The sequence below is a fragment of the Hibiscus syriacus genome, unplaced genomic scaffold (genome assembly GCF_006381635.1).
Source record: "Hibiscus syriacus cultivar Baekdansim isolate YM2019G1 unplaced genomic scaffold, ASM638163v2 tig00116984_pilon, whole genome shotgun sequence".
In the NCBI taxonomy this organism is placed as follows: domain Eukaryota; kingdom Viridiplantae; phylum Streptophyta; class Magnoliopsida; order Malvales; family Malvaceae; genus Hibiscus; species Hibiscus syriacus.
In genome coordinates this window covers 1,494,414-1,559,610 of record NW_024063507.1, presented here as the reverse complement: position 1 = coordinate 1,559,610, position 65,197 = coordinate 1,494,414, and the positions used below count along the sequence as shown (strand labels likewise).

Here is a 65,197-nt window from a genome sequence, read left to right as displayed (position 1 = left end):
ATTGCATGGTCAATCCTCTTCTTAGTATGTTCTCCATCTTCTTTATTATTTCTTTCTTAATTGTCTCTAATTTTTCTCTCTTAGGTCGGTCACCAAATGCGATGAAAATGATGATATTATTTCATCCTTAATGGAGGGGGAAATTCCCAATTTAGCCTCTCTTAATGCTTAAGTAATTGACTATTCAAGGGTAAATTTAGGAATTCATATATTTGACATGCAATCTTATTATTTGTTACTTATATCAATTGGATCACTCTAATTTGGTTTGCACTTCATCAATCATTTCGTTTAGGCCCTTGTTTAATTCAACTAATTTAAATTTTCAATTCAATTATATCTTTATTTAATTATATTAATTTAAATCTATATTCAGTTTGGTATTTATCCTAGGAAATGTAACTTAATTCTCCTAAGCTAGGATTTTGAGGTGTTACAATTCTCCCCTTAAAAGAGAATTCATCCTCAAATTCTTACCTGGATTAAACAGATGAAGATATTGCTTTCTCATTGTATCCTCGCTTCTTGCATTTTATGATATCTCCACAAGACTTATACCAAAGGAATGTTCTTGTCTTGAAGTCGTTTGACTTCTCTTTCAAGGATTTGAATCAGTTCATCTTCATAGGATAAGTCTGGGTTTAATTCAACTTTTTCATGGTCAAGAATGAGAGTTGAATTTGATTGGAACTTTTGGAGCATCGAGACATGGAAAACATTATGAATATTCTCAAATTATTTTGGGGGTGATAGTCGGTAAGCCACTGGACCAATTCGTTTAGCAACATCAAATGGTATGATAAATTGAGGGCTAACCTTTCCTTTTTTTTCCAAATCTGAAAACTTTCTTCCAATAGATACTTTAAGAAATACCTTATCTCATACGTTATATTGGATGCATCTTCGTTCCAAATCTACATAGAACTTATGCCTATAAAAAACTTGCTTCAATCGATCATGGATATTTTAAACTTGTTATTCGATTTCTGTGAGCAATTGAGGCCCAAGGACTTTGTTTTCACCCAGTGCAGACCAAGGTAGAAGTGTTCTGTATTTTCTTCCCTACAAAGCCTCAAAAGGTTCCATTTGAATCAAATCTTGATAATTATTGTTATAGGTGAATTCTACAAGAGTTATGGATTTCTCCCAGTTCTTTCCGAAATCAATAACACAAGCTCTAAGCATGTCTTCGAGAACTTATATTACTCTCTCGGATTGTCCATCACTTTGAGGATGAAAGGTCATACTCAGTTTCACTTTAGTTCCAAGGGCTCACGTAAAGATTTCCAAAATTGAGCTGGGAATCAAGGATCTCGATCGAAAATGACTGAAGTAGGGACCCAGAGTAATCAAATTACTTAACGAATGTACAATTCAGCTAGATTATCCAAACTATAGCTAATTCAAATAGCGATGAACTAAGATGATTTAGTGAAGCGATCTATAATTACCCATACATAATTACACTTTCTTGGTGAACTAGGTAGGCCACTTACAAAGTTCATAGTTGTTTGATCCCATTTCCACTGAGGAAATGCAATAGACTGGAGGAGTCTTATAGGAGCTCGATGTGTGGCTTTGATTCTTTGACAATTCTGACATATAGACACAAAATTTGTAATGACATACTTCATGTGAGGCCACCAAGACAAGGATTTAAGGTCTTTATACATTTTGACAGATCCAGGATGAATCGAGAATGGAATTTGATGAGCTTCCAATAAAATTTTCTTATTCAAGTCATTGTTGTTTGGAATACACATCATATTCGTAAAATAGAGCAGGTCATTCGAATGAATGGAGAAATCTTGATTGGCTTTCAAGTTTATCTCTAAAATGACAACTTGAAGTTTAAGATCAGTGTATTGTAAGTCTTTGATCCTCACGATTAACCTAGATTGAACTTGTAATTCACATATGAATCCATATTTTTTATATATTCAAAGATGATCATTAATAGCATTTGAGGTCAAAGTTGGATTACGACTGAGAGTATCTGTAACCACATTGGTTTTTTTGAGATGATAGACGATGACTAAACCATAGTCTTTGAGTAGTTCAAGCCATCTTCTTTGCCTCAAATTGAGATACTTTTGAGTCAATAAATATTTGAAACTCTTATAATTAGTAAATAGATAGCACTTTTCACCGTACAAGTAATGCCTCTAAATTTTGAGGGCGAATACAATATCAGCAAGTTCTAAGTCAGACGTTGGGTAATTGAGATCATGAGGCTTTACTTGGAGAGATGCATAAGAAATTACACTATTTCCTTGCATTAAGACACATCCAAGTCCCAAATGAGAAGCGTCTCTAAAAACAGTGATTTTTTGTCCAATTATGGTTTGATGAGAACTAGGGCAAGAGTAAGAGTTTGTTTGAGCTGATCAAAGCTTCATTGCTGCTTTTCTGTCCATTGAAAGGATACATCCTTTTGAACAAGTTTAGTTAGGGGTAAGGCAATAGTAGAAAATCCCTTAGCAAATCTTCTATAATATCCGACTAAACCAAGAAAGCTTCGAACTTCACTTACATTCCTTGGAGGTCTCCAATCCATAATATCTTGTATCTTTTTTGGATCTACTTTGATTCCCTGTATCGAGATAACATGACCAAGGAACGAGACTTCTGATAGCCAAAACTCGCACTTGGCAAATTTTTCAAATAACTGGAGTTCTTGAATTATTTTTAAAAAAATCAGAAGATGTTCGACATGTTCCTCCTTGTTATGGGAATAGATAAGAATGTCATCGATAAATACAACCATGAACTTGTCAATATAGGGCTTAAATACTCAAATCATGAGATCCATGAATGCGATCGGGCCATTAGTTAATCTAAATGGCATAACAAGAAATTCATAGTGGTCGTAATGAGCTCGGAAAGCTATTTTTGGCATGTTTTCCTCTTTAACCCTTACTTGGTAATAACTCGATCAAAGATCGATCTTTGAAAATATTAACGCATCCCTAAGCTGATCAAAGAGGTCCTATATTCGTGGAAGTGGATATTAGTTGTTGATAATGATCTTCTTCAGCTGGTGATAGTCAATACAAAGATGCATCATATTATCCTTTTTGTTTAAAAACAAGACAGGTGCACCACAAGGAGAAAAACTTGGCCGAATAAAACCTTTGTCTTGAAGCTCTTGCAGTTGCTTCTGTAGCTCTTTCAATTTAAGTGGCGACATTCGGTATGGTGTAATGGACATCAAATTCGTTCCAGGTTGGACTTCAGCCTCAAACTCTACTTCTCAAGATGGAGGTAGTCCATGAAGTTCCTCAAGAAAAACATAAGCAAATTCAGAAATTATAGGTGTATCAATTAAGCCAAATTAAATTTCATATTTTAAGATCATAAAAGCAAAACGAGAGGTAGGCTTTTTATCAATTAGGAGTACAATCTTTTATTTTGAAAATCTACCCAAGCTCGTGTTTGATGGACCAATCTAAGGCTAGTTTTAAATCAAACTCACAAGATGGAAGAACATATAGATCGATGAAGAAAGGCACATTTTGAATATTCAAGAGGTAATTTATGCATATCGAAATCCCCCCTAACGGGTTATAAACTACAAAACCGGTTTTAACAAGGCTTTAATTTCAATTTTCTACCAAATTTGAGAATAAACAGTTATTGAGTTTAACTTGACATGGCTTTAATTTAAATATTCAAGTTGTGTTTGGACTTCTTGGAATGCCAATGAGGCTTGTCGTCATTCCTAGATCATTTATCTTTCCAGGAACTGCAACTCTTGTGTTTCTCATAAGCTTTCATCTTTGCCTCCTTAGCGATAGCTCGATTCACCAAGCTTTAAAAGTAAGTAATATACAAGGTAGTGAATATAGGATTTAACTTGTCATTCTGTCCGTTGATAAACTTTCGACATTTGTCGCTATCCTTCTTGATGTATTCTGACTCGTACTTGTAATATTTACAGAAGTTGCTCATATAATACTCGATGGGTCGACTAAATTATTTAAGGTACAAGAAACGCTTCCTACGTTCATCTATATATTGGTTATTAATATACTTCTTGTTGAACTCTTCTACAAAGAACTTCCAAGTAATGAATTCAGCAGGAGAAGTCAGGGTAGTGGTTTCCCACCAACTCAGTGCCTCATATGCCAATAGGGCCACAACACACACTAGTTTATGCTCGCATGAGCATTGTAATTGCTTAATCAAAATTCAGGAGATATTCTCAAGCCAATATTCAATATTTTCGGGTTTATCTTCATTGGCACTAGTGAAAATATATGCCTGGTGTTGGGCTCGGTTGTCGATAATAGCCTTGTTAGGTAAAACATGGGAAGTAACAGGCTAAACATGTCTCTGGTTGACTATAAGTTGATCGAACATCTCCTTCATGTTAAGGAGACATTCTTGTTGGATTAAATTTACTACAGGATTTCCCTGTTGATCATGAACTTGGGCTCGTTATTGAGCTTGTGGTGTAAGATTTTGATCCATCCCTATACTGTCTCATTCATTTGAGGTCCCTTCGGGACTTTCCCTATCCCGAGCCATTCTTGTTTCCGACATTCTATGATAGAACAATAAGAGAAATTTTATTTTAGTCAATAATACAAGTATGCTTGAATACAACTCCTAGGTAGCTCAATGTAATCCTATATAATGCATGATACTCAATTTAGTCTTGACTTGCCCAAAACCTCTGATATCATTTAACTTGTAACACCCCAAACCCAAATCCAGGATTGGGAGCATTAGCGACGATAAGTACGAACAAGATCATTGAACGATGAGTCAGACATAAGCAATGGACAATACAATTGAATAACAATTTTTTATTCGAATACAAGATTAACAAATCTTAATCAATTTACTTATCAATTAATTCAATTAAGACATGAATCCCAATTTAGCTAAGGTAGTTTCATTTAATTCCAATATGTAATTAATTAGGCCGATTATTAATATAAAACTACATATATATCCATGAATTAATGAACTTAACATACTACATCATCATTTCATAATCAACATATAAATTTACATTACAAAAGAGACCATTAATGGATTATACCAAATGACATATTAGTAAGCTATATACATTCCAAAAGAGCCATTAATGATATATACATTAGGGTCCATTAACTCCATATACTATACTATTTCATTAGGTTATTAGGTACATTTTTATATACAACTTAATTACCCACCCTATGCACGAAATTTGAATCATTATACTCAAAACTAAGCCACCAACTATGAGCATAAGGACAAAGAAGAAAGCCATGCTTGAATTCTTTTTTTGGGTTGATTAGCTATGGAGGTGGAACTTCGAATACTCTAGAACCTGTGGTTTGGGAAAGAAATGAACAAGAGTGATAAGTACTTAAAGCACTTAGTGAGCTAACACTTAATCCTATTAGTCATTTCCCATTTAATTTATCTTTAACATTCAATTAACATTTTGGTTTCATGAGTTACTATATAACCTACTCGATTCACATTCAATTTAAAACATTCCAAATTAATCTTGTATCAATTTCGAACAATACGAAAAAATAATAATCATATACATGTAATTTAGCAATCAATCTAACAACCCAATCATACAGTTAAATCTATACTCCATTCAAACTAGAAAAAATTGACCACATATGTATTCATACAATCTATATGGAAATCGGATTAAACAATTCAATATGTATAATATTCTTCCCTATTTTCGAACAAGAACATTTCACCACATGCGTACATATATATGTATAATCGAACTATGCAATTCATGTAATTATTATAATTCTTCCGATTTAATCTTATCATTCAATTTAGGCCATGGTTTCTAGTTCAGTCTAGATAATCAAGTCTCCAAACACTATCACCGTACACTTTAATTACACCGTAGTGCTGGTCAAACCTCCTACTGTCGCCAAAGACCACATAATGTACCCTCTGTATTTCGCCAATAAGCACCGTAGTGTTGGAATGTAGTCCCCCATACACAATCGAGCTCTAGACTCTAAGGCATGACCTCATATCTTAGACTAACTATTAACCAAGGACATTGAGTCTTATTTTCCAATAAATCATTCAATGTTTCAATTCAATGAAGTTTGATCTTGGCAGCATGCAATAGTTTATCATTCAACTCGATTCGATCATGGTAGCATGAAATAATTCACTATTCGATTCAATTCAATCATGGCAGCATACAATAGTTCATCATTCAACTTGATTCGATCATGGTAGCATGCAATAATTCACCATTAAATTCAATTCGATCACGACTGGATACAATAGATTATCATTCAACTTGATTCAACCATGGTAGCATGCAATAATTCACCATTCAATTCAATTCAATGATGGCAACACACAATACTTCACCATTCAACTTGATTCGACCATGGTAACATACCATAATTCACCATTCAAAATGGTTTGATCATGTTACATACATTTATTCACGTACCAATTCATTTAGATCATGATAACATGTATTTATTCACAAACTAATTCAATTTAAATCAAGACAACAAGCAATAAACAATTTACCAATTAACTTCAAATGGCACTCAATAACTTATAGCCTTTAATTAATCTTTATTTCCCTTAATTTTAAGTTCTAATATAACTAAATTTCATTATTAGCATATTGATTTCATACGCAATTAAAGATAGAAACAAATAAAGGATGGTTGGGACCTAATTCCCAACCCTAGTATAGTTACACTCACAATACTCCAAGTTAGCCTTGAATTACTATTCCTTTTAGCTTATCTTTGGTGGATCCTCCCTTAGTTCCTTCAGCCACTTCCACAATTATTTATTCTATATATTTATACATAACATAGGGAGGTTATTAGAATCAATACAATATAAATTCTAGTTCAATTAGCTATTTGACACTAAACATATTCTATTTTGGCATATTATAGACCTTGTAAAAATCTGATCATAATTTTAATTTACTCACCATATTTTCAATTTCTCTATAAAATTCGAAAGATAATTCAATTATTTTTCCAAACATGTATGGTTTGTATTTTAATTTCTTATATACAATTACAATTTTGTATTTGAAGTTTGATAATTTTACAGTGACCAATCTGTCACTCTTGCAATTCGATGCACTCTAGTGAACTAATTCACCTAGAATTCTTATCAATTTGTTTTAGCTCTTCTTAAAATTGCTTATTTTTATCCTTTCCTTGTATTTTCATATCAATCTTAGCCTTTAATATTCCAATTAAGTTCCCCAATTAAAAGATTTTCCAGAACAATCCAGTTTTACCTAATTTTGCTAATGTACCAATTCCTTTATAATTTAAGCCTTACAATTTTTTTACATTATTTTCAGTCTCTAACCTATTTTATCTAGCATTACAAATCTTTAATTATGTCCAATTGGATCTCAAAATTTCTTAACTTGTTCAAAAACAATCATTAAGTGATCTATAGCAACAATTGTGACTAGTTTCACTCTAAGGCCAAATTCTTAAAATTTTATTGCATTTGATCTTGTTTAAAGCTTAAATATTTAATAAATTTAAATTTCCAGAAACTTTATCCAACATATATTGTTCCAATTTAGTGCACAACCTTTCGAATTTCTTAATTTGGTCACATGCATGCACAATTATTTCGGTTATCACCCTTAAGGTGATAAACCATACTTTACCCAACTTAACAAGGTTCTTGGTCACTTAAATCTGACTCAGCATGACCACCATAATCTCTAGTATCATAAAAGCCAATAATTTAAATTTATTTAACAATCAAGCTTAGAATTTTTTTCAAGAATTAACTCAATTAAATCCTTAAAGTTTTAAATAGAATGAGAAGGAAAGACTTACTTGTTAGGCTATGTAATTTCCCTTAATTAATTCAATCTTGAACTAAACTTGCATGGTCGATCCTCTTTTTTTTTCTCCATCTTTTTATTTTTTCTTTCTTAATTTTCTCTAATTTTCTCTTTAAGGGCGGTCACCAAATGAGATGAAAAGAATGATATTATTCCATCTTTAATGGAGGTAGAAATGCCCAATTTAGACTCTCTCAATGCTGAAGTAATAAACTATTCAAGGGTAAATTTAGGAATCCATGTATTTGGCTAGCAATCTTATTATTTGTTACTTATTTAATTTCACTCTAATTTGGTTAGACTTCATAAATCATTTCAATTAGGTCATTGTTTAATTGTACTAATTTAAAATTTCAATTTATTAGATCTTTAATTAATTCAATTAATTTAAATCTCTATTCAATTTGGCTTTTATCTTAGGCAATGTAACTTAATTCTCCTAAGCTAGTATTTCAGGGTGTTACAATTCTCCCCTTAAAAGAGAATTCATCCTCAAATTCTTACCTGGATTAAATAGATGAGGATATTGATTTCTCATTGTATCCTCGTTTCTTACATTTTATGATTTCTCCACAAGACTTTTACCAAATGAACGTTCTTGTTTCAAAGTAGTTTGACTTCTCTTTCAAGGATTTGAATTGGTTTCTCTTCATAGGATAAGTCTGGGTTTAGTTCAACTTCTTCAGGTTCAAGAATTTAAGTTGGATCTGATCGTCACTTCCGGGGCATCGAGACATGTATAACATTATGAATCTTGTCGAATTCTTTAGGGAGTGATAGTCGATAAGTTACTGGACCAATTCTTATAGCAACATCGAATGATCTAATAATCAAGGGCTAAGTTTTCCCTTTTTTCCAAACCTAAAAACTTTCTTCCAGGGAGATACTTTAAAAAATACCTTATCTCCTACATTATATTGGTTGTCGCTTCATTTCAAATCTGCATAGGACTTTTGCCTATCAAAAGCTTACTTCAATAGATCATGGATAATTCAAACTTGTTCTTTGGTTTCCATGAGCAACTGAGGCCCAAGGAATTTGTTGTCACCCAGTTTAGCCAACATAGAGGTGTTCTTCCTTTTCTTCCATACAAAGCCTCGAAATAAGCCATTTGAATCGAAGCTTGATAACTATTGTCATAAGTGAATTCTGCAAGAGTTATAGATTTCTCCCAGTTCTTTCCAAAACCGATTACACAAGCTATAAGAATGTGTTCGATTACTTGTATTACTCTCTCAGATTGTCCATCACTTTGAGGATGAAAGGTTGTACTCAGTTTCACTTTAGTGCCAAGGGCTCGCTTTAATGATTTCCAAAATCAAGCTGTCAATCGAGGATCTCGATCTGAAATGACTAAAGTAGGGACCCTGTGTAATCAAATTACTTAAAAAATGTACTATTCAACTAGATTATCCAAACTCTAGCTCATTCAAATAGCGATGAACTGAGATGATTTAGTGAAGCGATCTACAATTACCCACACAACATCACACTTTCTTGGTGAACTAGGTAGACCACTTACAAAGTCCACAGTTATTTGATCCCATTTCCACTGATGAAATTCAATAGTATGAAGGTATAATACCCCAAAATTTTGGTTAATGACCAAAATGAAAATTTTGAAAGTTTGGTGGCTAAATTATAAAATTGGGAAAAGTTTGTGGAGAAAGTGGTAATTTTCCCAAAAAAGAAATTTTATTCCATAAACGAATAATTTACTCTTTAGAGTGGGGTTTTATTGAAATCATATTCTTGATCTGGAAATTTTATTAAAAACTAGAAAGTGCTAAAGTCCGGTAAAAATTCATTAAATAGAACCAAATAAAAATTTTGAGAAACTTTGATTGATAATAAATTAAGCTTACAAATATTATTTCAAAATGTTAAAAATGATGGGAAATAATATGGACCGTTGGATTTGAGAAATTTATTTCCATGTTCAATTTGGAACGTTTGATGAAAAATGGCAAGATTGAAATTTGGGAAAGATTGCATGGCAAAGTTGGGAAGGGTGAAATATTTTATTCATATTTGACTTTGGAAGATGATAAGGGTTATGTGGCTTGGTATTATGAAAAATATCAAGTTTCATTAATGGTAAAATGGACATTTAACATTAAATGAATTTTTAATTCATTTAAGCTTAATATAAGGTAAATTAACATGAAATTCATTAGAAATTTCATGAAAACTTAGCCATTTTCAGCCAAATTTTCGTGCTCCCCATGAACAAGGTAAGAGAATTTTTATTTTTCATTTTTGAGCAATTTTCTTTGGATTGTGGATCATGCCGTGAAATAGAAAATTGTTTTATTCGAAAAAATAATATCATTTGGTACCATTATTGTTTGCTAATTTGGTTTGTGTTCAAAGATCCCAAATTCTAGGGTTTATGTTCACATTTGTTTTTAAGGAATTGATGAAGGATTTTGATATTATTGAGGTTGCAGAATCATTTCCAAGGATGATTGATGATTAAAATCACTTGTACATGATCCTATGAACATAAAACTTTCGACCAAACCCTAGCTTTAGCTTTAAGGAAGAGATGTGTTTTTATGAAATTAAGTTAGGGCTTTGATTTTAGAGATTGTATAAGTTTGAATCAAAGTTGATTTCATGCTTGAATCGAATCAAAACCTAGCAAAATCATGGAAACTGTAGTATTGGATCTTTGAAGTATTCAACCTTGGCTTAAATGGATGAGAAAATTTTTGGAAGGACTGGAAATGATGTAGGAAGTATTTTACAAGCCTTAGAAAAAGTTGGGGACCATTTTGTAATTTTATGAAAGTTAGGGACCTAAGCAATAATTTTGGAAAAGTTATGGATTGATGTGTAATTGTTCAATATTTGATGTAAAGTGCTGTAAATTAATGTTTAAGTGTGAAATTAGATTATTTTGGAAAGTTTCTAAAAGTTGAGGTTTAAATAAAAAATATGGAAAGGTTGGGAGCATAAGTGAAAATGTATGTGAAGTTGGGATAAAAAAGAACTTGAGTGGTCAATTAGAAGTATTAAGGTCAATATTTATGTTGCGACATGGAAATTGTATCGAATAAGCATCCGAAAATTTGTTAGGAATTTATTTTTCAAAGTATGCCTATGTTAGTAAGATTCTAACATTTGGTTTGAATTTGTATATGTTTGGTAATGATGTTCATTTAAAGATTGAGTGCTTGAAATCAAGATCAAATATTATTAAAGCTATGAAGAAGCTTAAGGATAAAATGGGAAATTCTAAGGAAGGTTGCAAGCTGTTGACGAAAACGGGTAAAGAAAACGAAAGAACACGAGAATTTTACGAGGTTCGGCAATGTGCTTACGTCCTCGGTGCCTAGGCGGCGCTAGAAGTTTTATTCAATGATATTTTAGGTCTAGGTTACATCTCTATTTATAATAGAAAACCCTGGTACATAATTACAAAATTAACCCTGTACCGTACCGCGGGGGCTGCGCCCCCGCACCCCCAACCCACATAATTCGTAACCCCACAACGAGACTTTCTTTGTAAGGACAGTTGATGTTCGCTTTACTCACTCCGCTCCATCTCCTGTCCTCTTTACTGGTATATTTATGAGCCATACCTAACAAATCTCCACCTTGGCGAATATCCTGCCTCTTGAAAATTCAATGTGGGTTGGGTTACCTTGATTCTTTAACAACTCGAAACATTCAACAAGTCCAAGCAATGCTTGAACTTGTCTGTCGTAACTGGCTTAGTGAACATATCAGCGGCATTTTCATCAGTATGTACCTTCTGAAACAAAACCTCTCCAGATGCAACCAACTCTCTGATCTTATGGAACCTTACATCAATATGTTTAGTTCTAGCACGATACACCTGATTCTTCGCCAAGTGAATAGCACTTTGATTATCACAAAGCAACTGAACTCCACCTTGTTGAACACCCAACTCCTTCACTAAACCAGTAAGCCATAAAGCTTCTTTTGCAGCTTCAGCCGCTGCCATGTACTCAGCTTCAGTTGTAGATAGAGCCACAATAGATTGAACAGTAGACTTCCAACAAATAGGCCCTCCACCAAGAGTAAAGACATACCCTGTCGTAGATCTTCTATTATCCAAGTCACCTGCATAGTCTGAATCCACATATCCTACAACCAAAGGATTATCCCGCTGACTCCCAAAAACAATTCCATGTCCCACAGTACCCTTTAAGTACCGAAAGATCCACTTGACTGCTTCCCAATATTGCTTACCAGGTTTAGACATGTACTTACAAACTTGACTAACAGCATGAGCTAAATCAGGACGAGTACATACCATCGCATACATCAAGCAGCCAACAGCATTAGAATACGGAACCTTTGCCATATCTTCAGCTTCCTTATCTGTCTTGGGGCACTGTTCTGATGAGAGCTTAAAGTGATTCGCCAATGGAGTGCTAACTGGTTTTGCGCTGCTCATCGCAAACCTTTCTAGCATTTTCTCAACATAACCCCGTTGAGATAGCCGCAGTTTCCTTGAGTCTCTGTCCCTGCAAATTTCCATTCCAAGAATTTTCTTTGCAGCACCTAAATCTTTCATATCAAATTCCTGACTCAATAAAGTTTTCAAACCGATAACATCATCCATGTTCTTCGCAGCAATCAACATATCATCAACATACAGTAATAGAAAAATAAAAGAACCATCATCAAGGCTCTTAACATAGACACAACAATCATACTCACATCGGTTGTAGCCAATCTTGATCATATAGGAGTCAAACCGTTTATACCACTGTCTCGGAGACTGTTTCAACCCGTACAAAGATTTCTTCAATCTGCAAACTAAATGCTCGTTTCCAGGTTGAGTGAAACCTTCAGGTTGCCGCATGTAGATCTGCTCCTCTAAATCACCATGCAAAAAAGCAGTTTTAACATCCATCTGCTCTAAATGCAAATCCCAACTAGCCACCAATGCAAGTACTGCTCGGATTGAAGTGTGCCTGACCACAGGAGAAAAGATTTCATCATAATCAACTCCTTTCTGCTGTGAAAAACCCTTCGCTACCAAACGAGCCTTGAACTTCTCCCCCTCTTTTTCTGTTACTACTGGTTTCTTCTTATACACCCATTTGCAACCAATCGGCTTCTTACCCTCAGGAAGGGGAACTAACTCCCATGTACGATTGTGATTCAAAGACTCCATCTCCTCAACCATGGCTGCCATCCACTTATCGTTTTCTTGACTACTAACGGCATCATGAAAAGTAACTGGATCATCACTGCTAACAATAAGTGCAAAAGATACCAAGTCTTCAAAACCCAATCTGTTCGGAGGCTTTATATTCGTCCGTCTCACCCTGTCTCTGGCGAGACTATAATCCTGTAAATCATCCGTAGTGGAACCACCAGAAGTCGGTTGAGAAGTTTCTGGTTTCTCAACTGGAAAATGCTCGAAATCCACCACTGTCGTGTCTTGCTTCTGTTGCAACATGGATTGTTCATCAAAAACGACATCTCTACTAATCACAACTTTCTTCGCAACTGGATCCCAGAACTTGAATCCTTTGACACCTTTCTTGTAACCAAGAAAAATGCACTCCTTCGATTTTGCATCAAGTTTGGATCTCTCATCAGCAGGTACATGCACATAAGCAGGACAACCAAAAATCCGTAAGTTATCAAAACTAACATCATGACCAGTCCATACCTCTTCTGCAACTTTCCCAGCCAGCGATGCCCTTGGCGATCTGTTGATAAGGTAACACGCCATGTTAACAGCCTCAGCCCAGAAGTGTTTGGGAAGCCCCGCATTCAACCGCAAACATCTGGCTCTTTCATTCAACGACCTGTTCATTCGTTCCGCAACACCATTCTGTTGTGGTGTCTTGCGCACTGTAAAATGCCTCTAAATCCCATGCTCCTTACAGAATTGTAGGAACTGTGAATCTGTGTACTCCGTACCATTGTCAGACCGCAAACACTTGATTTTTCGTCCTGTTTGGTTTTCTACCTCAGCTTTCCACAGCTTGAACTTCTCAAAAACTTCAGATTTCTGTTTCAAAAAATACACCCAAACTTTCCGTGAAAAATCATCAATAAAAGTAACATAGTACCTAGATCCACCCAAAGACGATGTCGTGGAAGGCCCCCATACATCAGAATGCACATAATCAAGAATCCCTTGAGTTGTGTGCTTCGCAGTCTTGAAACGGACTTTAGTCTGTTTACCAAGAACACAATACTTGCAAAAGTCGAGCTTACAGCTTTTGACACCATGCAACAAGTTTCTCTTGTGTAATTCTGCCATACCACGTTCACTATGATGAGCAAGGCGCATATGCCACAATTTTGTCGTATCATCACAGGACTCAACAGAGTGAACTCCACCTGCAACGGTACTCCCTAACAATCTGTAGATATTCCCTGCAGTCATCTTGCCTTTCATCACAGTCAATGCTCCTTTAACAATCCGAATGGTTTCCCTATCCTCGTCAGCCTTAGGGATAAAACCATTCTTGTGCAAAGTGCCCAAGGAAATCAAATTCTTCTTCAAGTCTGGGATATGTCGAACACCACTCAACGTCCGAACGGAGCCATCGTGCATCTTAATTCTGACATCACCAATACCAACAATATTGCAACATCGATCATCACCCAAATAAACCGAACCAGAATTAACCGGCCTGTATGTCGAAAACCATTCCCTATTTGGCGTGATGTGATAAGAACATCCAGAATCAAGAATCCAAGCATCCGTCAATTGTGTCGTTGAAATAGAAAGCATATCACCCTCACTGCAATTAGAAGTATCATCCTCGACCACGTTCACAGACTTGGATGAGCCATCACGCTTCTCATCGGTCTGCTTTTTTAACTTCGGACAGTCTCGCTTCATTGTCCCGCCTCCTTGCACTTGTAACAGTGAATCGTCTTCTTATCCCTGGATTTGGATCTGGAATTCCGCTTCCCGGACCCTGCCTTCTCTGGCTTCTGTCCACGATCTCGATTACCCTTGACATATAAGCTATCGGCTTGAGAGCTTTCCCCTGCATTCTGCTTCCGCTGGTTGTGAGCCAACAAGGCTGCAGTAATCTCCTCAACATTGATAGTCTCTTTCCCATATGTAAGAGTAGTCACCATGTGTTCGTAAGAGGAAGGCAACGAACACAACAGAATCATCGCTCTGTCTTCATCCTCAATTTTCACATCAAGCCGAGCCAGATCAGAAACGATTTGATTGAAGACATTCACGTGTTGTGCCAAATCGTGATCGTCCTGCATCTTTAGCCCATACAACCGCTGCTTCAGATACAGTTTTGTCGTTAAGGATTTGGACATAAACTGACTTTCCAACTTCCTCCAAATTTCGTCTGGAGATGATAGATGCATGACGTGATACATGACCTCGTCCGCCAAGCATAATCGTATGGTTCCTGCCGCTCGCTGCTGCAATTCTTCCCAATCTTCCTCATCCATCGACGCCAGCTTTGTAGGTTGCAAAGCCTTCAAGATCCCTTGCTGCGCCAATAGATCCTTCACCCTCGTTTGCCATAATCCGAAGTTACCCTGACCATCGAATTTCGCGACTTCGAATTTTGCTCCTGACATCTGATACCAATTGTTGACGAAAACGGGTAAAGAAAACGAAAGAACACGAGAATTTTACGAGGTTCGGCAATGTGCTTACGTCCTCGGTGCCTAGGCGGCGCTAGAAGTTTTATTCAATGATATTTTAGGTCTAGGTTACATCTCTATTTATAATAGAAAACCCTGGTACATAATTACAAAATTAACCCTGTACCGTACCGCGGGGGCTGCGCCCCCGCACCCCCAACCCACATAATTCGTAACCCCACAACGAGACTTTCTTTGTAAGGACAGTTGATGTTCGCTTCGCTCACTCCGCTCCATCTCCTGTCCTCTTTACTGGTATATTTATGAGCCATACCTAACACAAGCTAAGAACACCAGGTGAGTGAAAATTTAATTTGTACTTATGTTATCGAACAAACATTGGCTTATGATGAGCCAATGATGGAGTTACTATGGTAAGGAGTGACTCCTAAATTTTTATGTGATTTGTGATGCATGCATATATGTGCATTTGGTGTGCTAATATAATTAATGAACAAGTTGAAAATACAAATTGGTTATATATGCTTAGAATTTATGTTATGGACAGTAAGTTTAGAAAATCACTATAAATTATAAAAAATGATTAGAGGATGATTTCTATACGGTTGGATTATTATAACAGTATAGTTTTTCCAGTATAATTTTATTTAGAACAAATGGAAACTAATTCTGAGGTGTATACTAAAAGATATGAATTTTTAATCACTAATAGGTCAGAAAATGGGGCAACAGATTCTGCTAAAAACATATTATGTCGGTCAAATTTGAAAATTCACCATAAATTGTACAAATTGAACTAGAAGGAGTGCCTTATATAGATTATTATTTGATTCTAGTTTCCAGTGGTATAAATGGAATAATTTTTAAATGTTTATATTAATACAGAATAATATTTCTTTAAGGGTAGTGCAAACTGTCAGGATATGAAATTATGACAAATTTTTGGATTTAATAGAATTAGAAGCAAAAGATCAAGTTAAAGCTTAGTGAGGCTTATATTTTGACTTATATATAATGTAAAAATGAGTGCAATGCATTCATAACATTATACATGGATGTTTAATACATCCTTGGGTAGGACTTGCGATAAGTCTACCTTGTTTATATTGACATGATATTTATGTCATTTATCATATATTTGACATATTCTAAATGTGTTAAATGTTGAATATAAAATGCATTGAACACTGGTTATTATATATGATGTTTATTGCGAATGTTATTTCAGGTATAAACTACCCATTGTTAAATTATGATAATATACTTTGTCATTGATGGATCAAAGAAAATAGACTATATGTCCAAGCAAGTCATTGAAGGGCAGGGTATAGTTGACATGCCATAGAGTATAGCAGCTGCAAATTTATATTAGCACTAGTGTGTAAGGACACTAGGTGCAAGTGGTGTGTACAACCTTATGTGTCATATCCGGATCAACACTAGAGTGTAAACCTAGTGTAGGTGGTGGGCAAGACCTTATGTGTCATATCCAGATTAGCACTAGAGTGTTAGCTTTGTGCAAGTTTAGCACTACGGTGCATATATTTGACTCGAATACCCATGGTATTCAAGGTTAGATTTGGCTACGCTCTAATGGTTAATAAATGGTAAACATATAAATAAGCTTAAGGGCTTGTGGAATGAATGGCAAGTATATTGGCAAGAAACTTGATATCTGGTTATATCATGTTAATAAATGGTAACATGGTTGGAATACAAGTAAGAGATCATATTTCATTGGATATGGTTATTCATTTAAATTTATTTGATGCATTGCTTTAAATATTCATATGATTGACTCACTAAGTGTATACTTAGCGTGTGATAATTTTCACAAGTAGGAAAAAGAAGAAAAATGAGTAAGGAGCTGAGCTTGACATCAATCACCAAGGAGATATTTATAGGTAACAATGATGGCATCCTACTGTGTTTTAAGAGTTCTAGTTGACATGTATACGAGAATAAAATGTCTACAATTTCTTAATATAATTAGTATTAATTATAATTAATATTATGATATTAAACTATGCTTAAAAAATTAATTTGGGTTTTAAATCAAACGTGTTAGGAAATCGTATTTATTTTATGGAATAGAACATAACTGTCTATCATTGTTTGAAACTGGTTTTGAATTCGTAACGAAAACTATTATATTAATATTTTTCTCTGGATAATTATTTTTATAATAATTGTTCAAGTTATGAAACTGGTTATGTTTAAATGAAACAAAATTTTTCTTAGTTTAATTAAAGAAATGTTTGAATTTTGATGTGGCATTTGTAACTCGTAATGATTGCGTATAAGAGTTATGGGTGTTACAGGAGGAGTCCCATAGGAGCTCGATGTTTGGCTTTGATTCTTTGACAATTCAGTCATCTAGACACAAAATTTGTAATGGCACACTTCATGTGAGGACACCAAGAAAAGTATTTAAGGTCTTTATACATTTTGACAAATATAGGATGAATCGAGAATGGACTTTGATGAGATTCTTGTAAAATTTCCTTCTTCAAGTCATTATTGTTTGGAATACACACCCTATTCGTAAAATAGAGCATGTCATTCGAATGAATGGATAAATCTAGATTGGCTTTCAAGTTAAGCTCTGAAATGACAGCTTGAAGTTTAGGATTAGTGTGTTGCAAGTCTTTGATCATCGAGATTAAAATATATTTAACTTGTAATTCACAGATGAATCCACATTTTTTATACATTCGAAGATGAGCATTAATAGCATTTGAGGTCAAAGTTGATTTACGACTGAGAGCATCCACAATCACGTTGGCTTTTTCGGAATGATAGTCGATGACTAAATCATAGTCCTTGAGTAGTTCAAGCCATCTTCTTTGCCTCAAATTGAGATCATTTTGAGTCAATAAATATTTGAGACTCATATGATCAGTAAATATATATAACACTTTTCAGCTTACAAGTAATGCCTCCAAATTTTGAGGGCGAACACAATAGCAGCAAGTTCCAAGTATTGCATTGAGTAATTGAGCTCGTGAGGCTTTACTTGGTGAGATACATAAGAAATTACATTATCGCCATGCATTAAGACACATCCAAGTCCCAAATGTGAACCATCACTAAAAATAGTGAATTCCTTGCCCGATTTTTATTGGATGAGAATCTGGGCATGATTAAGAGCTTGTTTGAGCTGATCAAAGCTTCGTTGTTGCTTCTCTTTCTATTCAAAGGATACATCCTTTCAAAGAAGTATAGTTATAGGTAAGGAAATAGTATAAAATCCCTTAACAGATCTTCTATAATACCGTGCTAAAACTAAGAAAGCTTCGAACTTCACTTACATTCCTTGTAGGTCTCCAATCCATAATAGCTTGTATCTTTTTCGACTCTACTATGATTCCCTTTATTGAGATAACATGACTAAAGAATGAGACTTCCGATATCTAGAATTTGCACTTGGCAAATTTTGTAAACAACAGACACTCTCAAAGTGTTTGCAAGATAATCCAAAAATGTTTGGCATGTTCCTCCTTGTTACGAGAATAGATGAGAATTTCATCGATAAATACAACCAAAAACTTGCCAAGATAGGGCTTAAATACGCGATTCATGAGATCCATGAACGTGGTCAGGGCATTAGTTAATCCGAATTGCATAAAAAGAAATTCATAGTGGATGTAACGAGTTCAGAAAGTTATTTTTGGCACGTCTTCCTCTTTATCGCTTATTTTGTAATAACCCGATCAAAGATCGATCTTTGAAATATTAAAGCATCCCTAAGCTTATCAAAGAGATTTTCTATTCTTGGAAGTGGATATCGGTTCTTAATAATAATCTTGTTAAGCTAGCAATAGTCAATACAAATACGCATCATACTATCCTTTTTCTTTACGAACAACACAGGTGCACCCCAAAAAGAAAAGTTAGGCCAAATAAAACCCTTTTCTTAAAGCTCTTCCAGTTGCTTCTTTAGCTCTTTAAATTCAAGTGGCACCATTCGGTATGGTGTAATGTACACCATATTCGTTCCAGGTTGGACTTCAATCCCGAACTCTACTTCTCAAGTTGGAGGTAGTCTAGGAAGTTCTTCGAGAAAAACATCGGCAAATTCAGAAACAAATAGGTTTATCAATTAAGCCAAATTCAATTTGATCTTGTAAGACCATAGAATTAAAAAGAGAGGTAGGATGTTTTATCAATTAGCAGTATAGATTCTGTCCCTAAACCTCAAAGATACAATCTTTTATTTTTGAAGTCTTTCCAAGCTTCATGTTTGCTTAACCAATCTAAGCCTAGTATTAAATCAAACTCACAAGATGGCATAACGTATAGATCGGTGAAGAATGGCATATTTCGAATAGTCAAGAGGCAATTTCAATTTTCTATCAAATTTGAGCATACAAATGAAAGAGTAGATCCTAAGTATATTAAAGCATAAACAGGTATTGAGTTTAACTTGACAATACCTGTGATAACATCGAGAGATTCTTCAACCTTTGTTTTGATTTGCAGGATTAGAACTTCCAATAGCAGAATTTATGTTCGAAACTTTATTTGGATTCATCGGACTATCCAGTATGTGTAGTGGTCTGAGGCTCCACACATGTAACATAAGTTCTGCTGAGACCTACATTGACCGAGATGATTTTCTGGCAAAAATTGAAGGTAGGATATTGAACAACCTTCCTGAAATTTCCCGTACTATCCATAGAAACCATCAGAGCTGCTTGCTTAGAAACTAACTGAGACTTCATAATATAGTTTCTATTCTTAACAGAAATATGATTGGACGAGTTTTCCCAACTGTGTTTGGACTTCTTGGACTGCCAATGGGGCTTGTCGTCATTTCTGGATCTTTTATCATTCCAGGAACTATCACTCTTGTGTTTTTCAGAATCTTTCATCTTTGCCTTCGTAGCGATAGCTTGGATCACCAAGCTCTAAAAGTCAGAAATATCCAGGGAAATAAATATAGGATTTAGCTTATCATTTTGTCCATTGATAAACATTCGACATTTGTTTCTCTCCTTCTTGATGTATTCGGACCCGTACTTACAATATTTGCAGAAATCACTCATATAATGCTCGATGGGTCAGCTACCTTGTTTAAGGTACAAGGAAACGCTTCCAACGTTCATCTAGATATTGCTCATTAATATACTTCTTGTTGTACTCTTCTACAAAGAACTTCCAAGTAATGGATTTAGTAGGAGCAGCCAGGGTAGTGGTTTCCCACCAACTCAATGCCTCATATACCAACAGGGCCACAACACACTCGAGTTTATGCTCATATGAGCATTGCAATTGCTTAATTAGAATTCAGGTGGTACTCTCAAGCCAATACTCAGCCTCTTTTGGTTTATCTTCATTGGCACTAGTGAAAGTATATGCCCGGTGTTGGGCCAGCTTATCGATAGTAGCCTTGTTAGGCAAAACGGGGGAAGTAACTGGCTAATCATGTCTCATGTTGACTATAAGTTGATTGAACATATCCTTCATGCTAAGGAGACATTCTTGTTGGATTGAATTTACAGTAGGATTTCCCTGTTGATCAGAAACTTAGGCTCATTGATGAGCTTATTGTGTAGGATTCCAATCCATCCGTACACTGTCTCCTTTATTTGAGGAGGTCTCGAGACTTTCACTATCCCAATCCATTCTCATTTCCGACATTCTACGATAGAACAAGAAGGAAAATTTTTTGGTAGGAAAGAATACAAGTATGCCTTTAATACAACTCCTATGTTGCTAAAGGTAATCCTATTTAATGCATGATACTTGATTTAGTCCTAGACTCGACCAAAACCTCTGATATCATTTAACTTGTAACACCCCAACCCAAGTCGAGGATTGGGAGCATTATCGAGGATTGGGAGCATTATCGATGATAAGAAAGAATAAGATCATTAAATGATAAATCAGACATACGCAGAGGACAATATAATAATTGAAGAGCCATTGTTTATTCAAACACAATATTAATAAATCTTAATCAATTTACTAATCAATTAATTCGATTAAGACATGATCCTAATTTAGCCAAGGTAGTTTCATTCAATTCCAATCTACAATTTGTAATATCGATTATTAATATAAAACTACATGAATATCCACAAATTAATGAACTTAACATACTACAACATCATTTCATAATCAACGTATATATTTACATTACAAAAGAGACCCTTAATGGATTATACCAAATGACATACTAATAAGCTATATACATTCCAAAAGAACCATTAACGATATATACATTAGGGCCCATTAACTCCATAAACTATACTATTTCATTAGGTTCTTAGGTATATTTTTATATACATCTAGTTACCCACCATATACATGAAATTTGAATCATTATACTCAAAACTAGCTCACAAACTAGGAGTATAAAGATAGCGAAACAAACTATACTTGAATTCTTCCTTTGGGTTGATTAACTATGGTGGTAGAGCTTTGAATACTCTAGAATGTGTGGTTTGGGAAAGAAATGAACAAGAGTGATAAGTACTTAAAGTACTTAGTGAGGTAACACTTAATTCTATTAGACCTTTCCCATTTAATTTATCTTTAACATTCAATTAACATTTTGGTTTCATGGGTCACTATAGAATCTGCTAGATTCACATTCAATTTAAAACATTCCAAATTAATATTGGATCAATTTTGAATAAGAAGAAAAAAATATAATCATATACATGTAATTTAGCAATCAATCTAACCAACTAATCATACATTCAAATCTTTCCTCCATTCAAACTCAAAACAATTCACCACACATGTATTCATGCAATCTATATGGCAATCGGATTAAAAAATTCAATATATATAATATTCTTCTCTCTATTCAAACAAGAACATTTCATCACATACGCACATACATATGTATAATCAAACTATACAATTCATGTAATTATCATAATTCTTCCAATTTAATCTTATCATTCAATTTAAGCCTTGGTTTCTAGTTCAGTCTAGATAATCAAGTCCCCAACCACTGTTGCCAAACACTTTAAATGCACTATAGTCCTACACCGTAGTGTTGGTCAACCCTCTTACTGTCACCAAAGACCACATAAAGTACCCCCTGTCTGTCGAAAATGACCACCGTAGTGTTAGACCGTAGTCCCCCATACACGATCGAGCTCTAGACTATAAGGCATGCCCTAATATCTTGGACTAACTATTAACCAAGGAAATTGAATCTTATTTTCCAAGAAATCATTATATTTTTTTCATAACATAGCCATCAAGGATTATTCCATGTCAATATTATTCATTAAATTTCAAATTGATCGTTAAAGCAATCGAAAATTTGTTCATTTAAGGTTTCAATTCAATCGAGTTTGATCTTGGAATCATGAAATAGTTCATCATTCAACTTGATTCAATCATGGTATCATGCAATAATTCACCATTCTATTCAATTCAATCATGGAAGAATACAATAGTTCAATATTCAACTTGATTCAATCATGGTCGAATACAATAATTCACCATTCAATTCAATTCAATCATGGAAACATACAATAATTCATCATTCAACTTGATTTGACCATGGTAGTATGCAATAATTCACCATTCAATTCAATTCAATCATGACAACATGTAATACTTCACCATTCAACTTGATTCTACCATGGTAGAATACCATAATTCACCATTCAACTTGATTCGATCATGGTAACATACATTTATTCACATACCAATTCAATTAGATCATGATAACATGTATTAATTCACAAACCAATTCAGTTTAAATCAAGGTAACAAACAATAACCAATTTACCAATTAACTTCATATGGCACTAAATAACTTATAGCCTTTAATTAATCTTTCTTTCCCTTAATTTTAATTGATAGCATGACTTGATTTCATTGTTAGCATACTGATTTCATAATTAATTGAACATAGAATTAAAAACAAAGGGTGGTTGGGACCTAATTCCCAACCCTAGTATAGTTACACCCACAATACTCAAAGTTAGCCTTTAATTACTATTCTTTTTTTCTTATCTTTGGTGGATCCTCCCTTAGTTCCTTCATCCACTTCCTCTATTCCTTGCTCTATAAATTTATACACAACATGTAGATGTTATTAGAATCAATACAATAGAAATTCTATCTCAATTATATATTTAACACTAAACATATTCTATTTTGGCAGATTGTACACCTTGTAGTTATCTGATCATAACTTTTAATTTACTCTTCAGATTTTTTATTTCTTTATATCATTATAAGTATAATTCAAGAATATTTCCATCCATGTATGTTTTGTATTTTAATTTCTTATATACAATTACAATTTTGCATTTGAAGTTAGACAATTTTACAGTGACCAATCTATCACTTTTGTAATTCGATGCACTTTGATAAATTAATTGACCTAGAATTCCTATCAATTTGTTTTATATCTTCTTATAATTTCTTATTTTTGTCCTTTCCCTGAATTTCCATATCAACCTGAGCCTTTAATATTACAATTAAGTCCTTCAATTAACAGATTTTCCAGAACAATCCAGTTTTTGCTATTTTGCTAATGTATCATTTACAAACTACCAATTCCTCTATAATTTAAGCCTAACAATTTATTTTACATTATTTTCAGTATCTAACCTATTTTATCTAGCATTACCAATCCTTAACTCTTTCTAATTTGATCCCGAATTTCCTCAACTTGTTCAAAAAAATCGTTAATCGATTCATAGCAACAATTGTGACTAGTTTCACTTTAAGGCCAAATTCTTAAAATTTCACAGCATTTTCTCTTGTTTAAAGCTTAAATCTTCAATACATTTAAATTTAAAGAAACTTTATCCTACATATATTTTTCCAATTTAGAACATAGCCTTTCGAAATTCTTAATTTGGGCACATGCATGCACAATTATTTCGGTTATCACCCTTAAGGTGATATCCCATAATTTACCCTACTTAACAAGGTTATTGATAACTTAAATCTAACTCAAAATGACCACCATAATCTCTAGTACCATAAAATACAACAATTTAAATTTATTCAATAATCAAGCTTAGCAATTTCTCAAGAATTAACTCAATTAAATCCATAAAGTTTCGAACGGAAGGAGCAAATGAGATGAAAAGGATAATATTATTTCATCCTTAATGGAGGTGGAAATTCCCAATTTAGCCTCTCTTAATGCTTAAGTAATAGACTATTCAAGGTTAAATTTAGGAATTCATGTATTTGGAATGTAATCTTATTATTTGTTACTTATTTCAATTGGATCACTCTAATTTGGTTAGCACTTTATCATTCATTTTGATTAGGTCTTGTTTAATTCAACTAATTTAAACTTTTAATTCAATTAGATCTTTATTTAATTCCATTAATTTTGAATCTCTATTCAATTTTTTTTATCATAGGCAATATAACATAATTCTCCTAAGCTAGGATTTCTGGGTGTTATATTAATTGTAGCCCAAATTCTCCTGTTTTTGGCCCAAGTCTTCCTACAAGCCAAAGAACTTACTTAAGGCCCAACTCGGGTTAACCCAAAACTTTTATCCTAGAATCTTGTGCATTACATTGACCATTTCTGAAATCAAGAGTTGAAAAACCCTTTCTATTTTATGATTTCATGTAACCACTCCCCCAAACCTCACCAAACACTCTTCCTATTCCTTTCATTTTTTCTCTCTTATTTTTCTCTTCCAAGGTGAAAAAAGGGAAAAGCTTTAAAGATTTCAAGTTTAGTTTGGTTTAATCATGGTCAAAATATTAATCATCACCCTTCAAGCTTTATTTTAAGCCTCATATCCGAAGTTTTGGTCATACAAACTAAAAATGGGTTTTAGGGAGGCTTAAGGGAATTAAGTGGTCCAAGCTTGTTTTCAATGGATTTTAGTTATTTAGAGTATTCTTAACTCTAATCCAAGCCCATAGATAAGTTAGTAATTCATTTATTGTTTTGTTTAGTTAAATAAGTGGGGGAGTGCTCTAAATCTAGGGAATATGAAATTAAAAATTGGTTCATTTTGAGGGAGGTTCAAACAGTTATAACACTAGGTAACAAATTTACAACTCCTTCATACCATTTTCAGGTCATTAGAAATGCATTATAGCCTAAGAGTTGAGTTGAAGCATGTTGAGCATGTTCATGGTAGATTTCATGTTTTAGAGTTTTAACTTGTGCTCACATAAAACATTAATAATGATTATGAACCTTTTTAGAAAACCTGAGTTTATTTAGTGTCAGAGCCGAGAGCCTTGCTAGAAAACCTGAGTTTATCTAGTGTTGGGGTATTATTGGCCAACTCCGAGTAGAAACAGAGTTAGTGAGTGAGGTCAAGACATTGTAAAGTTCAAAAAGTCATTGAAGGGCTCGTGTGGAGAAAGTCCACTGATGCAAGGCCTCATGTTTCGAGTTATGAGAGGGAGATGTGGTATTATTTAGAGGTCATTTGTGTGTACCCACGTCGAGAATTTGCATAGTAAAATTTTTCATGAAGCCGATTGTAGTCCACTTTCTGTCCATCTGGGTAACAACAAGATGTACCAATAGCTTCGACCCTTATGTTATTGGTCGAGCATTAAAAGATAGGTATTTGACTTTGTTGCGAAGTGTTTAGTGTGTCAGCAAGTCAAGGAGAAACACCAAGATCCCTCTCGGTTTCTCCATCTGATTTAAATACCACAATGGAAGTGGAATAGAGTAATTATGGATTTTGTGATCGAGTTATCAATGACAAAGTACAAGCATGATGCAGTTTGGATGATACGTGATCGGTTGACCAAGTCATCTCACTTCTTACCAGTTAGGATGGATTTCACCTTAGAAAGGTTAGCGCAATTCTACATCTGCGAGATAGTAAGATTGCATGGAGTCCCGACTTTAATCATTTCATATAGAGACCTTATGTTAATTTCTCGATTTTGGAAAGCTTTTCATAAGTCCCTAGGTACCAAACTCCATTTTAGAATTACCTTTATTCAGTCAGATAGACAGACAGTCTGAGCACATTATTCAGGTTCATCAAGACATGCTTAGGTATGTCATTATTAATCTTGAGGGTAGTTGGGAGGATCACCTGCCTTTAGTGGAGTTCACGTACAATAATAGTTATCAATAAAGCATTCAAATGGCTCCGTACAAGGATTTGTAAGGACATAAGTGTAGAAATCGTCTTTGTTTGACCGAGCTTAGTGAAGGAAAGATAATGGGACCATAACTCATGATCAGAGAAACCAAAGAAAAGTTAGGATGATTCAGAGTAGACTGAAGAAGATATCTAATAGGAAGAGGTCATATATAGATTTGAAACTCAATGAAATCAAGTTTGTTGTGGGTGAAAAAGTATTCCTTAAGGTGTCTTATTGGAAGAAAGTACTTCGGTTTGGACATAAGGGGAAGTTGGAGCGTATTCACAATGTATTCTATGTGTCCATGCTTAGGAGGTATCGTTCCCACCTTTCGCATGTCATGTCTTTAGAGAAAATTGAGTTGATCCCTGTTATGACCTACAAATAGGAGTCGGTTTGAATTTTATACAATGAGGTGAAAAAGTTAAGGAATAAGAAAATTCCCTTAGAAAATGTTCTTTGGAGGAATCATGCGGTCAAAGAAGTTACTTGAAAACCAAGAAAGACATGCAACTCCAGTATCCATATCTCTTCTATCCAGGTAAATTTCAAGGACAAAATTTATTTCTTAAGGGGGAGAGTTATAACATAGAACCCTGGCTTAGTAGTTTGGGTTAACCTGAGACCTATAAAATGAACCCAACGGACCTACTAGAATAGTTTTGACCAAATTAAGTTGATTGTGGGATTAAGTTGGAACCAAGAGTTAGAGAGTGGTGATGATTATATTATGAGAAAGCAAGAAGAGAGACCAAAAGTGAAATTTAACCATTTCCTAAATCAAAAGCTGAAAACCCCTTTATATTTTATGATTTCACGTAACCAATCCCCCTCACCAACCATTTTTCCTCTTCCTTTCATCTTTTCTCTATTCTTCTCTTCCAAGGTGAAACAAAGGGAAAAGCTTTAAGAATTTCAAGTTTAGTTTGGTTTAATCAAGGTAATAATATAAATCCTTACCCTTCAAGCTTCATTTTAATCTTCATATTCAAGTTTTGGCTATAGAAAACAAAAATGGGTTTTAAAGAGGTTTACGGGAATTAATTGGTTCAAGCTTTTTTCAATGTATTTTAGTTATTTAGTGTGTTCTTAACTCTAATCCAAGCCCATAGATAAGTTAGTAATCCATTTCTTATTTTGTTTAGTGAAAGACGTAGGGGAGAGCTCTAAAGCTAGAGGAAAAGAGAAATTGACTATTGGTTGATTTTGAGGGAGGTTCAAGCATTTAGAACACCATGTAGCACATTTACATATATTTCATACCATTTTTGGGTCATTGGAAATACATTATAGCTTAAGGGTTGAGTTGAAGCATGTTGAGCATTTTCATGGTAGATTTCATCTTATAGAGTTTTAACATGTTTTAAAGCCTTATTTATGACCTCCTGTGCTCACATAAAACATTAATAATGACTGGGAACCTCAAAATAGCAATGTGGGTGAGTTTCAGTGTTAAATTATTAACCAAACAAGGCAATTTAAGGGTGAGTATTGATACTGTAAGAACAATACTAATATTGTTCTTATGAGAGGCAAATCAAGGTATTTTTTATAGGAGTATCAATACTCATTATCTCAGGGTCTGGTTTCGAAACCAGCCAATGGGTATAAAAACCATTTTTCAATGTCCATTTTTGGTATCAATACTCTAGGGGGTATTAATACTAATGGTAGAGATCGATACTTCCTATAAGAGTATCAATCTACACCAACTCCATACGAGCAAATCCAATCAATCTACCAGAAACTCACCAATACGCCTTGAACATTTCACTCCTTCCAAGGCCTTCTTTTGCAAGAAAATTTGTCATCGAGTTTCTTTCTCTTGGGAAATAAGAGAATTGAACATTCGAATTGTCTTCCCTAGTTTTTTATTTCTTAAAAATGATCATACCATTTCCAAGGATGTAAAGGAGATCCAATTAAAATTTACATGTGAATCGGATTCCACAATCATAACTGTTTTATCATTATAATCAGGTTTAACAAACACTTCTATAGTAGTTTTTAAAGCCATAAGTGAAGTTCAAGCCTTGAGAAAGAGTATGACCTGAGAATATTGCTCGCATAATCCCTTCAGAAGTTCTAAGTACTTAACCATAACTTGCCACACCTTCATTCGTAGCTCCATCAACATTAAATTTAACTTGAGAAGAATACAATCCTATGGCCTTTCCCACTAATTCTTTTCATTTAATACATATTATTTTTTTAACTCTTTATACCAATTAGTGCATACATCTTTGAGAAGAATACAAGATCTTTAAATAACATATTTTTATTCTGAAAAATTCTAATTTAATGCTAGCCACAAACTTCAAGGAATTATTGCTAGCCAAATGTGTTCTTAACTCTAATCCAATCCCATAGATAAGTTAGTAATTCATTTCTTGTTTTGTTTTGTGAAAGAAGTGGGGACAACTATAAAGCTAAAGGAAAAGAGAAATTGACCATTGGTTGATTTTGAGGGACGTTGAAGTAGTTAGAACACCATGTAACACATTTACAACTCTTTCATACCATTTGTGGGTCATTAGAAATACATTATAACTTAAGAGTTGAGTTGAAGAATGTTGAGCATTTTCATGGTAGATTCCATGTTATAGGGTTTTAATCTGTTTTAAAGTCTTATTTATGACCCCTTGTGCTCACATAAAATATTAATAAGAACCTCAAAATAGTAATGTGGGTGAGTTTAAGTGTTAAATTCTTCCCTAAACGAGACAATTTTGAGGGTGAGTATCGGTATTGTAAGAACAATACCGATATTGTTCTTATGAAGGGAAAAAACTGGGTGATTTTTTAGAGAAGTATCGATACTCATTATCTCAGGGTCCGGTTTCGAGACTAGTCAGGGGGTATCGAAACCATTTTTTTAGTGTCCATTTTTTGTATCGGTACTAAAGAGGGTATCGATACCTAGGGTAGAGTGTCGGTACTCCCCATAGGAGTATCAATCTACACCAACTACATACAAGAAAATAGAATCAATCTACAAGAAACTCACCACTATGCCTTGAACATTTCACTCCTTCCAAGGCCTTCTTTTGCAAGAAATTTTGTCATATAGTTTTTTTCTCTTGGAATATAAGAGAATTGAACATTCGATTTTTTTCACCAATTTTTTGATTTCTTCAAAATGATCCTACCATTTCCAAGGACATAAAGGAGATCCAATTTAAATTTACATGAGAATCCGATTCCACAATCAGAACTGTTTTATCTTTATAATCTTCTTCAACAAACACTTCGATGGTAATTTTTAAAGCCATCAGTGAAGTTCGAGCCTTGAGCAAGAGTATGACCTGAGAACATTGCTCGCATAATCCGTTCAGAAGTTCTAAGTACTCAACCATAACCTCTCACACCTTCCTTCGCAGCTCCATCAACATTATATTTAACCTGATTACCTATCGGAGCTTGCCAATCCGAATTAACCCCTGCCTTTATATCAGCTATACAATCCCATGGCCTTTCCCATTAATTCTTTTCATTTAATACATCTTCTTTAATGCTTTATACTAATTAGCGTATACAACTTTGAGAAGAATACAAGATCTTTAAATTTCATATTTTTATTCTGAAACAATTTCTCATTCATCAAAGAATTGCTGCTAGGCAAAGTAACCAAATCGACTATGTTATTCCTGCCAACCGAACTTGCAAACAAAAGTTAATAAGTTCATCCACACTATTCAGATTGAGTCAACGTATTCCCTACCAACTACAAATTAATTTTCAAGCATGAAAATTAGAAAAGGAGTAATATAATCACAGTGTTAAGATTAACTTTACTAAAAGTTTAAACATTAACAATTGAACTTGTAAGAGAAAATTTAAAAAGGTGATCTTATATGTACAGGGTCTGAGTTCAAAGTTTAAAATAAATTAAATTGATCAAGATTCTCTCTTGCATGACTTCAGGAGGCCCAATCTATTTTTATTTTTCATCATTTTTTAATTTTATTTTAACCAACCGAACGATCTATCATAAAACTGTTTCAACATTGGGATTTTCACTATCTCGATTTATATATTATTCTATTACTTTTAGAGTTGCATGGTACTGTAAATATTATACAGTCTTTACCATCATTTTTATCTTAGAACATATTTTAAAATTTTAATTATATGATTTCTGAAAATTGAGTATTTGCTATTTTTCGTTCTTAATTTCGATGAAAGTACTTGTTCTTTGAATAATTGGGAATATTATAATGTAGGGTAAATTACACCGTTTCTTGCTGTACTATACTCTCTCTCCTATTTTCCTCACCCAACTTTTAATTTTTCTATTTTGCTCACTAAACTTTACAAACTGAATCATTTTGCTCACTCCTCCATCTACAGTGATATACTGTGGCCAAAATGAAAATGATGTAGTGACCAGCGGAGAGAAAATAGAGAAGAGAAGGAAAAAGGGTAAAATACACTATTAGTCATTAAATTTTATTCTCTATCATATTTTATACAACAAAACGATGTTGTTTTAGAGTATATTTGAGTTTTTTTTTAAAATAGCGTCCTTTTGATTCCTGTGTCACATCATAATGCCATTAAAAAGTTAATGACAGAGTGAGAAAATGATTCAATTTGTAAGTTCAATGAGAAAAATAGAAAATTAAAAGTTGGGTGAGGAAAATAGGAGGAATATAGTACACTAAGGAATTGTGTAATTTACCCTATAATGCAACATTTGTTAAAAATTAATCTATTAGTAATATATATATATAACTGGTTAAATTCAATTCTTTTAAAGAAAAATATTATTCTTTTTATTAATAATTTGATATACTTGATGAAAGTATTTCTTGAATGCTAAAGAACGTATGCTTAAAAGAATCTCTTAATAATATTATTTAATGTTCGCCTCATACTAAAAATTCACCAAATCTAAGTACTCTTTTTAGTAGGCTGTTAAACTGTTGGTCGTCCATGGACTAATAATTATTTTATATTATATTTTATTATCATTTTTTGTCTTTATCCATATACGTATCTATGAATCATAAAAAATATAAATTGATATTTTTCCTAACATTTTAATGGTAATTCTAAAAGAAAATAAAAAATATCAAAATTTTCAGAAAAATATTTTTTAAAAATTATAAAATATTTTAAATTTTTAATTATATGATTTTTAAAAAATGAAATAATTTTTTAAAATAAAATACTTAACATTTCAAATATAATTTCCAATGGCCAAAATCATATATGAAAATCATATTATTTAGTCGTCGTTTCCAACGTGCAATGGGTGATGGCAGCTGTGACTTTGTAGATGGTAATGCATATAATTTTATTGAATTTTAATTAATATATATATTACTATGGATAATTACCATCCAACTAATTGTTGTAGATGGTAATGCATATAATTTTATTGAATTTTAATTAATATATATATTACTATGGATAATTACCATCCAACTAATTGTCCTGGTATAATTAAATTCTATATTCAACTTTAATAAGTACAATGTAGGACCGTTAGCTACGTATGAGTATGCCTCATATACTATGTGATACCATCAAATTTAATTTCGGTGAATCTGTGTATTTTGACAATTTCAAATAAAATTTTAAATTCAGATATTGGATTTAAATAACTATATTTTAAAATGAAAAAATTGTCCAATGCACTCAACTATCTTATAATGAGTATTTTGCTCATTTAAACTTTAGAAACTATAAAATGGTCATTAAAATTTATTGAATAGTTATAAAATTGATCATTACAATTATGATTAATTCTATAAGTTTGATAAATTTAATCATAATTTCTCAATATTTTGATAAATTCTACCGATTATTTTGTACTAGTTTGATAAATTTAATGATTATTTTTGTAACCGTTAAAAATTTAATAATTATTTTATAATTTTTAAAAGTTCATTAACTAAAACGATTGTTTTAACATAATACGGTGACTTCTAGTGTAATTTATCACATAAAAAAGAGTAAATCTAATAAATAATTAACTTCTTTTTTTGGTTATAAATAAGGTAAAGGCATGCACCAAAACACGCACATCCTAAACACATAAACCATAGATCATCTTACATGCAATGGCAACTAAATCTTTCCATCAACTTCTCGGAGCATTCCTTACGGTTCTCGTGTTGCAATCTTTTGTGGTTAAGTCTAGACCTGTGAAATCCGAATCTCCCGGCCAGGGAAGTCGTGGCGGTCAACCAACTTCCGACGACTCGTTTCATTCGGACGTTAACAACACCCTCTTGAGTGGGAAATGGGACCAATTTCCGGTGACCTATGTCTTATCCAGCTCTTCCATGCCGGCATATTTAGATCCTCAAGCAGTGGCTACCACCATCGTTACGGCGTTCCGAAAATGGCAAACCGCCGTCCCTAAGTTTGCATTCCGAAAGATATATCCCGGCGAGCATGCTAATATCAAAATTGGGTTCACTCCACTAGACGGGTATTATGGTTATGGTTATTATCCACCTGATGGGAGGCTTTACCTGGATAAAAGCCACACGAACTGGAGCACAAAATCTTACCCTGCGGGGTACGAAATAGACCTGATGTCCGTTGCCATGAATGCAATAGGGCATACCCTCGGCCTTGAGGATAGTACCAATCCGAGTGCGGTCATGTACCCTACACTGTATTCTGGAAGTATCAAAAGGGAGCTTAGCGAAGAGGACATGAATCGCATACAGAATTTATACTATTATACGCCACACCTTGAATTAGGGGAACCTATGTAGGTTTCAAGACCTTGGAAAGCTTGGTTTTTAATTATCGTATTAAATAAGTGATTAGCACAGTTTGGAAGATTACAATATGTAAACGTAAGGCTTCGTTGCTTTGTCATGTATGTCGTCTGCTGGTTTTTAAGTTGTTTTGTCATGTATTTCCGAAAGCTTCGAAATTACTATTGCATCTCTATTAAGGTTGGGCATGAGACAGGTTGTGTCAATTTTTTTTATCATTTTGAATTCGAATCGATCTCAATCCAATTCAACTGTTGGTGATATTTTATTCGACTTGAATATGAAAAAGATAAAGATCTATCTTCGATAAGTAATGACTATTTTACTTGGACCCAACAGATTTCAACTTGGCCTAACCCGATATATTATTTTAACAATTAGAGTTTGAGTTGGATTTTTTCTATATTGTTTTTCAAATAAGTCTTTACTTTATCTAGTAAAAATAATTATATATATTTAGGTTGGATCAGAACGGATACAATTTTAATTTAAAAATCGAGTCAGATTCCAAGTACGGGTGAATGAGTTTAATTTTAGTGTTGAGTTCGAGTGAGCTAAAAACCTTACCTGACCCCTGAACATACATATGGCTCTGACTCAACACAATTAATTTTTTTTATTTTTATTATAAAATAGGAAGATAATTAAAATATATATTAAAATTATTATAGTAATTATTTTAAATATGTTGGGGGAAATATACTATTATCTCAAGTCATATCAGATATTTTTTTATCCCGAATCTAACTAGGATCAACCCAAACGTAAAATTGTTTAAAAAAAATAAATAAAAACCTTACAAAATTAAGTCGAGTTAAAATTTTGAACAATTTTACTATCCCTGTCTCTACACTCTACCGGTATATAAGAAGTAAAAGGGGGGGGGGGGATATAACAAATACATAACGAATGGAGCCATGGCCATGTTTGTAGCATATAAATACCAAAGTATTTCTACATCCTCATTAATTTCTGGCTCTATCTATTTTGTTTCTAATTCAATCTCTCAATGACAATGAAGTTGTATGACTTGCAATGTCCACATGCACCTCCAAGGTTATAGCCTGTCTCCACGAGCATGGTGCAGAATTTGAGCTCGTCCCTGTCAATCTCCAAAATGGTGAACACAAACAGCCTGCTTTCCTTTCCAAGAATGTAATTATCCATATTCCGTTTTATTTATTTTTCTGCTGCATCTTTAAACCATGACTCGTATCCTAAATTTATTTATGAAAGTATATGTAGCCCTTTGGTCAGATCCCCGCACTAGATGATGGCGACCTAATTCTCTTTGGTAAGTTCTTTTCAAAATGAGTCTATCTCCTATTTAAGGAGGTTCATGGATTGTCGGGTTGGTTCGAGTTTTTGACCTATTTGAATTTAATCTAAAAAATAAACTTCTTCACTTTTATTCAATTTAACTCGAGATTTAAGATGATAGGACTATAAACGAGTCGAGTCGAGTTTGAATATTGATGAGCAACTCAAAAACTCTAAAATGAAGTTCTACTCATCTCGAAAACCCGTGAGCCTAAATTGTGAACCTCGACTTGAACTTGAAATCATGAATTAAAGCTCGAAAAAGCTTGCCAAAGCTCAAAATAAAAAATAAATCTTGAACTTAACTCGGTTAAAGCTCAAACTCAAACTCGAACATAAACCTTAAGAACATGAAAACCTTATATTCTACTACATTAAAACAAACAAACAATCACATAAATATTTAATATTATTAATAATTTAAATTTTTTAAAATAAAAAATTTAATATATAATTTTTTCAAGTTGCTCGAGCTTTTCGAGTCGAGTATCAAGTAGTTTGTTTCATCTCGTTAAGAACTCGAGTCAATTCCATTCGAGTTGAGTATTTATCGAGCGTTGACTGAGTCGATCTTGAGTTGCTCACGACATGTCTCGTCTCATTTTTAGTCCTAGAAGGATCCCACCTAATCAGAAATCTAACTCAATTTTTTAGGTCAAAACTCACACTCATTCCAACTTATATATATATATTAGAATATAATTGAAAGAAATAAAAAAGGTGTTATAATAATTATCCTTGAATATATAAAGGATAATCATAATATCATGTCGGATAAAATTTTCTCACTGTCAACTCGAACCTAAATCTTATAAAATTTGATCTAATTCGAATTCAAACTTTAAAAATAAAGAACTAATCTAATTAAATCAAAATCCATCAAATTCGTGTGAAATTCGGATCCTAATTCTACCTTAATTTTGTTTCATTAATGTTTATATGTACCCTTGAAAGAAAAAAAAAACAAGAATCCAGAGCAATCTCAACATACATGGCTGAAAAATTCAAAGGAAGCAGTTGTGATCTTCTGAGAATCCATAACCCTAAAGAAGTTGCACTGGTGAAGACATGGATGGAGGTGGAATCCCAGCAATTCAGCCCTGCGATCAGCCTGATATTCTACCAATTCATCATCGTGCCCATTATGTACGGAGGCTCACCAAACCAAACCATCATCGACGAGACCTCGGCGAAGTAAGGAAAAGTGTTGGATGTGTACGAGAAGAGGTTGAGCAGGGTCAAGTACCTTGCCGGAGATTTTTGTAGCTTGGCCGATCTGCAACACCTCTCTTATATATATTAACTGATGAAGACTCCATATGGAAAACTGATCAACGAACGCCCTCGTGTTAAGGCGTGGTGGGAAGATATTTTCCCGCCGGCTTTGAAGAAGGTGGCTGCCGGTTTAACTTTGGGTGACAAAAACTAGTGTCAGATAAATCGTCGGTGAAGATAAAATCCAGGGCTAGGGTTAGCCTATTGAAGTAAGGGCATTTTGCAGTCAGTAGTTGAAGTGTTCACTGTTTCATTTCTTCTTTGAAATTAATTAAACGTTTCATTTCATAAAAGGATAAAAAAGTGATTGATTGATCCAAGCTCAATAATATGGCGTCTTTGAAGATATGATAAAATGGGAAAATTAGTTAATTGAATAGTTGAATATTATTTTATTATTTAAATTTTTTAAGTAGATAATAGCAACCTACTCTTAGTTTTATCATGTAAAGTCTAGACGTGTGAATATTATAATCAAGTGGATGATATAATCTCTCTAAAAAAAATATTTAAGGACAGTTGGAACTATAAACCTTGTATCAAATTCATAATAGAGGACTGAGATTAGAGTCTAACATTTGCTAAGTCCCACTAGTTCTTTAATTTTTTTTCAACAAATATAATTTTATTAAAATCATCATAAAATCTTGGTTAAAAAAAATGTACGTTAAAGATTTCTAAATTTATATGAAAGAAAAAAAGTACATTAAAGAAGAATGTATCGTTAAATATTTCTAAACATATATAAAAGAAAAGAGTACATTAAGGAAGAATATCTCGTTAAAGATCTCTAAATCTAGAGATCTTTAACGAGATATTCTTCCTTAATCAGGACTTTAAGAAAATAGTACATTAAAAATCTCTAAACCTATATGAAATAAAAAAGTACATTCACCCAATAAACTATAAGATCTTAAAGTCCTTATTATCTATAAGATCTTAAAGTCCTTGTTATCTTTAGTATCATATTATGACGGGTGTTGAAGCATTGCTTATCTATTGTTAAAGGAATGGTTAAATTTCTAAGGGAATATTCTTTATTAAGTAATATGTGGTTTCGTGGTCTAGTGAATCCAAACTCCAATAATTGGAGAAAAAAGTTGATTTGTTAGAGAAATCTTCTTTTTAATTGTTCCACGATATAATGATCTAGTTGACATTTTATGTCCGTAACACATGCATAAAATTCAATCTAAATCAAAATAAATATTTTTGTTTAAAATTTTATTATTTGAATGAATTGATTAAATAAGTCACATAATTTCATTCTATAGAATTAATGAATGAATTATAATTTAAATAATAACATGTTTAGACGTTCTTAGGACTCTCGGGTCAGAGTCAGTAAGAGTCTATGAGTATACATACCTCTAGGGAGTTAACAGTACTTTTGTGTCTGAAATAATGATAGATACTCCTCGTTATTGTTTTAGTTTCAGAGTTTTAACCAAGGACAAAGAGAGAGTTATGGGGAGGAAAGATGAAACATTGGGTACTCCCTCTGGTTAGGATAGAGGAGTGGATGAGTCCTCTAGACCACCCCAATCATCCAAGAGGATGATGGATTCTCAGGGGTCATAGAGAGCCCTAGCTAGTCAGTCTAGTAGACCAGCTAAGAGTATAAAATTAGTACAGAAAATCATTGTCATAATACTATAAATAATTATAATAAAATTAGTACAGAAACTCAAATAACTCGACTCGAATAAACTCGAATTTCTTAAACTCGAGTCGAGTTTAAGTATTGTTGAGCAACTAAAAAACTCTAAAATAGAGTTCGACTCATCTCGAAAACCCGTGAGCCTAAATTTTCAACCTCGACTCGAACTTGAAATCATGAATTGAAACTCGAAAAAGCTTGCCAAAGCTCAAAATAAAAATATCTTGAACTTAACTCGGTTAAAGCTCAAACTCGAACATGAACCTTAAGTACATGAAAACCTTATATTCTACTACATTTAAAAAAACACATAAATGTTTAATATTATTAATAATTTAATATTTTAAAAATAAAAATTTTAATATATAATTTTTTTAAGTTACTCGCGAGCTTTTCGAGTCGTGTATCAAGTAGTTTACTTCGTCTCGTTAAGAACTCGTGTCGAGTCCATTCGAGTTGAGTATTTATCGAGCGTTGACTGAGTCGATCTTGAGTTGCTCTCGACCTGTCTCGTCTCATTTACTGCCCTAGGAGGATCCCACCTAATCAGAAATCCAACTCAATTTTTTAGTTCAAAATTCACACTCGTTCCAACTTTTATATATATATATTAGAACTCGATTGAAAGAAATAAAAAGGGTGTTATAATATCATTTTGGATCATATTTTCTCACTGTCAACTCGAATCTTAACCTTAAAAAATTTAATCTAATCCGAATTCAAGCTTTAAAAATAAATAATTGGTCCAATTAAATCGAAATCCATCAAATTCATGTGAAATGCGGATCCTAATTCTACCTTAATTTTGTTTCATTAATGTTTATATGTACCCTTGAAAAAAAAACAAGAATCCAGAGCAATCTCAACATACATGGCTGAAAAATTCAAAGGAAGCAGTTGTGATCTTCTGAGAAGCCAAAACCCTAAAGAGGCTGCACTGGTGAAGACGTGGATGGAGGTGGAATCCCAGCAATTCAGACCCGCGATCAGCCCGATATTCTACCAATCCATCATCGTGCCATCATGTACGGCGGCTCACCAAACCAAACGATCATCGACGAGACCTCGGCGAAGTTAGGCAAAGTATTAGATGTGTACGAGAAGAGGTTGAGGAGCAACAAGTACCTTGCCGGAGATTTTTATAGCTTGGCCGATCTGCACCACCTCTCTTATATATACTATCTGATGAAGACTCCGTATGGGAAACTGATCAACGAACGCCCTCGTGTTAGGGCGTGGTGGGAAGATATTTCTTCCCGACCGGCTTTCAAGAAGGTGGCTGCAGATTTAACTTTGGGTGACAAAAACTAGTGTCGGATAAATCTTCGGTGAAGATAAAATCCAGGGCTAGGGTTAGCCTATTGAAGTAAGGGCATTTTGCAGTCAGTAGTTGAAGTGTTCACTGTTTCATTTATTCTTTGAAAATAATTAAACGTTTCATTTCATAAAAGGATAAAACAGTGATTGATTGATCCAAGCTCATTAATATGGCGTCTTTGAAGATATGATAAAATGGGAAAATGAGTTAATTGAATAGTTGAATATTATTTTATTATTTAAATTTTTTAAGTAGATAATAGCAACCTACTCTTAGTTTTATCATGTAAAGTCTAGATGTGTGAATATTATGATCAAGTGGATGATATAATCTCTCTAAAAAATATATTAAGGACGGTTTGGAACTATAAACCTTGTATCAAAATCATAAAAAGGACTGAGATTAGAGTCTAGCATTTGCTATGTCCCACTAGATCTTAATTTTTTTCAACAAATATAATTTATTAAAATCATCATAAAGTATTGATTAAAGAAAAATGTCTCGTTAAAAATCTCTAAATCTATATGAAAGAAAAAAGTATATTAAAGAAGAATGTCTCGTTAAATATCTCTAAACCTATATAAAAGAAAAGAATACATTAAGGAAAAATGCCTCATTAAAGATCTCTAAATCTAGAAAATTTTAACGAAATATTCTTCCTTAATCAGGATTTTAAGAAAAGAGTACATTAAAATCTCTAAATCTATATGAAATAAAAAAACGTACATTCACCCTAAACTATAAGATCTTAAAGTCTTTATATCTATAAGATCTTAAAGTCCTTATTATCTTTAGGATCATATTATGACGGGTGTTGAAGCATGGCTTATCTATTGTTGATGGAATGGTTAAATTTCTAAGGGAATATTCTTTATAAGTATATGTGCTTTCGTGTTCTAGAGAATCCAAACTCCAATTGGAGAAAAAAGTTGATTTGTTAGAGAAACCTTCTTTTTAATTGTTCCACGATATAATGATATAGTTGACATTTTATGTCCGTAACACATGCATAAAATTCAATCTAAATCAAAATAAATATTTTTGTCTAAAATTTTATTGTTTGAATGAATTGATTAAATAAGTCACATAATTTCATTCTATAGAATGAATGAATTATAATTTAAATAATAACATGTTTAGACGTTCCTAGGACTCTCGAGTCAGAGTCAGTAAGAGTCTATGAGTATACATGCCTCTAGGGAGTTAACAGTACTTTTGTGTCTGAAATAATGATAGATACTCCTCGTTATTGTTTTAGTTTCAGAGTTTTAATCAAGGACAAAGAGAGAGTTTTGGGGAGGAAAGATGAAACATCGGGTACTCCCTCTAGTTAGGATAGAGGAGTGGATGAGTCCTCTAGACCACCCCAATCATCCAAGAGGATGAGGGATTCTCAGGGGTCATAGAGAGCCCTAGCAAGTCAGTCTAGTAGACCAGCTCAGAGTGCGAGTAGAGGGGTAGATCTAATCATCATAGAATGTTGTTGGCTACTAATTCAGTGGCGAGTTCTGAGGGTTTGGCAAGAGCACCTTCTCATCCCAGTTATTCCACCTATGGTAGGAGGCATCTTGGGGTTTGCCAATAGGGGCCAAGTTAGGTCGGGTCAGACACGAGTTAGCGGGTTGGGTCAGATCAGTGTATTTCCAAACCGTCAACCAGGCGGTGGACTTTTCCCACGCGTAGGGTGTTGCATTGAGGCGCGTGCATAGCCTACGGGGGTCAGAAAAATTCTAAAAAAAATTCCTAAGTGTGTTTTAAGAGGTTTTGAAACACTTACCAAACTAGGTTCACAACGGAGAGCTCAATTTTGAAACATCAAAAACTTGATATTCCTCACCCCTCACACGCCGACAACGACGAAGATAATAAAGACAACGTAAGGAACATGATGGTGCGGGAGGTGTCACAAACGAGGCAACGATCAGCGACAAAACAGTGATCAAAGATTTATTTCTAAATGAGGAAAATATTGAAGAGAAAGAAAATAAAATATTTTGAAAGTTTTCTTTATTTTGGGGTTATATAAACCCTAAAAAAGAAAATGGCAAAATCATGCCATAGGTACTCCATCTTTAATTACTTTCTGAATTCGGATCCAAATTTAATCAAAATTTCACATTGGTCCCTGAATATAATCAAAATTCAATTTAGTCCTAAAAAAATTAAGAAAATTTTAGTCCTTATTTTGGGGTGTGACACCCAGGTTAGTAGTTTGGGTTAACCTGAGACCTATAAAATGAACCCAAAGGATCTATTAGAATAGTTTGAAATAAATTAAGTTGATCGTGGGATTGAGTTGGGTCCAAGAGTTATATAGTAGTGATGATTATATTATGAGAAAGAAAGAAGATGTACCAAAACTATAATTTAACCATTTCTTAAATCAAGAACTGAAAACCCTTTCTATTTTATGATTTCATGTACCAATCCCACAAACCTCACCAAACATTCTTCCTCTTCATGTCATTTTTTCTCTCTTTTTCTTCTCTTCCAAGGTGAAACAAATGGAAATGTTTTAAGGGTTTCAAGTTTAGTTTGGTTTAATCAAGGTATGAATGTTATTCTTCACCCTTGAAGCTTCATTTTAAGTCCCATATTCAAGTTTTGGCCATAAAAACCAAAAATGGGTTTTAGGGAGGTTTAAGGGAATTAAGTGGTTCAAGCTTGTTTTCAGTGGTTTTTAGTTATTTAGAGTGTTCTTAACTCTAACCCAAGCCCATAGGTAAGTTAGTAATCTATTATTTTTAGTGAAAGAAGTGAGGGTGTGCTTTAAAGCTATAAGAAAAACAAATTGACCATTGATTGATTTTGAGGGAGGTTCAAGCAGTTAGTAAAAAACAAATTGACCATTGATTGATTTTGAGGGAGGTTCAAGCAGTTAGTACACCAGGTAACATATTTACAACTCTTTCATACCATTTCTGGGTCATTAGAAATATATTATAGATTAAGAGTTGAGTTGAAGCATGTTGAGCATTTTCATGGTAGATTCCATGTTATAGGTTTAAAGGAATTAAGTGGTTCAAGATTGTTTTTAGTGGATTTTAGTTATTTAGAGTGTTCTTAACTCTAATACAAGCCCATCGATAAGTTAGTAATCAATTTCTTGTTTTGTTTAATGAAAGAAGTGGGGGGAAGCTCTAAAGCTAGAGGCAAAGATAAATTGACCATTGGTTGATTTTGAGGGAGGTTCAAGCACTTAGAACACCAGCTAACACATTTACAACTCTTTCATACCATTTGTGGATCATTAGAAATACATTATGGCTTAAGAGTTGAGTTGAAGCATGTTGAGCATTTTCATGCTAGATTCCATGTTATAGAGTTTTAATTTGTTTTAAAGTCTTATTTATGACCCTGTGCTCACATAAAACATTAATAATGATTGGGAACCTCAAAATAGCAATGTGTGTGAGTTTGAGTGTTAAATTCTTTCCCAAACAAGGCAATTTCGAGGGTTAGTATCGGTACTGTAAGAACAATACCGATATTGTTCTTATGAGAGGCAAAAATCAGGGTGATTTTTTAGAGGAGTATCAATACTCATTATCTCAAGGTCCGGTTTCAAGACCAGTCAAGGGGTATCGAAACCATTTTTTCAGTGTCCATTTTTTGTATTGGTATTCAAGGGGTTATAGAGACCTATGATAGAGTATCGATACTCCCAATAGGAGTATTAATCTACACCGACTGCATAAAAGCAAATCGAATCAATCTATCGGAAACTCACCACTACACCTTGAACATTTTACTCCTTCTAAGGCCTTCTTTTGCAAGAAAAGTTATCATAGAGTTTCTTTCTCTTGGAACATAAGAGAATTGAACATTCAAATTGTCTTCCCCAGTTTTTTGGTTTCTTCAAAATGATCCTACCATTTCCAAGGAAGTAAAGGAGATCCAATTTAAGTTTACATGAGAATCAGATTCCGCAATCAGAACTGTTTTATCATTATAATCAGCTTCAACAAACAGTTCGATGGCAGATTTTAAAGCCTTCAACATTAAATTTAACCTGATTAGCAAACGGAGCTTGCCATTCCGAATTAACCCCTGCCTTTATATCAGCTATGCAATCCCATGGCCTTTTCCACTAATTCTTTTCATTTAATACATCTTTTTTTAACGCTTTATACCAATTAGTGCATACATCTTTGAGAAGAATACAATATCTTTAAATATCATATTTTTATTCTGAAATTTTTTCTCATTCCATGCTAACCACAAACTTCAAAGAATTGATGCTATGCAAATTAACCAAATCGACTTTGTTATTCCTGCCAACCGAACCTGAAAACAAAAGTTAATAAGTTCATCCACACTATTTAGATTTAGTCAGCGTATTCCCTACCAACTACAAATTAATTTTCATGTAAGATCCAAACCTACATTGAATGAATTACTTCATTAGCAATTAGAAAAGGAGTAATATAATCACGGTGTTAAGATTAACACTTTGCTCAAAGTTTAAACATTAACTATTAAACTTGTAAGAGAAAAAGTAAAAAGGTGATCTTATATGCACAGGGCCTGAGTTCAAAGTTTAAAATAAATTAAATTGATCAAGATTCTCTCATGCATGAATTCAGGAGGCCCAACCTATTTTTATTTTTCATCATTTTTTTTTAATTTTATTTTAACCAACCAAATGATTTATCATAAAATTATTTCAACATTGGGATTTTCACTATCTCGATTTATATTTTATTCTATTACTTTTAGACTTCCATTGTACTGTAAATATTATACAGTCTTTACCATCATTTTTATCTTAGAACATATTTTAAAATTTTAATTATATGATTTCTGAAAATTGAGTATATGCTATTTTTCGTTCTTAATTTCGATGAAAGTACTTGTTCTTTTAATAATTTGGAATATTATAATGTAGGGTAAATTACATCGTTTCTCGTTGTACTATACTCTCTCTCTTATTTTCCTCACCCAACTTTTATTTTTTCTATTTTGCTCACTAAACTTTACAAATTGAATCATTTTGCTCACTCCCCCATCTACAGCGGTATACGGTGGCCAAAATGAAAATGACGTGGTGACCGGCAGAGAGAAAATGGATAAGAGAAGGAAAAAGGGTAAATTACATATGAGTCACTCAACTTTATTCTCTATAATATTTTACTCAACAAAATGATGTCGTTTTAGAGTATATTTGAGTTTTTCAAAATAACTTCATTTTGTTTCCTGTGTCACTTCATAATGCCATTAAAAAGTTAATGACGGGGTGAGCAAAATAATTCAATTTGTAAAGTTCAGTGAGAAAAATAGAAAATTAAAAGTTGGGTGAGGAAAATAGGAGAGAGAATATTGTACAGTAAGGAATTGAGTAATTAACCCTATAATGTAACATTTGCTAGAAAAAATTAATCTATTAGTATATATATATAATTGATTAAATTCAATTCTTTTAAAGAAAAATAATATTAAAAATATTATTTAACGTTCGCCTCAAACTAAAAATTCACCAAATCTAAGTACTCTTTTAAGTATGCTGTTAATCTGTTGGTCGACCATGGACTAATAATTATTTTATATTATGTTTTATTATCATTTTTGTCTTTATCCATATACGTATCTATGAATCATAAAAAAATATCAAATTGATATTTTTCCTAACATTTTAATGGTAATTCTAAAAGAAAATAAAAAAATATATCAATTTTTCTGAGGAAATGTTTTTTGAAAATTATAAAATATTTTAAAATTTTAATAATATGATTTTTAAAAAAATAAAATTATTTAAAAAAAATACTTAACATTTCAAATATAATTTCCAATGGCCAAAATCATATATGTGTAGACATTCATTTTCTTAAAAGATAAAACTAGCAAGAGTTCATCTCCTAAGAGGACTCTTCCACCACCATATCTTTTAAAGCAACAACCACACCAACAAACGTGCAACAACCGAGCAAGGAGTCTAGTTGCATTAGGATTCTATTGTTAATAGGATTCTAAAAATAGTTAGTTTTTTCACTATAAATACATGTAATTCTCCCCATTTGTAAGACAAGATTTACATACAAGATACAGATGAAAGCACGAAAAAATACAAAGGCAAAGCTATTGTAAACGATTCGAAAAAGAAATAAAAGGTAGCATCTTTTTTTACATTGATTCGTTCATTCCTCGCATGTGCATGTTATTTTTCTTGAGATTTGATTTGAATAACCCAAAGCGTGGGTTGCGCCGATGACCAAAAAGGGGTGGGGTTTCGAAGTTTCGAACCTAGATTTACTCCCGAGGCATGTTCGTTTTTTTTAAAGTATTTAATATTCCCCCTAAGTCAATCTAATCTTTAATTTACTTGAAATTACCCTTTAATTTTACTTTTATATAATTTCGTCCCTATAAATATATTTTTAATTATATTTTATTTATTTACTATATTCCTTTTTTTTATTTATATTATATATTTTTATTATATATATCTTATATCATATATATATATTAATTTTTCTCCATTACTATGTATATATTTTTCTTAATATTTATTTTATACGTTTTTATATATATTTTCTTAATATATTTTTTTTATTTATTTAATATATTATATTTTTACTTTATTTTATTTTTCTATTATTTGTTCTTAATATCATGTATATCTTTATTTTTATTTGTTTACTTAGTATTTATATTTATTATTTTTACTTGTTTTAGTAAATACTACTTTATATGTACACATTATTTTATTCCTTTTTAATTTCTTTTACTTTTTATTTTTTTACTCCATTAATTTTTCTCTTATCTGTGTCTTGTTTTAAACATTTTATTCATTTTGTTTATTTTTATTATTTTTTTATTATTTTTTACGTGTTTTGTTATTTTCCATTTTCTCTTATTTTATTTATTATTCTCACGTTTGCATACTTGTTATCCTAATTCGATTTTATACTCCGCTACGAATCTAACGTTTTTATCTTTTAAGGGTATTCAAATCAATCAATTGTTAGTAATTTGAATCGGGTCTGTTAAATTTTAATTTAAATTTTGAATTTTCGCAACTAAGACAACCGGAAAATTAATTGGTACCGAAAGGGTGGTTCAAGGGTGCTAATCCTTCCTTGACCGTAACCGACTCCCGAACCCGAAACATTTCTGGTAAAAATGTAGATCAGGTAAGATGGTGTCCGACCCACCTAAATTCGTTTTAAAATGGTCGGTGGTGACTCCAATCCATATTTTTCAAGTCGAAGCCCAATTCCGGGGCCCAACCGAAAGACGGTTACGACAGCTTGGCGACTCCACTAGGGAAATGTAAGTAAGTCAGGCCGAAATTAATTTTCGGTTGTTTTTTAAAGCGAAAATTACAAGTTTAAATTTTAATTTATTTATTCGATTCCAATTATTTATCTTTGATTATTTTTTTCAAGTAAATAGTTGTACTGACGTTTTTTCAATGATTTCATATTTTTGAAAAAGTTTCCATCTCTAGCTCTATACCCGAGCTCCGAACCCTTTTAAGTGGGGGTGAAAGCGATGCCTTCGTGTGAATTTATTCACCGTGCGGGCCTAGCAAGTAGCCTTCGGGATTCATATACCTTATGTCTTCGTGTGAATTTATTCACCGTGTGGGCATAAGAGAATGTTTCCTCTCGAGTTTAACTTAGTCCACATAAGCTTGTAATAATGGGCTTAGGACTAAGGGTCTGCTAAGCCCAATGGGGCACCGACAAGGAGAACTCGGGTCCCGTTTTTTAGAACCTAAATCGGGAGGCTATGGAGAATTAGAGCCCACCCCAAAACCTCATTCCAAACCCTAGGCTGCTTTGTTTCATGCTTTTCTTTCTGTTCAAAGCATGCGAACTAGACAAATATGCGGTTAGGATTTGTGTGGAATTAGCATGCGGGATAGAGATCATGTCCGGGTAGGAATTAAAACATGTGGGGTAGATATCATGTGGGGTAGGAGCTTTTATTTTCATTATTATTATCTTTACCTTACTAACTGTTTTAAATTTTTCTCTCTTTTATTTTATTTCCATCATCTGCATCATTCAAAAGAGGTGTTGATCCACAAAAAAAAAACGTGTTCGTTAACCATAAATAATTTGCATTAATAGACAAAATGGTTGTAATACAAGAGATGAAAAACGCAGGGGTCCGACTATGGTCAGAAAAGACTCAGAAAGAAAATGAGGACAATTTGCAAGACAACTATTTGTCACATTCAATCAAGAAGACATGATGCCCACAATCAAGTACATCAAAGTTAACTTTTCAAAAATGGGTTGACAAAGGTGGAAGGGGCAAGACGAGAAAAAGGTTACTGACCTCGAGAGTCCATTCAAAGATGACAAGAATAAGATGGCAAGTCACTGTCGACAAATTCAAGAAACAATCAAATGAACTTCGGATAATCCCTTTGATGGAGGATTTCAATGGAATTTCCGATTCAGCAAAGGATGAAAGCCAGAGATGCAGTCATTCGATACTTTTTGGGAACCAGTACAAAAAACAACTCAACATTTTCACGGTTCATCCAGAGAGGCCAGAGTGGTTCAACAGGTTATTCAACCGGTGAAAGACGAAAACAAATGACTAGTCAACTTGTTCTGGGTCTAGAGGATTTAGTCTGGATGCATCTTTAAATATGTTTATTGTCTCTTAAAAGATAAAACACTTTTGTCCCAATAAAGGTTATTTACAATAACATACATGTTTTTGGATCAATGCCTCGAACATTTCATGCATTTTTGTATTTTGCATCTACATTTCATTTTTAAGCATTTTCATAAACATGAAATTTCTTCATGGAGAATTCGATGAAGTGGTTTTAACCACATGACACCACATGGAAGCAAGAGTGCAACATAAAGAAAAACTGAAATCATAACGAATGAGCTCGATCAGCTGGTTGTACGACTAAGCATGCCAAGATGATCTGAGAAAATAGTCCACATATCCTAAGGGCTACGATGTTGAAGCTATTTGCAGTTGCCACATAGGATGCTCCAAATATTTCTTTGAGAACTATAAGGCGCTGAAGCACGAGATCCAAAACCTGATGGGTTCAGGGGCACGGACAGACGAAGAAAGGGAATTGCATATATCATTTGCACTTAAAGGATTGTTTTGTTTGAACACGTCTTTGATCTTTCATGTTCGCTTAATCTTTTAAATGATTGAATTTATGTTACTTTCTAAGGTGGAGCAATTGAACAAATCTTAATCTTTAGTTTTTCAAAATATTAAATGAATTAAGGATTCTTTTAATTCTCAAGAATTATGGATTTTTGACACATGACAAGGTTAGACCTTTCTTATCCTGTCTCAAACCCCAAAATAAAATACCTTGATTCTTTACCCAAAATAACTCATGGTCATTACCAAAAAGACCAAATTTTGACATTACCTTCCTTTGAAATTTTTTAACAATGCCTTTATCTTTTTTATACACCCATACCTTTCTTTGAGTCAATAAAGTCACATCATTGTCTTTTTAGACTCAAAATTAACATTTTTATACCATTAAAACCCAAAGCATTGAGTTGTTCATTTGAACATGAGCATTCTTCTAAGACGCAACTTGGGGCATCTCGTAGGGAGCCTAAACATTGAGACATGTTGGGGGAAAGAAACAGAAAAAAGAATTCACTCGAAATAATTCTACCATACATTAATTACACTTTTTCATGTGAATAAAATTAATCCTAAAAATCTATCCCCCTGGGGATACCTCCTCTGTGAGGACTTCCATGTATGAAATGATGAACGGCTTTCTTTTTTCATTCCTTCACAACAGGAGAAAATATATATCCCTTATGTCCCCTTTTGAGCCTATAGTATTTTTCTTCTAATTCAACCCTAACCAAGGATCACCCTCCACAATGGGGGCAAGGATGAGAAAATCTGCTCGCATGAGTGAAGACATTGATTCAGATGAGATATCGAAAGGTGAACCAAATGCCAAGTGCGAAGATTCAATCAAAACAAAAAGAGAAAAAAAGCAAAGAGAAAATAAAAAGAGAAAATAAAAAGAGAAAAAACAAAGGAAAATTGAAGAAAAAGAAGACAATATGCATATGCAAAGATTCTCACGATTCAAACGACGCATCGAGATTCAAACTATGAGATTGATCAAATCACTGAACCACTTCACTCGAAGATCATAGAGCATCAAATGAGATTGATCATTTCTGAATTACTGAATCACTCCACTCGAAGATCATAGAGCATCAAGAGAGACATACATACGAGCAGATTCAAATTGAGCAAGATATGATTGAAGACATCAGAATGAATTGATCATTGGGTTCAATCACCCTTAAACACTTGTTTGAGACTTTTATCCATTTCTTTCATAACCATGAACCATGACCTATGTTACGTGCCTTAAAATTCCCTTCTAATCATACATGGATTTCTAAACAGAAGAGACTATCTTCAGATTTCATCCCGCCCATCAGGACTAATCGTTATTTGCAAAGAACAGTGTAATCAATGTATGATAGATAAAAATAATAAAGGGGGTTCAAGACGTAAATTACGAATGATGTCTTGACACGAAAAGAGGATTCGAGTTGAAAATCTGAAAAGGTGGCTCGAATACGAAAATTGGGCAGCTGAGGCGATCGCACAAATTCCTTGATAAGGCATCGCACAATCCGAGCATGACCATGAAAGTTGGGAGAACACTTCGGGAGAGGAGTTCCAGAGTCTCACATCAAACCTTTGAGCATCAAATAAACAAAAAATGCCAAACCTTTGACCAAACACAATAACCTGAGACTTTTTATCCTTTCCTTACTTAACCATTTCCCAAAAATAGCTTTGATCTTGGCACGTGTCAAATAGCTATAATTTTGAAGGATTAACATTGTAATTAATTTTTTGATATCCAATGAACTCTAGTTTTGATCGTCTCAATTGTAAAACCGTGAAAGGGGCAATATTTTCAAACTTCTGATTAAACATTTTTCGAAACTCTTTTAATTGATATTTTCAGAACTTTGAAAATAAAAGAGAAACATTTTTTTCAAACAAGACAATCTCTCTAGAGTGGATCTTGGTAAATGACATGTGGCTCTCAGACAGTAATCTCAGGCTTAGAATTAATGTTGAAGCAAGAAATGAGGAACAATAGGGGCACTTTTAATGTTGGGGCATTTTTGGAGATTCAACATTGAATATTGGGGTATCTCCGAGGATTCAAAATCCTGATGCGAACGATCAGATCTTCCGAAGGCTTTTCCTCAACATGTAGGAACCAACAGGCAAAAAATGAGATTCTGTCCAAGGAATAAAACAAGAACTCATTCATTATGCATACATTTTAGAGAATCATATTTATCATTTTTTTCACATACATAAGTTTTGCAGCTTTAGAGTCAAGTTTCAACTTAAAGGCGAAATATACTTGATTCAAAAGAGTTTGTAAAAATCGATGGTGGTTGCTTAACTCAGCAGCAAGAAGTCACACTTCAACCAACTCGACAGATTGAAAGACCGACATTCATCTTCAGATTCAAGATTTACAATATAAATTTTGTCTCACTTGAGATAGTCTCATTTAATGCAGATGATTATCTCACTTGAGATTGCTTTTCTTAAAACAGACTTTGTCTCACTTGAGACTGTTTCACTCAAAGAAGGCATTTCATTTCACTTAATACTATTTTTAAAAAGAAGATTTTATCTCTCTTGAGATAGTTTCCCTTGAAACAAATTTTGTCTCTCTTGAGACAGTTTCCCTTGAAACAAAATATTTGAATATGTTTTATTTGAAACAAATTTCGTCTCCCTTGAGACAGTTTCTTTTGGAACTAAGTTTTGTCTCTCTTGAGACAGTTTCTCTTGCAAATTTCGTCTCTCTTGAGACAGTTTCCCTTGAAACAAAATCTTTGAATTTATTTCTCCTAAAACAAATTTTGTCTCCATTGAGACAGTTTCTCTTGAAACACAAAATCTTCAAATTTATTTCCCTTAAAACAAAATTTTGTTTCCCTTGAGACCGTTTTTCATGAAACAACAGATATCTTTGAGATCGTTTACCTTGAAACGAATTTTATCTCTTTCGAGACAACTTCTCTTGAAGCATCATTTGAACCGTTACACTCAGCTCAGACACATACTTGAGAAGGTCGAGAAGCATTTCTCAAATCAAAAATAGAATGTACACATCAGATTTGAACATTTGAAGAATTCAAGATCGGGGATCAAAACTTGAAGATTCAAGAATCAAGATTCCAGACATTCAACCGGAGATCGAGATTTCTCTCCAGAGCCCCAAGATAACATATGTTGCATATGCATTTTAGGCACACCTAAGAGCATTGCATCCATAGCATCACATATATGCATAACTTTTTCAGGTTTTAGCTAGAGTCAATTTCAATTTCACGGCGAAGGATATTGAATTCAAAGCGACACAATTTGCTCGAGAGTAGATTTCAACTTCACGACGGAGAATATCTAACTCGAAGCCAAACTTCACAATAAAGGGGTCATCCACAGTTTCAACTTCACGGCGAAGGGAATCGTGTCCACCCGTAACATACAATACTTGGATTTCAACTTCACGACGAAGGATATTCAAGTCAAGGGTCAACTTCACGACGAAGGAGCCATCCACGATTTCAACTCCACGACGGAGAATATCGTGCCATTTGAGGCTCAACTTCACGACGAAGGGGCTTTCCAGTTTCAGAGCCAATTTCAACTTCACAGCAAGGGATATTGGACTCAAGACAACACAAGCTCAAATTCATAAAGAAGGGGCGACTGATTGTCAACAAACAACTTTTCAGTTTCATTCAGCGTCAATTTCAACTTCACAGCGAAGGATATTGAACTCGAGACAACACAATCTCAACTTCACAATGAAGGGGCGGTTGGCTGTCAACAAATAATTTCCCAGTTCCAGAGCCAATTTCAACTTCACGACGGAGGATATTGGACTCGGAACAATAGTACCCACTTGGATTTCAACTTCACGATGAAAGATATCCAATTACCAGGCTCAACTTAACGACGAATGGGCCACCCGTGGTTTCAACTTCACGACGAAGGGGAATCGTGTACACAAGAAACATCCATCTCTAGATTGGATTTCAACTTCACGACGAAGGATATCCAACTCAAATAAGGGTTATCTGTCAACAAAGACCTTCGAGTTCAACTACGCTCAACTCCAAGACACATAATTTGCAGCATAACTCAAGGCAAGAAGGGTTATCTATCATCAAAGACCTTCGAGTTCGATTACATTCAACTCAGAGGTAAATCAAATTTACAGCATAGCTCAAGGCAAGAAGGGCTATCTGTCAACGAAAATTGTCGAGTTCGATTCCATTCAGCTCGATAACACCTCAATCACACTATTGTCCAGCTGCAATTGAGGTTTTCAATCCGAGAAGAAGATATGGGTTAGCCATGCCTTAGTAGCAAGAAGCCTTTTTTCCGTCAGCATAACTTAAGTCGAGAAAAGCTATCTGTCAACGAAGACTTTTCGAGTTCAGTTTCATTCAGCTCGAGGGCATATCAACCACATTATGAAGTCAAGGGATTACTTTCCAGTCGAATTTTTAGCCAAGGTCTTTAAACCGAGAAGAAGACCAAAGTGGACTACAACGAGAAGACGCATTCTGATTCAAATCATTTCAAGATGGACTCGACTTCGCGACGGATGAGCCATCTGCAACTCAATTCGACAGGGAGTTATTCTTCAACTCCACTGAACGAAAATTTGTGTCTTTTTATCTTTGTCCTATTTTTCGTTCCATGAAAAAGGACAAAGAGGGGCTGCTGTAGACACCCATTTTCTTAAAAGATAGAACTAGCAAGAGTTCATCTCCTAAGAGGAATCTTCCACCACCATATCTTTTAAAGCAACAACCACACCAACAAACGTGCAACAACCGAGCAAGGAGTCTAGTTGCATTAGGATTCTATTGTTAATAGGATTCTAAAAATTGTTAGTTTTTTTCACTATAAATACATGTAATCATCCCCATTTGTAAGACACGATTTACATACAAGATACATATGAAAGCACGAAAAAATACAAAGGCAAAACTATTGTAAACGATTCGAAAAGGAAATAAAAGGTAGCATCTTTTTTACATTGATTCGTTCATTTCTCGCATGTGCATGTTATTTTTCTTGAGATTTGGTTTGAATAACCCAAAGCGTGGGTTGCACCGATGACCAAAAAGGGGTGGGGTTTCGAAGTTTCGAACCTAGATTTACTCCCGAGGCATGTTCATTTTTTTAAAGTATTTAATATTCTCCCTAAGTCAATCTTAATCTTTAATTTACCTTGAAATTTACCCTTTGATTTTACTTTTATATTAATTTCATCCCCTATATATATTTTTTTAATTATAGTTTTTTATTTATTTACTATATTCCTTTTTTTATATTATATTATTTTTATTATATATATCTTATATCATTATATATATATATATATATATATGTATAGATGTATTAATTTTTCTCCATTTACTGTGTATATATTTTTCTTAATATTATATTTTATACGTTTTTATATATATTTTCTTAATATTCTATTTTTGTTTTTATTTATTTATATATATATTATATTTTTACTTTACTTTATTTTTTCTATTATTATTTTTCTTAATATAATGTATATCTTTATTTTTTATTTGTTTTACTTAGTATTATATATTTATTATTTTTACTTGTTTTAGTAAATACTACTTTATATATATACATTATTTTTATTCCTTTTTAATTTCTTTTACCTTTTTTTATTTTTTTTACTCCATTAATTTTTCCCTTTATCTGTGTCTTCGTTTTTAACATTTTATTCATTTTGTTTATTTTTATTATTATTTTATTATTTTTTGCGTGTTTTGTTATTTTTTTTTATTTTTTTTGTTTTATTTATTATTCTCACGTTTGCACACTTGTTATCCTAATTCGATTTTATAATCTGCTACGAATCTAACGTTTTATCTTTTAAGGGTATTCAAATCAATCAATTGTAAGTAATTTGAATCGGGTCTGTTAAAGTTTAATTTAAATTTCAAATTTTCGCAACTAAGACGACCGACAAATTAATTGGTACCGAAAGGGCGGTTCAAGGGTACTAATCATTCCTTGACCGTAACCGACTCCCGAACCCGACACATTTCTGGTAAAAACGCAGATCATGTAATATGGTGTCCAACCCAACTAAATTTGTTTTAAAATGGTCGATGGTGACTCCAATCCATATTTTTCAAGTCGAAGCCCAATTCCAGGGCCCAACCGAAATTACGACAATATGAAAATCATATTATTTAGTCGTCATTTCCAATGGGCAATGGGTGATGGCAGCTGTGACTTTGTAGATGGTAATGCATATAATTTTAGCGAATTTTAATTAATATATATTTTACTATGGATAATTACCATCCAACTAATTGTCCTGGTATAATAAAATTATATATTCAACTTTAATAAGTACAATGTAGGACCGTTAGCTACGTATGAGTATGCCTCATATATTATGTGATACCATGAAATTTAATTTCGGTGAATCTGTATATTGTGACAATTTCAAATAAAATTTTAAATTCAGATATCGGATTTAAATAACTAGATTTTATAACGAAAAAATTGTCCAATGCACTAGAGGTCACTGAACTATCTAATAATGAGTATTTTGGTCATTTAAACTTTATAAACTATAAAATGGTCATTAAATTTATTGAATAGTTACAAAATTGATTATTACAACATTATGATGAATTCTAAAGGTTGATAAACTTAATGATAATTTCGTAATATTCTGATAAATTCTAACGACTATTTTGTACTAGTTTGATAAATTTAATGATTATTTGTAACTGTTCAAAAATTTTAATAATTATTTTATAATTTTTAAAAGTTCATTGACTAAAACGATTGTTTTAACATAATATGGTGACTTCTAGTCTAATTTATCACGAAAAAGAAAAGTAAATCTAATAAATAATTAACTTCTTTTTTTTTTTGGTTATAAATAGGGGTAAAGGCATGCACCAAAACACGCACATCCTAAACACATAAAACATATATCATCTACATGCAATGGCAACTAATTTTTCCATAAACTTCTCGGAGCATTCCTTACGGTTCTCGTGTTGTAATCTTTTGTGGTTAAGTCTAGACCTGTGAAATCCGAATCTCCCGGCAAGGGAAGTCATGGCGGTCAACTATTGAACATTCAAGATAGCTAAGCTAACAACAGATGCAAGAACATAATACTTTCTTCACTTCTCTTCAATTCATCCTTTACAACCAATATATAATTCAAGTATACAAGCAGTTACTCATTAGTTACAACTACTAACAGACACTCAACAGCCTAACTGACTAACACCTTAACTGTCTCAACTATACGAGCACAACCAGCAGCATCTATCAGCTGCATCTCAGCCTCATGGATGGAGAATACATGCATCACGTGCAAGCACATTCCAACATTCTTCCTACTTTTTCTCCTCCCCTGCTTCTTCAACACATCTTCACACACAACGTTTCTAGAAATTCTTCAAAGGCATTTTGAGCTAGCGGCTTGGTCAGGCCACCAGTAACCTGATGAGCAGTAAATACGTAGTGAACTTGCATTTGTTTCGCTGCAACCTTCTCTCGCATGAAATGGATGTCAAGGTTAACATGCTTGGTATGTGTATGATAGACAGGGTTTGCGCTCATAACCACAACGCTCGTGTTGTCACACCATATGATCGGTTCTTCCTTTTGGCACACACCAAGTTCTGCAATCAATGCACTAACCCAAACCACGTCTGCTGCAGTGTCAGCCACGCTTTTGTATTCTGTCTCCATCGTGGTGCGCAAGACAGACTTTTGTTTCTTGGAGCTCCAAACTACCAAGTTGTTGCCAATAAAGACACCATGCCCGGACACCGACCTCATGTCATCGAGATTACCACCCCAATCTGCATCGGCAAAGGCAACAATTTTCACCCCAGTACCAGCAGTAGTGAAAACCAGACCAAGGTTCATCGTGCCTACTAAGTAACGCAGAATCCATTTTACTGCAACCATATGTGATTGTCGTGGAGCATGCATATATTGGGCCACTTTATTTACACAAAATGCGATGTCCAGTCTTGTGTGGAAAACATAAAGCAATCCCCTAACGATGTTGCGATAGTTGTACACATCAGGAATGAGTTCTCCTTCATTACTGTGCAATTTGGTAGCTACAACCATAAGAGTTGGTGTAGGTGTGGCTTTTAACATGTCTGCTTTTTCCAGAAGTTCAGTGATAAACTTCTTATGTGACAAGGCTAGATATTTATCTGTTGTTCTTACTTCGATGCCAAGAAAAGTATGAAAGTTGTCCAAGGTACTTAAGTAAAAATCTATCACTCAACAGTCGAACAACTTCATCTATTTCATCGCTCGAGTGGCCTGTGATGATTATGTCATCAACATACACCAGTATATAGACAAAGTTCACACCCTTCTTTTTGATGAACAGTGAGACATCAGCTCATGACTCGTGGAACCCAAAGCTCAGCAAATTGTCTCAAAGCTTGGTGTGCCAGCTTCTCAGTGCTTGTCTTAGGCCATAAAGTGCCTTCTTCAGTCGACAGACCAGCTTGTTGCCATCAGAAGCAGTATGTTCAAAGCCTGGTGGCTGTTGCATGAAGACTACTTCTTGAAGCTCACCGTTTAAGAAGGCTTTGTTGACATCCACTTGTCGAAGTGCCCAACCATTGGTCACTGCTAAAGAGAGGATGACATTCAAGGTGGTGAACTTAACCACGGGGCTGAAAGTATCTCTGAAATCGTACCCAGGAATTTTTGAGAATCCCTTAGCAACCAGATGTGCTTTGTAATGATGAATTAAGCCATCGGGGTTCTTCTTATGCATGAATAGCCACTTACAACCAACCACCTTTCTTCCTTCTGGTAACCTGACTAACTCCCAAGTCTCATTACGTTGCAACGCATTATATTCTTCATATACAGCTGCCTTCCATTCTGGGATTTGAAATGCTTCACGTACTGTGCATGGAACATAATCCAGAACAAACCCTATGTAGGCTTTGGGTTTGTACACTCCACACTTACTCTGAGTTAGCATGGAATGAGTATTTCCATGAGGTTCTATAGGTTGAACGTTATACTCGCTGACTTCATCATTAGCACGTTGATTTGCAGTGGATGCATTAGTAGGTTGACTGGAGTATCATCGTTTTCTTCCAAACTGCCAGAGTGTTGTGCTGAACTGACTTAATGGTCATCGCTCCCACTATTGGAATAAGTATCCATAAGCAGCTCATTGACATGCATAGGTTTAGTATTTTCTTCCAAACCACGAGTAGCAGCTGATGCTTGTCTGCTACCTGACGCATTTCTGCTTGTACTTGTATGTTGCCTACTAGATTCACATTGTTGAGTCCTGAATTTGGTGACATCAATGACTACCTCAAGGGACCGAGAATGTTTCGTATTCGAGCCTGCCATAGAGCTCCTACTAAAATCATCTGCAAAAGGAAACACGTCCTCATTAAACACCACGTACCTAGAGACATATACACGTCTATCTTTAGTTAAGCATTGAAACCCTTTGTGTTGCATGTTGTAACCCAGGAATGTGCACACTTGAGACCGAAATTCTAATTTGTGATGCAAGAATGGCCTTAGATGAGGGAAGCATCTGCAGCCAAATACTCTCAAGCCATTGTAATCTGGAGTCTTGCCATACAAAACCTCAAAAGGTGATTTGTCATGCAACATTCTTGATGGCAACCTGTTAATCAAGTGGACTGTAGTTTGAACAGCGTATGACCAGAACTTAATCGGATTGATGCCTGAGCAAGTATAACAAGGGTCATCTCAACAATGTGTATGTGTTTTTGTTCGACGACACCATTTTGTTCAGAAGTGTGGGGACATGTAAGTCGATGAACCACACCTGACTTGCTTAGTTCGTATGTCAACGAGCGAAACTCCCCTCCCCAATCGGTTTGAAGTACTTTAACTACACTGTTGAATTGCATAGCAACTAGTTTTTGAAAGAGCTTGAATGTTGTTACAGCTTCAGCCTTTGACTTTAGCAGGTACAACCATGTAAATCTTGTAGCAGCATCGACAAACGAAACATAAAACCGAAAGCCATTTGAAGACACGTGTGGAGGTCCCCATAGATCCAAGTAAACAAGTTGAAACTGTGTAAGTAGTACTAGATTAAGGAAAATGAAGCTTGTGACTCTTACCCAAGTGACAAGCCACACAATTTTTATTGATATCAAGAAGAGCTTTTACATCCATTCGTTTACAAATTTTAACAAATGTGTCATTACCGGGATGTCCCAGCCTTCTATGCCAAGTTTCAGAAGTTTTGGAGGATGCCATGGCATTATAAGCTGTGGCTTCATCATTTCCTCTTATAGTGCTGACAGCTTTGAAGTCGTATAGGCCACCACATTCTATACCACGCAATAACACAACCTTTGTTTCTTCATCTCTAATACAGCAGGTTTTAGCATGGAATTCAAGAAACACGTGGTTATCCCTAGCAAGCTTGGAAAAAGAAAACATATTCTTAGTAATGGAGGGAACATGTAGAATATCACTTAAAGATATGGTGCGCGAAGGGGCTTGTAATTCAGCTTTTCCAACTTTACAAACAGTCAATGAATCCCCATTCCCAACCATTAGCTTACCAGGATTGTTGAAGTTTGAGTGTGAAGTAATCGAAGCTGCATTAGGTGTAACGTGGTGGGTCGCACCTGAGTCAATCACCCACTGTTCTTGACCAGCAGCACTGGAATGTGCCTGGTTTTGCCCTGCACTTCTGTTACCATCATGATATGTATTGCCATGACTGCAGAAGCCACACGCATTACAACTGACTCCGTTGGAAGCATAATATGCTTTAGAGTTTTCAGACCCTGAGATATGGTCATCAAGTGTGATACTAGTAAACTCTTCATCAAATTTATGCCAGCATTGACTAACAAGGTGTCCATTTTTGCCACACAGTTGGCACTGCACCTTGGATCAAGTTCTGCCCCTGTCACGAGATCTCCCTCGAGAGTGGGTCGATTTGTTGGCTCTATATTGTTGCTTCTCGTGACTCTTGTTAGTGCCAACATCTAACTTCCCTTGTGCAAGATTAGCACTAACAGGTAGAGACTCAGGCTGATAATCGAAGCCCTCAATTTGTGTTTCAGCATCGACTAGCATGGTGTAGATGATGTCAAGTGACAATGAGTCACGCATGGCAGATATGACTGCAATGAAAGGCTGGTACTCCCTTGTAAGACCTTTAACGATGCTAGCAACATGTTCAGATTCTGGAACTGGACTGCCACAAGAAGATAATGCATCAATGACTTCTTTTACCTTGGTAAGGTAGGCCCTCATGTTGTCTCCTCATTTCTTGAGGGACTGCAGCTTGTAATGTAAACTCATTACAGCAGTAGCAGATCGGCTTGCAAAGAAATGCAGGACTTTATTCCACACCTGCGCCAATGTTTCAGCACCAACAAACTGAGTAAGTAAGTGAGGACTTACTGTTGATAGTAACCAGAAAGCTAGCGCACTGTCTTGGGCCATAAATTCTTCACTCTTTATTGAAAATCGTGGTTCCCTCTTCGCCAGTCACAGTTTCTGGAGGGGGTAGCATTGATCCTGTTAGCATTCACTCAAGACGATGTCTGCGCACGGTGAGAAGCACTTGCTGTTTCCAAAGTAGGAAGTTTGACTCATCAAGAATCACGTTTACCCTTTTGTTGGTGAAAGCTTTGGTGTTTCGGGTTGAAAACTCCATTGAAGTAGCTGTGGATGAGGCACTTTGATCCATAGCAGCATGAGTAGCGGAAACAACCCCTAGGATACGGTAGCGAATGATACCATATTGAACATTCAAGATAGCTAAGCTAACAATAGATGCAAGAACAAAATACTTTCTTCACTTCTCTTCAATTCATCCTTTACAGCCAATATATAATTCAAGTATACAAGCATTTACTCATTAGTTACAACTACTAACAGACACTCAATAGCCTAACTGACTAACACCTTAACTGCCTCAACTACACGAGCACAACCAGCAGCATCTATCAGCTGCATCTCAGCCTCATGGATGGAGACTACATGCATCACGTGCAAGCACATTCCAACATCAACCAACTTCCAACGACTCGTTTCATTCGGACGTTAACAACACCCTCTTGAGTGAGAGATGGAACACTTTTCCGAAGACCTACGGCTTCAAATCCATCTCTTCCATGCCGGCATATTTAGATCCTTAAGCAGTGGCTACCGCCATTGATACCGCGTTCCGAAAATGGTAAGCCTCCGTCCCTAAGTTCGCATTCCAAGAGATATATCCAGGCGAGGATGCTAATATCAAAATTGGGTTCACTCCACTAAAGGGGTATACTGGTTATGGTTATTCTCCACCTGATGGGACGCTTAACCTGGATAACAGCCACACGTACTGGAGCACAAAATCTTACCCTGCATTGTACGAACAAGACCTGATGTCCGTTGCCTTGAATGCGATAGGTCATACCCTCGGCCTTGGGGATAGTACCAATCCGAGAGCGGTCATGTACCCTACACTGTATGATGGAAGTATCAAAAGGGAGCTTAGCGAAGAGGACATGAATCGCATACAGGATTTATACTATTATACGCCACACCTTGAGTTAGGGGAATCTATGTAGGTTTCAAGACCTTTGGAAGCTTGGTTTTTAATTATCGTATCAAATAAGTGATTAGCACAGTTTGGAAGATTACAATATGTAAACGTTAAGGCTTCGTTGCTTTGTCATGTATGTCGTCTGCTGGTTTTTAAGTTGCTGTAATAGCATGTGCTACCCTAGTGCGTTCCGAAAGATTCGAAATTACTATGGCATCTCTATTAAGGTTGAGCATGAGACAGGTTGTGTCAATTCTTTTATCATTTTGAATTCGAATCGATAATGAACCAATTCAATTGTTGGTGATCTTTTATCCGGCTTGAATATGAAAAAGATAAATATATATCTTCAATCAGTAATGGCCATTTTACCTGGACTCAACGGATTTCAACTTGATCTGACCCGATTTATTATTTTAACAATTCGAGTTTGAGTTGAATTTCATAAGGGTGGTGGCGGGTCGGATTAAAGATAAAAAAATTTGATCCAACTTGACTCAACATAATATTATAATTATCTCTTATATATTTAGGGATAATTATAATAATATCTTTTTTCTTTATTGTTTTTCAAATAAGTCTTTATTTTATCTAGTAAAAATAATTATATATATTTAGGTTGGATCAAAACCGATACAATTTAGATTTTAAAATCGAGTTAGATTCCAAGATTCCAAATACGGGTGAATGAGTTTAATTTTAGAGTTGACTTCGAGTGAGATAAAAATCTTACTTGACCCGTGAACATACATATGACTCTTACTCAACACAATTAATTTTTTTTATTTTTATTATAAAATAGGAAGATAATTAAAATATATATTAAAATTATTATTGTAATTATATTAAATATGTAGGGGAAATATACTATTATCTCAAGTCATATCATATATTTTTTATCCCAAATCTAACTACTATCAACCCAAACGTATATTTAAAAAAAAATCTTACAAAATTAAGTCGAGTTAAAAATTTTATCCCAGTCTCTACTCTCTCCCGGTATATAAGAAGTAAAAGAGGAGGGAATATAACAAATACATAACAAATGGTGCCATGGCCATGTTTGTAGCATATAAATGTTCGGTCCACATCTTCACATCTATGTATAGAACTAATATCCCATCAAATTCGTGTGAAATGCTGATCCTAGTTCTACCTTAATTTTGTTTTATTAATGTTTATATGTACCCTTGAAAAAAAAAAGAATCCAAAACCCTAAAGAAGTTGCACTGGTGAAGACATGGATGGAGGTGGAATCCCAGCAATTCAGCCCCGCGATCAGTCCGATATTCTACCGATTCATCATCGTGCCCATTATGTACGGAGGCTCACCAAACCATCAATGACGAGAGCTCGGCGAAGTAAGGAAAAGTGTTGGATGTGTACGAGAAGAGGTTGAGCAGCGGCAAGTACCTTGCCGGAGATTTTTATAGCTTGGCCGATCTGCACCACCTCTCTTATATATATTATCTGATGAAGACTCCATATGGGAAACTGATCAACGAACGCCCTCGTGTTAAGGCGTGGTGGGAAGATATTTCTTCCCGGCCGGCTTTCAAGAAGGTGGTTGCCAGTTTAACTTTGGGTGACAAAAACTAGTTTCAGATAAATCGTCGGTGAAGATAAATCCAGGGCTAGGGTTAGCCTATTAGAGTAAGGGCATTTTGCAGTCAGTAATTGAAGTGTTCACTACATTTTGCCGTCAGTAGTTGAAGTGTTCATTGTTTCATTTCTTCTTTGAAAATAATTAAACGTTTCATTTCATAAAAGGATAAAATAGTGATTGATTGATCCAAGCTCATTAATATGGCGTCTTTGAAGATATGATAAAATGGGAAAATGAGATATTAAAGTCCTTATTATCTATAAGATCTTAAATTCCTTATTATCTATAATATCTTAAAGTCCTTATTATCTATAAGATCTTAAAGTCCTTGTTATCTTTAGGACCATATTATGACGGGTGTTGAAGCATGGCTTATCTATTGTTGAAGGAACGGTTAAATTTCTAAGGGAATATTCTTTATTAAGTAATATGTGGTTTCGTGGTCTAGTTAATCCAAACTCCAATAATTGGAGAAAAAAGTTGATTTGTCAGAGAAATCTTGTTTTCAATTGTTGCACGATATAATGATCGAGTTGACATTTTATGTCCGTAACACATGCATAAAATTCAATCTAAATCAAAATAATTTTTTTTGTTTAAAATTTTATTATTTGAATGAATTGATTAAATAAGTCACGTAATTTCATTCTATATAATGAAGGAATGAATTATAATTTAAATAATAACATGTTTAGACGTTTCTAGGACTCTCGGGTCAGAGTCAGCAAGAGTCTATGAGTATACATGCCTCTAGGGAGTTAAAAGTACTTTTGTGTTTGAAATAATGATAGATACTCCTCGTTATTGTTTTAGTTTCAGAGTTTAAGCCATGGATGAGAGCCCATGACATAGTCATGAGGGTAGGTACGAGAGTAGGGCTTCTATTGCGGGTGATACAGGAGATAAATTTGTTATAGATTCAGAGTATGGAGAGGTTGGGTTCGTAGGAGTTGATGAAGTAACCTTCTTTAGAGATCTGACTGTGAGCCTGTGACATATAGCTAGAGCTATTCCCAGGATACCTACTACCCCACCTACCCAGCCAAATCCGTCAGCCCTTCCTATTGTAGTGCCATAAGAGTCCCCAGTTGAAAGGCTCCAGAGATACATGACCATAGATTTCTTTGACACAGGAGATGATGACTCTGTAGTGAGCGATTAGTGGTTGAGAGAAATGCTAAAGACCCTTTGTTAGCTACACCTCACCCATGCGGGTATGTTTGAGTGTGTCACATCCCTACTGAAAGGTGACGCTATTGACTTCTGAGAGACAGTCGAGATGTCATTAGAGCATGATCGACCCACCTGGGATTGTTTCTTGGAGGAGTTATGCCAACAGTACATAGGAGAGGCTCACATGGATGAATTGAGGGATCAGTTTGTGCGACTGAATCATGGAGACAAATTCGTGTTCGAATATGAGGTAGAGTTCCTCTAACTGTGTCGATCTACACCACAACTAGTTTCATCTGAGTGTCATCATTGTAGGAGGTTCAGGGAGGGCCTCCATCTAGACATTCTGACCCATCTATCTGTCGATCCCCCGAAGGTTTACCTAGTTGGTTCACTAAACCAAGGACAAAGAGAGAGTTATGGGGAGGAAAGATGAAACATCGGGTACTACCTCTGGTCAGGATAGAGGAGTGGATGAGTCCTCTAGACCACCCCAGTCATCCAAGAGGATTAGGGATTCTCAGGGGTCATAGAGAGCTCTATCTAGTCAGTCTAGTAGACCATCTCAGAGTGTGAGTAGAGGGGGCAGATCTGATAATCATAGAATGTTGTTGGCTACTAATTCAGTTAGCGAGTTCTGAGGGTTTGGAAAGAGCACCTTCTCATCCCAGTTATTCCACCTATGGTAGGAGGCATCTTGGAGTTTGTCAATAGGGGTCGAGTCAGGTCGGGTCAGACACGAGTTAGCAGGTCAGGTCAGATCGACGGATTTCCAAGCAGTCCAGCAGGCAGTGGATTTTTCCCACGCGCAGGGGAGATGCGTTGAGGCTCTTGCATGGCCTACGAGGGTCGAAAAAATTCTAAAAAATTGCTAAGTGTGCTTTAAGGGGTTTTGAAACACTTACCAAACTTGGTTCACAATGGTGAACAGAGGAGAGCTCGATTTCGAAACATCAGAAACTTGATATTCATTACCCCTCACACGGCGACGACGTCGGAGATAATAAGGATAAATCAATGAACATGATAGTGCGTGAGGTGTCGAAAATGGGGTAACGATCAGCGATAAAACATCGATTAAAGATTTCTTTCTAAATGAGAAAAATATTGAAGAGAAAGAAAATAAAATATTTTGAAATTTTTCTTAATTTTGGGGTTATATAAACCCTAAAAAAGAAAATGGCAAAATCATGCCATAGGTACTCCATCTTTAGTTACTTTATGAATTTGGATCAAAATTTAATCAAAATTTCACTTTAGTCCCTGAATGCAATCAAAATTCAATTTAGTCCTCAAAAAAATTAAGAAAAATTTAGGCCTTAATTTGGGGTGTGACTCCCAGGTTAGTAGTTTGGGTTGACCTGAGACCTATAAAATGAGCCCGAAGGACCTACTAAAATAGTTTGAAATAAATTTAGTTGATTGTGGGATTGAGTTGGGTCCAAGAGTTATAGAGTGGTGATGATTATATTATGACAAAGCAATAAGATGTACCAAAACTACAATTTAACCATTTCTGAAATCAAGAACTAGAAACCCTTTCTATTTTATGATTTAACGTAAACAATCCCACAAACCTCACCAAACATTCTTCCTCTTCCTGTCATTTTTTCTCTCTTCTTCTTCTCTTCCAAGGTGAAACAAATGGAAAGGTTTTAAGGGTTTCAAGTTTAGTTTGGTTTTGTTGAGTGAATCAATCGACGAAATCAGCCAAGAGGGGGTGAATTGGCAATTAAAAATTTGGTGGAAGCTTTTGTAGAAAATTAAAAGTAATTGCATAGCGATTTATAGTGGTTCGACTTTCTCAACCAAAGTTTATGTCCACTACCTTAGCTATCCACACTAAGGATTTTCCAACAAATTCACTAATTTGTTCTTTCTTTTGAGGCCAAAGAGATAACCTTACAACTCTCTCAAGAATATACCCCAATTCTTGAGAACACTCTTTTTCAAAGAGAATATTACAAATTC

At 34.3% G+C, this 65,197-nt stretch overlaps 1 protein-coding gene and 1 pseudogene across 1 annotated transcript; both read left to right on the top strand.

Moving 5' to 3' along the window:
• Positions 1 to 32,568: 32,568 nt before the first annotated feature.
• On the top strand, positions 32,569 to 33,234 carry LOC120192980 (metalloendoproteinase 1-MMP-like). Its single transcript, XM_039195632.1, has one exon. The coding sequence runs from the start codon at positions 32,569 to 32,571 to the stop codon at positions 33,232 to 33,234; it is 666 nt and encodes a 221-aa protein (XP_039051563.1).
• Positions 33,235 to 34,273: 1,039 nt separating this feature from the next.
• LOC120192979 lies at positions 34,274 to 38,837 on the top strand (annotated as a pseudogene).
• Positions 38,838 to 65,197: the final 26,360 nt, after the last annotated feature.

Excerpts from the sequence above, each read along its gene's own strand:
- LOC120192980 (XM_039195632.1), top strand. The coding sequence starts at position 32,569 with ATGGCAACTAAATCTTTCCATCAACTTCTCGGAGCATTCCTTACGGTT.